The following is a 72,089-nucleotide window of genomic DNA, read 5'->3' as shown; positions in this document are numbered from 1 at the left end:
AGCAGACAATGTGTGCTTAGATTAAAGGAGACAGCTAAACAATGTCTCCTGGACAGATTAATGCTGCAACAAATGATATAAATTTAATTTATTGCATTTTTTAAATCTTTATAACAGGAAGAATAATAAGGGTGAAAAAATTAAATCATTGCATTTTACTAAGAACAAAGTATACTAAGATTAAGTAAAAGGTTTTTATTTTATATTTTGTTATAAACTATGACATAAAAACAAATTTACAATAAAAATAGCATTTTGGGGTTATTTTATCACATAGCTTAATAGCTGCAATGCTCTTTTGGGGTAAAAAAAATCTTACCTGAGATAAAATATCAGATCTGTTGTTATATGTTGTATCATAGCACAATATTTTAGAAATCTCACTTTCTATATAAGAACACTAAACAAAGGAAAGAAGTGCATAAACAATACAAACATTTTACAGTCTTCATGTGTTTTTGATTTAGATGCTCTAAAAATTCTTAATTATATCTTGTATGATAGCTCTCTGCTGATTTTTCTAGAATCTGATATGTACAATCATTCATTTTTATATTGATGTGTTCAACAATTTTCCTTTTTTAATTTGCACCAATCTTTTGAACTACAAGACTGTTTTTCATTTAAAACATTTTTCTTTCAGCCTTAGCTCCATGAGAAACAAGTTTGTATAAGTGTATCATAATGCCATAAATGTCAAATAATAACCTCAAAGGTATGTGGCAGTTATGAAATAAGACTCCTGGCACGGAGCAATCGTCATCCAGGAAAAGATGTGTAATAAGTCAGAGTTTGTGCTTCCCAGGCATACACTTAAGAGGTCTGACAACTAAGTTCAGAACTTGTTGCAACAGTGTTGCTAGCCTTTTCTGATATCAGAGGGATTATTCATTATGAACTTGTACCAACTGGATAAACAGTTAACCAAGTTTGCTATTTGAAAGTGCTGAAAAGGCTGCGTGAAAAAGTTAGATGAAAACGACCTGAATTTTTCACCAACAATTCATGGCTGTTGCATCACGACAATGCACCAGCTCACACGGCACTGTCTGTGAGGGAGTTTTTAGCCAGGAAACAACTGTATTGGAACACTCTCCCTACTCACCTGATCTGGCCCCCAATGACTTCTTTCTTTACCCAAAGATAAAGGAAATATTGAAAGGAAGACATTTTGATAACATTCAGGACATCAAGGGTAATACAATGACGGCTGTGATGGCCATTCCAGAAAAAGAGTTCCAAAATTGCTTTGAAGGGTGGACTAGGCGCTGGAGTCGGTGCATAGCTTCCCAAGGGGAGTACTTCGAAGGTGACTGTAGTGATATTCAGCAATGAGGTATGTAGCACTTTTTCTAGGAGGTGTTCGCAAACTTAATTGTCAGGCCTCGTACATAGATATTTTTCTCCTGCAATTTCCTAACATTCTGGGGTAGGAAGTAACCTTAGTATTTACTGAAACTTTATGGTTTAGGACACAATTGTTATATTTAGCAAGGAAATAAATAAATGCTGATAAGATGCTATAGATTTAACATTTGGGCTTATTTTTTTCTGATATAAAAATCAAACTCTTCGATCTGGATGATTCAGTCCAGGACTCAGGCCCAATGGAGGCTGATATTCCTTTACTGAGATGTCTGCTATTGATTTATTTTCTAGCTATTATTTCACTCAGCCCTTAGAAACACCCCGTGAAACAGTTGTTGTTGCCATTTTACAGATGAGGAAACTGAGGCCAGGAGTGGTAAAGTTACTTGTGCAGCGTCCTTAGAATTCAAATTTGAATTTGTTCAATGTCAAAGCTTGTGCTGTATCCACCATGGCAGGATTCTCTATGTTTCAGTCATTTATTCACCTTTAAAATTATGTTACATGTACCAATGCTTTATTTTCTGATTAAAGTATATTTTTAAATCCTCTCTCTCTCTCTCTCTCTCTCTCTCTCTCTCTCTCTGTGTGTGTGTCTCTCTCTCTCTCTTTGGTTGTTACATAAGCATATTGTAAAAAGAAATTTCAGTAGTGATTTTCAAATCAGGGAATGAAGACTCTACAAAGGGAACCTGGCAAGGATAGTTTTAAGGCAACTGATTTTCAGATCCTCAACTTCCATAACTTTCCTAACATAGGTCTGCCTGAGATAATGACCTTCCCTTCTCCCCTTGCCCATTCTGTTTTTATTGTGTGGCCCTTGCCCTGGGGGATAAAAATGTCTAGGGTCCAAACAAATGGACAATTAAAATATCAGCTTAGGTATTGACGAGTAACAAGTCATTTTGTAAAGTAGGAGTTTCTCAAGTTTTGATTTTGAAAAATTGAAAAAAAAATCTAGTTGAGTTTGCAAGCTTGTTGATCACTAAAAAGAATATCCGAGGAGAGATCACTATGTGAATCTGGGAATAGAACTCGAATGAATTCAAAGGTTGCTGTCGCTCTAATAAAACTCTCATTCCCATCTACTCATGTCAACAAAGTTTTTCAGAGCTGACCTCTATAAAAATGAAAACTAGAAATAGAATTGATGCTAAATCTGTCTTATTCAACCAGTCAGTAATATTCACCTGTGGATACACGAGTTAACTTAAAAACATTCATATTATTAAGACATGTGTTTCCAGTATAGCTTTTCTTTTCAAGTTTGAAATTTATTATGATTTTGAATATATTTAGTTTTTTTTATCAATTGTATACTGATATAATTATAAAGATATAATGATAACTAATTGAGAAAAAAATTTAACGCCTAGAACTTTATGGTCCTACCTAATAAAAATTATCTTAGTCTTTTCAGGCTGCTGTCACAGAACTATAACTTTAGACTAGATGGCTTACAAACAACAGAAATTTATTTCTCAGAGTTTGGAGGCTGGGAAGTCCAAAGCAAGTTGTTGGCAGATTCAGTGTCTGGGGAAAACTTAACTTCTTGGTTCATAGGTGCCCATCTTCTTGCTGTGTCCTTACATGGCTGGAAGGGGCAAAGGGATCTCTTTGTAGTCTCTTTTATAAGAACATTAATCACATTCACGAGGGCTATACTCTTATGACGCAATCAGTTCTCACCTCCTACTACCATGTTTCCCGAAAATAAGACCTGTCCAGATCATCAGCTCTAATGAGTCTTTTGGAGCAAAAATTAATATACAACCCGGTATTATATTATATTATACCTGGTAGTGTATTATATTATATTATATTATACCCGGTCTTATATTATATTAAAATAAGACCAGGTATGATATTAATTTTTGCTCCAAATGACGCATTAGATCTGATGGTCCAGCTAGGTCTTATTGTCGGGGAAACACGGTACCATCACATTGGAAGTTAGGATTTCAACCTATGAATTATAGGGGAACATACACATTCAGTGTAAAACAAAACAATGTATTTTGATTCTTACAAGCATATTTTTATTGCAGTAAGTAGAATAGGGTTAGCAAGACTTTCAGGCTTAAGGATATATTACACAGGTCAGGGTTTCTTAACCACAACCCATTATGGGGCAGTTAGTTCTCTGTTGTTGTTTGAGGAAATGCTTTCCTGCGCTGTTAAGGATAATTAGCACCATTCCTGGTCTCTACCAACTAGATGCCAGTAGCACCCTGCTGCCCCCCCCCCCCCGATCTGTCTAGATATTGCCATAAGTCCCTGATAGGGCAAAATCACCCAGTGTTCAGAACCACTGCATTAGGCTGTAATTTTGCGGGGGAAGTGAAATAGAAAATGGAAATTCCAGGAGTAAAGGAACCACATGCAATTGCTGCCTGTTAAAGAAGAGTTTGTTCATTTTTAGTTGGTAATGAGTATGTAATCACTACAGAATTTTAATTCTACTGTTCTACATCACCACATAATTGGAAAACCAGTTTTCCTTGCTGTTATCGGTTGAATTGTGTTTCGCAAAAAAGGTATATCATGTCCCAGAAAGATATAATGAAGTTTTAACCCCCATCACCCCAAAATAGGACATTATTTGGAAATAGGCTCATTATAGAGATAATCAAGTTAAAATGGGGTCATTAGGGTGGATCCTAATTCAGTCTGACTGGTGTTCATATAAAACAAGGAAATTTGGACACAGACACAGACACGCATAAAAGGGAAAAAATGTGAAGAGGGCCATATAAAGGCAGAGAACATTGTATGAATGTAGCCACAAAACAAGGAAAGTCAAGGATCGCTGGTCCCCACAGGAAGCTAAGAAGAGGCAAGGAACAATTCTACGTAGAGTTCTGGGGGAACATGGCTCTGCCAACACCTTGATTTTGGACTTCTAGCCTATAAACTGTAAGGCCATAAATTCCTGTTTTTTTAAGTCACCCAGTTTTTTGGTTTGTTTGTTTGTTTGTTTTGTTATGGCATCCCTCATAAACTAATATATGTGCCATAATAATAAAACCATTCAAACAAATACAATACAAATAAGACAATGCTCTAAATGAGTGCATGAATTGATAAACAAAATGTGGTATATATACACACAGTGGAATATTATTCAGCCATAAAAAAAGAAAATTCTGGTACATGCTACAACATGGATGAAACCTGAGGATATTATGTCGAGTGAAATAAGCCAGTCACAAAAAGACAAATACTGTATGATTCCACTTACATGAGGTACTTACAATACTCAAATTCATAGAGACAAAAAGTGGAAGGGTGGTTGCTGGGGGTTAGGGGGAAGTGAGAATGTGGAGTTGTTGTTTAATGGGTGTAGAGTTTTAGTATTTCAAGATGAAAAGAGTTCCGTGGATGGATGGTGGTGATGATAGCACAACAATGTGAATGTACTGAAATAAACTATACACTTAAAAATAGTTAACATGGTAAATTTTATGATGTGTATTTTATCACAATTAAAAAGAAAAAAGAGTAGCCAATGTTTTTTTATTTTCTTTTTTAAAAATATTTTTTATTAAAAATATAGCTAATGTACAATATTATATTAGTTGCAGGGGTACATGATAGTTATTTAACATTTATATACCTGACAAAGTGATCACCATGATAAGTCCAGCAACCATTTGACACTCTCAATATTATTGATTATATTCCCCATGTACATTACATGGGAATGTACATTCCATTCCCAGACTTGTTTGTTTTATATCACGAAATTTGGACCTCTTCCCATTTCCCCACCTTTTAAAATTTATCAATTACAGTTGACATTCAATATTATTTTATATTAATTTCTGGTGTACAGCATAGTGGTTAGACATTTATATAATTTAAGAAGTGATCCCCCTGACTAGTCTAGTACCCACTGTACACAGTTATTACCATATCATTGACTATATTCCCTATGCTTTACTTTATATCCCCATGACTATTTTGTAACTACAAATTTGTACTTTTTAATCCTTTTACCTTTTTTACCCTGCCCCCAAACCCCTATTACCTCAACAAATCTAGTACCCATTTGACACCATACATAATTATTACAATATTGACTATATTCCTTATGCTATACCCTACATCCCCATGACTACTTTGTAACAACCACTTTGTACTTCTTAATCCCTTCCCCTTCTTTCACCCACACCCCCAACCACCTTCCCATCTGGCAACCATCAAAATGTTTTCTGTGTGTATGAGTTTCTGTTTTATTTGTTAATTTTGTTATTTACATTCCACATATAAGTGAAATCACATTTCATCTGTCTTTGTCTGATATATTCCACTTAGCACAATACCGTCCAGGTCTATCCATGCCACCGCAGATGGCAAGAACCCGTTCCCATCCATGGCTGAGCAGTATTCCATTGTATACATGTACCACCTCTTCTTTATCCATTCTTTCATTGATGAACACCCAGGCTGCCTCCACATCTTGGCCATCGTAAACAATGCTGCAAAGAACATGTGGAAGCACACATCCCCTCAAAGTAGCATTTTGGATTTCTTTGGATAAATACCCTGAAGTGGGATTACTGGGTCCTTTATTGTCTATTCTTATAGCTTTTGTTTTAAAGTCTATTTTGACTGGCATAAGTATAGCTACCCCAGCATTTTTTTTCCACTTCCATTTTCATAAAAGAGTTTTTTCCATTCTTTTACTTTCTGTCTGTGCGTGTCTTTCAATCTGAAGGAAGTCTCTTGTAGGCAGCATGTGTAACGGTCCTGTTTTCTTATCCATTCAGCCCTCCTATGTCTTTGGATTGGAGCATTTAATCCCTTTACATTGAAAGTAAGTGTTAATAGATATGTAGCTATTGCCATTTTATTATTCACAATTTCATTTATTTATTTTTCATCTTAAAGTGTCCCTCTAACATTCCTTGTAATACTAGTTTCATGGTCATGAACTCCTTTAGCTTTTTTTTTTGTCTGGGAAGTTCTCTATCTGTCCTTCAATTTTAAATGATAGCCTTGCTGGGTAGAGTAGTCTTGGCTGTAAGTCGTCACTTTTCATCACGTTAAATATTTCGTGCCAATCCCTTCTGGCCTGCAAAGTTTCTGTTGGGAAATCAGTGGACAGTCTTATGGGAGCTCCCTTATAAGTTACTAGGTACCTTTCTGTTGCTGCTTTTAGGATTCTCTTTGTCTTTAACCTTTGCCATTTTAATTATAATGTGTCTCGGTGTGGGCCTCTTTGGGTTCATCCTGTTTGGGCTCCCTGGACTTGTATGTCTATTTCCTTCACCAGATTAGGAAAGTTTTCAGTCATTATTTCTTAAAATAGGTTCTCAATCTCTTGCTTTCTCTCTTCTCCTTCTGATACCTGTATTATGTGAATGTTCTAATGCTTGATGTTGTCCCACAGGTCTCTTAAACTGTTCTCATTTTTTAAAAATGCTTTTTTCTTTTTGCTGTTCTGATTGGGTATTTTCTGCTACCTTGTCTGCCAAATCTCTGATTAGATTCTCTGCATCATCTAATCTCCTGGTGATTCCTTCTAGTGCATTCTTCATTTCAGTTACTGTATTCTTCATTTCTGACTGGTTCTTTTTTATGGTCTCTATTTGTCCTTGTTTATACTTGCTATCTTTTTGTTGAAGTTCTCACTAAGTTTCTTGAGCATCCTATAATTATTATTTTGAACTCTCTCTGGTAGGTTGCTTGCCTCCATTTTGTTTAGTTCTTTTTATGAAATTTTCTCCTGTTATTTCATTTGGGATGCATTTCTTTGTGTCCTCACTTTGGCTGCTTCTCTGTGTTTGTTTCTATATATTGTGTAGATCTGCTATGTCTCCCAGTCTTGGCCTGGTGGCCTTATGTAGTAGGGGTCCTGCGGGGCCCAGTGGTATAGTCTCCCTGGTCCCCTGAGCTGGGTGCTCCAAGAGTGTCCCTGGTGTAGGTCCTGTGTGTCCTCCTGTTATAGTTGAGCCTTGATTACTATTGGCACATCAGTGGGTGGGATTGACCCTCAGGCTGACTGGCTGTGGGGTTTACCATGTCTACAGCTTATGGGCTGCTGTGCGGGAGGCTTACCTCACTGGTGGGATTCACCCTAGCACATTCTGGTGCCTATTGAGACCACCTTTGTGTGTGCCACTTGTGGGACTAATTGGGTGGTGCTTTGCTATGGTCTGAAGCCAACCTCTAAGTATGTTGGTTCTGAGGCCTCTTGGGAGGGGTTCTGGTGCAGGCCCTGTTCAGCCACTGACTGTGACTGGCTGAGGGCTACCTGGTAGGAGCTACAAAACAATCCATGATTGTTCACTGCCTATAATAAACCTGGAAGCACGTGAGAGAGGCCATGATGTGAACCAAAGATGGCTGCGACCAGTACCTGGCCTGGGGTAACTCTGCAAAACTCCAGGACACTTGGAGGCCTGCTGCCACCTGCTGGCTCCCTTAAGTTTCAGCCCCTGATAAAGCCTCGTGCGGTTATCAAGTTGGGTGAGGCGGGGTCTCAGGGAGTCACTAGGGTTAGAAGAGTTGTGATCACCAGGTTAATGTAGACTCTGGTTTGGTGCCAGTACTGAGCCTGGAGCGACTCAGCAAAAGTTTCAGAGCACACCGAGGCCCGTCACCACCTGCCTGGAGCCTGCCGGGCTCTGATAGTTTTCCAAGAAAGAGTGCAATTCTAGAGGGGCTGGCTACTTATGGAGCAAGTGCCTCCAGCGGTATGTGAGTTGGGTGGGGTGGGTTCCAGCTGATGCAGCAGGGCAGAGCTGTGGAGCTCACCAGACCAATCAGATTCAGATTTGGCCTGGGGGGGCGGGCTCAACACAGGAAAGATGGCACCCACCTACTGGCTGCATTGGAGGATGACTCCTCACCAGGAAAATGCCAGCTGTCCTCTAGTCCTCCCCCTGAGGCCCACACATCTCAGTCTGCCCTCCATATGCCTCCGAGGCACCCTGAGTCACTGGACTCTGCTGGAAGCCCAGGTGAGTGCTTTCGAGCGAATGAGTCTGTGTGCTGGCTATTTAAGAGGTCGTCTGGGTTTCTCGAAGCCTTCCATCCCTCCCAAATGATCGGAATCCTTACTGTTTTTCACAGCCAGATTTTGTGCTCTTCTTTCTGGCACCAGTATTCTGGGCTGGAGAGCCTGGTGTGGGGCTGGGGTCCTTCGCTCCTCTGGGAGGAACCTCGGTGGCTGAGGTATTCCTCCTACTTCTCAGTCACCACAGGGAGGGTTGGGGCTCATTCAGTGTCTCTGCCCTTCCTACTAGTCTCGATGTGGCTTCTTTAAATTTTTAGTTATAGGACTTCTGTTCAGCTAGACTTCAGATGGTTCTCCAGGTTGATTATTTTACAGTTTAGGTGTAATTTTAATGTGTTCACGGAAGGACAGAGGCACGGTGTTTATCTACTCCTCCATTTTGGAGCTCTCTCAAGAATAGCCAATGTTAAAGGCACAATAACACAAAATTGAGATGACCTAATGACGTATTTGGAGTTCATTGAAGTTTGAATAACATTTTATATGAGTTAATATTATTTTTTTACTGGATAAATGTCTACACAAGTCATCTCACAAAGTGGGGAACTCTACCCTATATCATGTAGTAAGTTCTAAAAAAATTTTCAGCTACACAGAGTCAGAGCCAGGGCTTGAACCTAAACCCTTTGACTCTTAGTATAGTACACTTTCCTTATAATACAAAAGAACTTTTATTTTGAAATAGTCACACATGGTACTTAGGTATTAGACCAGGAAACAGACTGTGAGCCCTCTGTTAGGCTGGTGATAGGCAGTGAAGCATTCTGAAGTGAAGAACGGGGAAAAAAGAAACTCGTGGAGTTTTGAGTTTCCAGGGGGAGGTCAGGGAGATTTGAAGCAAAAGTAAAGTGCCAAAAAGAGATGTAGTGACCAGAAAAACTAAATGCAGTCTCTATTGTATCATTACAGTGTCACTGAAGAGGAAAAGTAAAGTTATCCATACTTGAAAATTGCACAACATAGGCCTCTTGGAAAATGGAAGTTATTTGACAGTTGTCCATTTTATTCTGCTTTGTTTGATCATCCTGGGGGCCTTGCAACATGGGTAGTTATTCAGTGATGGCAGCAGACACATGCTTAGAGGCATTTAATCTGGAGTTAGAAGCAAGAAAGGTTGGGGATCGTTTTGCTAAGTGTGAATGGGAATAGTTTCCCCAACCAAATATTATTTGAAACACTATTTTTTAATGCTTGGATTAGAAAAGACATTTTAAATGTGGGTTTAAAATTAGTTTGGAAATTGTCTTTAAGTAGGGATTGTATATAATGTATTTGAAAACTGGGCCTGATTAAAAATGCATTAAGGAGTCAGATGCTGTGTGCTGCTGGTGTGACGCAGTATGAGGCACAGAGCACCACGTAGGAGCTTCTGGCCAATAATGTGGAACCTGAACCCAAGCAGGCCTTTAGCAGTCATTCCTATTTATAGGAAATGGGGGTAGGAGGAGAGAAGAAAAGGTTAAATGATAACATTTGAGCTGAGATTCACTTTAAAATACTTCAGCAAGGAGAAAGAAGTAAAAAAATGCGCATTCGTTTCCTGTAGGTGCCATAACAAATTACCGTAAACTTGATGGCTTAAAAGAACAGAAATTTATTCTCATTTAGTTTTGGGAGGCCAAAAGTCCCAAATTCAAGTGTTGGTAAAGCTGCAATCCCTCCACAAACTCTAGGGGAGAATTCATTCCTTGCCCCTTCCAGCTTCCAGTGACTCCGGGTGTTCTGTCGCTTGTGGCTGCATCACTTCTCTCTGCCTCCATTGTCATATTGCCTCCTCCTCTTCTCTGTCAAAACTCCCTCTGTCTCTTTCTTGTGTAAGGATATAGGTGATTGCATTTAAAGTCCACCTGGATAATTCAGGCTAAGTGCCTCCTTTCAATATCCTGAACTTAACTGTCACTCTTGTGTCATATATAAGGCAATATTTATCCCAGGTTCCCAGGGATTAGGATGTGGAGATATCTTTTGGGGTGGGTGGGCACCAGTCAGCCCACTGCATAATGAAAGACAAAATCTTGATAATTGATCAATTCAGTTAATTAATTTATTTTCCCAACTTTATTAAGGAATAATTGACAAATATAATTGTATGTATTTAAAGTGTAGAACATGATAACTTGCTATAACTGTACATTGTGGTATGATTACCAATGTCAAGATAATTAGCACAACCATCATCTCACATAGTTAACTCTGTGTGTGTGTGTGTGTGTGTGTGCGTGTGTGTCTTGAGAATGCTTAAGACTACTCTCAGCAATTTTTTAGTATACAATACTGTATTATTAACCATAGTGACCATGCTGTATATTACATTCTCAGAGCATATTCACCTTGATAATTGATAAATTTGGGTAATGGGCCTATACAGGTTTTAGCTTGGATAAATTTATAAATTTTCAAAATAAAAAAAAAGAATTGGATATCTCCCTCAGGCAATAATGGAGTAACTGAAACCAGATTTAACTTCTGCCAAAAAAAAGTAGAAAACTGGGCAAAATAGATGAAACGTGTTTCGAAACACTGGACAGAAGGCAATGCAGACCAGGGACAGAAGGAAAATACGAGATTATCCCAGGGTCACCCTCGCTTTCTGCATATAGGTAATTTCCAGACCATAGCACAGGGAAGAAAGGCTCCAATAGGGCAGAGAGAGCAGTGTCACTGAATTGAGAAGACTCAGATTGGAGTTTGAAAAAGCTGAGGCAATTGGAATCAGTGGTAGAGCACCATCACGGCGTTGAGCAAAATAAGCCAGACCTGAAAGATTAATTCTGTATGATTCCATTTATATGAAATTCAAGGAACGGGAAATCTAAAATGTCAAAAAGAAAAAGAAAAGAAAAGAAAAGAAAACCAGACGAAGGCAAGAAATGGGTGAGACTCAGTTACAAAGGGACAGGGGGGAACTTTTTGAACAAAGCTGTTCATCTTGGCTGGGTTGCTGTTGCATGACAGCGTACATTTGTCAAAAGTCGTCAAACTATTTTAAATGGTCCATTTTATCGTATAGATTATACCTCAGTAAAGTTGATTAAATGTATTAAAATAAGAAGTTACTTCAAATAATGTGTTTCTGCTTTGATTCATCTCCGGGGAGCACCTAGATTCTAGCCAGTTTTGCTTTTTTATTCACTGAGCTTTTTCCCTGGAGGCAGGTAGTTGTACAGCTGAATGGAATGGAAGGATACAAAGCGTTCAATGAAAACAATACGGCATTTGATATCTTATCATTAGACTAGCAATATAATTGGAGGATAAAGGGAGTCTGGGCTTTGGAACTAGGGAACTGAGTTTCTGTTCTTATTACTTATTTAAAAACTCTGGCTTTATCCTATGCGAGCCTTAGTTCCCTACTTTTTTTCTTTTTTTTTTTTTTTTTTTACAGTGAAATGACCTTACACCTATGGCTCACCATCCTCTTGCATTTTTAAAAAATTTTATTCATTTAAAGGAAATAAAGAGGTCCAAACCTTTATTATAAAAAAATATAAGTCATGGGGATATAATGTGTAGCCATCCTCTTGTATTATCCACATGATGTGAAGGCAAAGGATTCAAGAAATGTTGGCTGATGCTATTCTTATTCTGAAGAAATTCTCATCCATCTGGACAAAGACATATAGAGAAACAATTTTGGTTACAGGAAAAAATCGAGTGCCATCTAACTGTCCATCAGTAGGGGAACGCCATGCTATGGCTTATGATATGATACTATGCAACCATCTAAAGGAATGAAGATGATCTCTGTGCTGTTATGAAATTACAATTACTGCAGATTTATAGAAAGCAAGTTGAAGAAGAATACATTTGGTACAGCACCACTTCTGTTTGAAAAAAACCCCAACATGCATATGAGTATATGGGTGTGCATCTGAATTATACGCAGAGCAAACTCTGTCAGCAGAGAGGAACTCTGCAGAGTGGGGTTGCGGATGGAGCAGCTTTGCCTTTAAAAAAAAACAACACTTCTTTATTTGGAATTATTCAATGAGCATGTGCTACTTATTAAGAAAATACACATTTCTAACAAATAAGCAGTCAGCACCCCTCCCCTGCATTGAGGTTGCAGAAATCAGAGATGCCAGGAAGCTGATTGCAATCTGTTTGGTGTGCTGCTTATAAATGGAGACTTACTTTCCTTATTCCACAGAGGCCATCATACTCGTATATTGCTCTCGCTTTTGCCATCCCATACAGTTATCTTTTTGAATCACTGAGTTGCCTCGATGAACTCAAATAGATGAATCAATGATTAGAAATAACTTGTGTACAACTTCAATGTAATTTGTTCCAGAAGAGGAGTTATTTTTTTCCCGTTTTACCCATTTGAGTACCCTGTGGGGAAACAGGCTACGGCATCGTACAGCTTAGACTCTAGTGCTCCCACCACTAAAAGGCTGGGCCGGTTTCTAGCTCTCGGGAGTCTCTGAACCTATTCTTCTATCTGTCAAATGTGCAAAATACTTGCTTTCCCGAGACTTACTAGGGTACTTGTGAGTGTCTAATCAGACAAAGGGGAAACAGATTTTGGAGAAGGTGGTTTAACTTATTTAGGTCACCTGAACTATCATAGGTGCCTAAAACTCACCTAATCTTTCCCTAGAACTTTTGGTCAAAAAGTGATGAGGACAGAGAGCACAGCCTCAACTAGATGCCTAGAAAGAGGTAAAAAGGAAAGCAAGGGGAAGCACTCACTATGGGTCAGGTGCCAGGTAAGCAATGCACGTATTTTATCCTGTTTAATCCTCACAACAAAACTATGCTTTGGTTATCTCAGGCTGCATTTACAGATCAGAACACTCAAAAATAAAGAATATGTAACATAGATGTGAACATTATTCATCCATCCATCCATCTGTCCATTTAACAATAGAACTAGGTCCCGGGAATGCAACTGTGAATAAAAAAGTAGAAACCCCTGCTGTCACAGAGCTTACCTTCAGGGGCGACCTGGTTGGAAGTTTCCCAGCTATCCAAGGGCAGAGGGGCGGTTCTCATGCTGTGTTCTACCACACAGTTTCTGGCTCTAGCATTGGCACCCTCCCACTGCACCTTTCCTAGACTCTTACCTTCAAGTCCCACCTGTAGGTCCCAGGAACCTTGATGCCCTTTTCCCTCCTCCCCCTGAGGCTCCACACCCTGTGCCAACACTCATGAATATTCAGGAGTGAAAGCTTGTATTAACCAGTTTTTCTCCCAGGGTGATTATCTGAGCAAAGGAAACTTCCAGGAAGGCTGCATTTCTGGATGAGTCAGCTGTCATCACAGCCATTGCCTAATGCTGAACCGGGAGGGGGTTGGGAAGGCTAAGTCATTGAAAAGGGGAAGACTCACAGGTTTGGAACTCGAAGTTGCAAGGGACGGGCCGGGTTTCTGCAGCTGGCGCCGTCTTGTTCGTTCTCTGGAGAAAAGGACAGGGTTGCCTTCAAGAACCCCAACTTAAAATTGCTGGGAAAGGGGCTCCTTTTCAATCTTTCTCAAGGAGTGTTTAACAAAGACAGCCAAAGGGGCGGGGGAAGGGGAGGAAAAGGGAGAAGAAAGAGAACAGGGGCTGGAGAAAGGCAGATGTGAGCGCAGTGGCTACTGGCAGGACCACACAGATGGAGGTTCTTGTGCCAACCACTTGGGTTCTTAAGCTGATGTCCTCGCACTGAAACCTCTTGTGTCTGGGCCAAGACCATACGAATGATAAGGAAACCCGTCATCAAGGCGAACTTAACAAAGGCCGCAGACACCTGGGGCCCCGTGTCGCTGGTCTTGATTGCCTTGCTTAGAAGTAATGCTGCATAAGCTAAATTGTGGCCCATCCTATGCTGTGTATCTTAGGAGACTTCCTGGCTTCCTGTCAGCTTGGATGGAGAGTACCTCCAGTCTGCACGGGCAGAAACGAAGCACAGAAGTCCACTGCTCGTTTGAGCTGGCTCCTCAGGGAACCCTGACCTGCTTCTGTGACTGCTGATGCTGCTTCTGAGCTCACCCTCATTCCCTCAAGGTACTCTTGACTCACAAGTTACTCCCAGACTCAGCAGTAAACAGACACGTTTTCAGCTTGCCATTTCCTGTCATCAGCTTTTTGGGGGTTGTCATTTCCTGGCTTCTCCCCAATAACACCTGAAATGCAGCAGCCCAAATCAGCTCTCTTCTTCTCAGAATAAAGTATTAGAGTGTGTCTTCCTCAATTGCTCCTTAGTTATTTTTATTCCTTTCTAGGTACTCAACGCAGAAATAAACTTAGAAATAAAAGGGAAGAGTTAAGTCCCTGCCTTTCTTATAGGAGCTGTACCTCAAGGTAACTGAGCCGTTGATAAGGGCAAGTTTCTCTTTAGAGAAGTATTTCACTAATGACTGAGAAGGAATGACAGAATTAATAAGGCTAAGATGTCTGGGCAATGATTCTCAGTGCTGCCCAAAGCACAAAAGAGAGACAATCAGACATAATGTGATGGAAGTGTACACCACTACTTATGAGTTAATCTTGACAAAATTAAGAGACTTAAGAGGCATACTGCCCAATTGCCATGTGTGATCTTATTTTGATCTGAATTTAAAGAAATGCACTATAAAAAAATCTAAGACAAGCAGGGAAGTGAAAACATTGACTAGGTTTTTAATGATATTAAGGAATTAATGTTGAAGTGGGATAATGGGATTATAGTTATTTTCTTTTTAAAAAGAATCCTTGTCATATATATATATAGTGTACGGATGAAGTATTGTGGTTATCTTGAATTTCTTTCAAAGCAATCCAGAGGATAGTGGGGCAAATGGGTGTGAATGTAAACAATACAAGACTAGCCATGAGTAGGTAATTGTTTAAGCTGGGTGCTAGGTGCATAGGAGTTTATTAAAGTAAACACTTTTGTATATGATTGAAAATTTCCACAACAAAATGATGAATTGTAAGATAAACTACTGGAAGAATGAACATGAAAGGTATGACATCCCTACCATTAGAAGGGTAAAAAATGAATAAGGAAACAATGAATTGAATAAAAACCAGGAAAAGGGAAAAAAGGGAAAAATTAACCTAGAAAGCATTTTGAGGAGATAACACAAAATAAGATGGCAGAAATCCATCCAATTCTGCCAATAATGATAACAAATGGGAATGGATTAATCTATTGAAAGACCGGGTTACTATTTTCAGCTACATACATTGTTCTTTTTTGTGTTTTTTTTTTTTTTTTTTTTTTTTTACAAGAGAAACCCCTAAAAAATTGAAAAGGAGGAAAATGAAGAGATAGAAAATGATCTACTAAACAAACGATAAGCAGAAATTAGGTGAAACAGTTCAATAAGTTACGAACTGGAACATTTCGGACAGAATTAGCAACAATGTGATCATTGGTGACGACACGAAGAATAGTTTGGGGGCACAGTGGGAGCCCCAACAAGAATGCATGTGACCAGCAGTGAACGGAAGCAGAAGTGGAAAGGAAGAAGAGGTAGCAGGAAAAGCAAGTGGGGAGAACACATTCCCAGCAAGGGGAGGAGGGTTATTTATTTATCACTTATTTACTTATTGAGCCCGTACAAAGGGTCAGAGCTGATGCGATGAAGCTGGAGGAGAGGGCGAAGTGGAAGAAATGGGAGAGAGAAGGAAACCCATTCCCGGGAGGGGAGAAAGCTGAAAACGATGAGACCCAGAGCAGCAGAGGAGACATCAGCAGCAGACAAGAAGCAAACGCCTTCTATTTTATTTTATTTCTAATTTATTAATTTGTCATTACACAAACAATACATGAATGCGTCCTCAAAAACATCACACATTACAGTTAAAGCTAATGCACTCCACCAAACTACTGTTAACAGTTTGGTTTTATTCTTCCAGACCTTCTCTATACATTGTTATAATACACAAATAGGTACTTAAGAGTACACTGTACAGTATCCGTGTATGTGAATGCATGTGGCATGTGTTAGTATCGGTGGTGTCATACGTAGTACACGTATTGTCCTTCAATTTTCCCCCATACTTTAAAAAACTTAACACTGTATCCAGAGATATTTCCACGTTAGTACATGTAGGACTCTCCGTTTTCATTGATGCCCAGCATCATATAATGTATACCACGCTGTATTCTCTTGAGAGGCATTTTGTTTTTTCCAATTTTATACTATTACAAACAAAGGTGTAATCAACATCATTGTACAAACCACTTTGTGAACAAAATGTGTAACGTGGGTTTCATTAAAAATTGGAATTGTTGAGTCACAGGGCATGTGAATTTTAAATTTTAATGGATACCACTTAATTGCATGGCTGTGCCAATTTATACACTCCCCAGCAACATAGAATTCTTATTTTCCCACACCCTTGCCAGCTCTTGATTTATATGTATTTTAAATCTTTGCCAATTGGATCTGAAACAGTTTCTTGTGTTTCAATGTGCATTTCCCTTATTTCCCTTATTGGGCATCTCTTCATGACCTATTTGTAAAACTTTTTGTTTATGTGCATTTCCCAGGGAGATTTTGAAAAGGGCTCTGTGACCAAAAAGGATAAGACTTGCAGCTAGTCGAACTGGAATTAATTTTTGTGAATGAGAGATCTAAGTTTATTTTTTGCCCAAATGGTTATGTTGTTCCAGTACTATTTGTTGAATAAAAACCCATTCTTTCCCTACTGGTTGGAAATGTCATTTTAATCATTTAATCAATATATATTTGTGTTTGTTTCGGGTTCTCAGCTCTATCAGATTCATTTTTGGTATCAGGCACCTGAGTTATTCTTAACTTGATTCATTGAATGGCACATGGTTTTGTCAGCCAAGATAATATGTTGCTTATGAGACAACAGATGATACAATTCATAACACACAAATCCTATTCTAGTTTTTGATTTAAATCAGTTTCATTATCTACAAACTTGGAGTATTAAAAAAAGTGTAAACTTCTCTCTCAATTAGTTTCTCTTTTGTTTTAGGCTCAATGTAGAGATGGGAGGCTTTTCACCAGGTCCCCTCTTTCTAAAAGTATTATTTGATGCTGAAGCTTTTTGATGATTTATTTAAAGTTTTTCCTGGCAATGTCAAAGGGTTTCATGGGGCATGGCAACTTTACTGTTGATTTATACAAACCTTTCATTCAACAAACGATATGAGGTCCACAAACTATGACATATACTTTGAAGCAACAATATGGCACTTTAGTTTTTACTTTTATATTGGACTATGAGGTCCTGAAGTGCACAAATCTTGTCTTTCTGTCTCCAAACATCTAGTATACAATACAGCACCTGAATAGAAATAGAATTGCATTTCAACAGTGTTTCTATAAAATAAAAAATAAAACCCGAACTTCTCAAAAACAAAACCTTTACTTTAGGGGCTTTACAAAGTTACACGTATTTTTTTTTTAATGTCTATTTGCCACCTGATTAAAGTATATACTTTTTTTTTTTTAGTAGAAACACTAAAATTATACACTGAGATGATATTGTTTCATGCCCAAGGGTGGGGAAAATGTTCCCTTGCTGTACGTGGACTTCCTCGGGTATGTTGATAAGTGCATTGCTTGCCTGTGAAATAAATGATGGCAAGAATTGTGATCTGGAAAACATTTTAGGTTGCAGTGGGCAAGAATACTTTACAGTCGTTATAGAGAAATATCTCAGGCATGCAAAAGAACACAATGAAAAGATACACGTGGCTTTTTTATGGGAAAGTAGAAATGTGGCATTTGCCTTGTTTTAAAATTCAGTGATTTTTATGCATTAAGTTAGCACCGTTTCCTTCCCTCTTCCAAAGGGGTAACTTTGGCTTCTGTGGACAGTGTTTTAGTCCATGAACTTAGATGCTCTGTTTTATAGCTCAACCCATGACATCAGATCATGGTCAAGTGCCCCGAATTGCCTAATCTATCGGTTTCCCTGGTGAGGAGAAGGAAAAATAAAGCTAATTCACCATCTAAGCATGTTGAACAAATTCTGTGACCAAGTGGATAGACTGTGCCAGAGCAAAATACCAGCCTCTTACTTCACCATTACCAATCCTGAAAGGCTGTCTTACTTTATGAGAATTATGTTAAGAAAATAAGAATGTCTGTGACCTTTATCTTGCTTTATACAGTGCCTCACCATTTTTCATCTGTGAACACAGCATATTCTACCAATTGTAGCCCACTCAGGTTGTTCAATAGCACTGTACAGTAATCTCTCCACTGACAAAGGGAATATATGCAAAGAACAGCTCTTGCTATACCAGTTCTGTGACTTGGAAATGTATGAGACAGGGATGCTTCCAGAATGTCGAAAAGAAGAAAATACGGTGTAAATATATGTGACTAAATAATAAACTATTGCTAGAAACTAGAAACATGCATTACTAGGCTTGAAGCAGGAGGAGATGGGAGAGAAGGTCCAGTTTCACGTAGGCAGGGGACTTACAGGGAAGAAAGCAGCTTTCTGAACTGGATTATAGCAAAGAATGGAAGGTTGAAGCTTGGGCTGTGTCTGCATCGGAGCCAGAACCCATATTATCCTTTCTGGGGAGGAGGGGACAGCTAGCTTTGGACTCAGGCTTCCGGGCCACTCTAATCTTAGTCACCATAAAAAGACTAAATTTGGTTTACCTTTAGGGCTGAATTTACACAGAGGCATAAAGTGACAATCAAGTCACCTCTATCCCTCTCTCCTTTTGATACATTCTTGAAATTCCTTTAACAGGATTCAGACTTTCATTTCATAGAGATCTATGGCTGTTGGAAGGAAAAATCTGACTCAAACTTTCTAAGACTTGGGGCTCTCTGATCTTTCCTTGGAGCAAGAAAGAACAGGAACCTGATGCTGAGAATTGAATTTTCATTGCGGAGGGAAAAATGGTACAAAGACACAAGACAAACTTCATGAGCGTCACAAGATGACCTACGTAATTTTGCCTATTCATTCCTTTTCTGGCTTATTGTTGTCCATCCTAAATTATTTCTCAGCTTCCAGTTTCCGCCCCCAAGATACCTCCCATCTGCTGCTGGAACGATTTAAGTTTTCTCGAATGCAAATCTGATCACAATCCCACTGCTTAAAATCATTCAACAGATCATTCTTGCTTTCTGAACAGATGCCAAATTACTAAGGTGCGTGAGGCAGTCATGGCCTTCTGCCTCCGGTGAAACAATTCCGCGGCTATTCAAGGAACCTCATGTTCTCCTTGAAGCACTGTTTTCTCACTCTGGTGACCTTCAAGATGCCGGTGTCATCTCTTTGAGGAAGCCGTCCCTGACAAAGTTGTCCTTGAGTGTGTATGTCTTTATTATTGCATTGTACCTGCTGGTCTGTTGTATCCTCAATTAAACTGTGAATCTTAAATGAGGGCTGAGTTTTGTCCTTTTAGCAGGATTATTCAAGAGAATTGAGTTATGTAACAAAGTGCCTGCTACGGAACTATAAAGCTTCCATTTAGAACATATGTGACTTCATCTTAAAAATTTGTTGCCAGAAAATTAGCTGATATTTCTGGTTCTACAACGATGCATTTCTATGAACAGGTATTTTGGTTACTCTAATCTTAAGGACTGCCCGCCCCCTTAAAAGTCCAGGAGTGACTAGTTTGGAACTTGGAGAAATACCATAATCTGACCTGGGAAATTCTGTGTGATTATCCATCACTGGGGGCTTGATGGTTAACCATCCTTGTGTTAATACTTCTACTTGGCTCAGAACTTTGGAAACAGAACTGGAAATACCCAGCTGTGTGGACACACGAGTTAAACTAACTGCATACTTAATACCCAAGGTGTGCGTGTGTGTGCGCGTGAGTGTGTGTGCGTGTGTGTGTGGGGGGGTAAGCTGTAAAATCACATTGTAACTACTAAAATGAATTTCCTTTGAGGAAAGTTAGGTTTGTATTACAGACACATTGCCATATCAGAAACTCAAATTTCTACCTATTATTTTCTGGTTGTTTAAACGAAACAGAAAATTGATGTGGCACCTTGGTCTATGGTCATCGCACTGAGAAAATTACAGATGGCATTCCTGTAAGACTGTGCCCCCAAAATGGCATCTCAATAAATAGTCCAGTCAGGTGGAGGAGATCCTAAATCTGAGGTAAAACTGAGATTTACTTCATATCCTACGCAAATCAATTGGGGGAATACCTGATGTTGCCAAATACAGAGAAGTACAATAGCTTTCCCACCCTCCAGTGTGGCCCTGACTTTGCAGTGGGGGCTTCATGAGAGTAGGTCTGGATGTCAAGGCTTCCTTTCTGTTATTTTTGGGGGTGAATGTAGGGAGGAGGTTGGGCTCAAAGGGAAGGAAGGAGGAATAGGAGAGCAGCGGACAGGCACTATTATAATTTTACATTTTTTGAACATTGCATTATGAGTTGAGTATCTTCTCATGTCATTAAACTGAAAAGTTTATTAATATTTAAGGCTCTTGATACATATTGCCAAATTACTTTCTGTTAAGTACAGAGGAAAGCTTGCCTTTCTACATTAGGCCCTATTTATCGGTTGAACCTTTAAAAACTGCCATTTCTTTTCTGAACTATCCATGTTTTCTCTTTTCTATTGGTTTTTTTAAAATGTAAAAATAGGAGTAATTGCTTTTAATTACCATTTTAAACTAACATTAATCATTTCCTCTGTGACTCTCACTTTTATGTTTATAACATAAAAGTTTTCCTATCCCCAGAACCAAAATTTGTATTCTCACAAATTCCCACCTTTTCTAATACTAGTTTTTCTCTGCCTACATTAAATATCACACTGTTTTTGCACTTGAGGGGTACACCTGGTTAGCCTTTTGGTTATTCCAACATGGAAATTTCAATTTCTGTCATGTGTGGCAGCTCTACTTAAAATCTTACTCCACCCACATCTTTAGGGATGCTTCTTCAAGCCTACGTACTAAGTTCCTTTAGTTATTTCTAATGTTATCCATTAACATTAAAATTTTGTTTATATTGAACAATATATCCTGAAGGACAACTAGAATATAAGATATTTTGTAATCCCACGTATGCTCCAATTTTATGCATTTAGTTCGTGGCTCATCTGATTAAAATTTTATGTTAAATAGATAAAGAACATTTGTCCTCCTTTAATGGAGAGAGCTAACTACTGGTTCTCATTAACTCTTGATTAGCTAGCTGGCTATAGATACAGGCACCTTTCTGAATTCAAGTAAATGTTTTGGTAGACAAGGATTTCCTACTTAAATGTCATTGACATAATATGAATATCGAATACAAATATTGCTCACCATTCTTGCATTCTTTAAATTATTTTACTTTGAAAATTTAAGAACTATCATCAAGTCATTAATACCATAGGTTTTCAGTAAGGAATATTTTGAACTGTGAAAATACAAATCTAATCAAATTAAATTTTGAACACATGTAGAGCCAAATATTTCAACAAAACTGCAGTTTAATTTCAGAAAATGTGTTAAAATATATATTTATACATCAATTTCTGACATACACTTAATGTTAGTATACACAAAATGATGCTTTCTCTTGAAACTGTATTTATGAAATGTACATTTTAATTTAAATACTCAGTATACACTGCACTTAATCTGCATGTTGCATTTATTAAATACATTAAAATCTGCAATGTAACAAAACGTTTTCTGCATACGAAATTCAAAACACCATTTTAAATGAACAAAAGATGGCTCACTTCATTTTTTCTTGTATTTTACAACTAGTGTACAGTACACTAGCTCAGCTCCACATCCTACCTGTTCGTTCTTTTTTATGACATTGTTCACAGACTAGTACATATTACAATAAGAGTGCTGGATAAAAACATGAGGTACGAAAGTGGTTCAAAGAGTATAGATCATGCAGATCATGCTAGACAGCAAAGAAAATTGTGACCGAGAAAACACTAAATAAAAATACATAAAGAATGTGCATTATAAAAAAAAAAAAAAACTCCATTACACAGCTTTGCATCTTTGGTTACAAAGTAGGTTGAACAATTTCACAGCTTTTTATTCCCACCCGAAAAAAAAGTCATACGAAATGTCGAAAAGCAGAGGAATCGTGGCAATTTCTCTATTAGAAAGTAGAAACAAATGAACAAAGTTTTCTTCATCAAAATAGCCCAATTATTTATTATATCACAATAACTGGTGACTACCTGTACAGTTGCACTATGTTCTTCATACTTACACTATACAAAATTTACATTCAAGCTGGGTCTTTACTACTAAAAATAAATACCAAAGGTAAATTGCCATTAGTGTTAGAAATATGCCAGGATTCTTTTGTTCAATTATTGCCTAAACGTTTTAACTATTGAAAGCAATCCTGTTTTCAATTCCTTTACTGATACTTATAATTATTCAAAAAAATTAAAAAAGTTCTGTGACATTGTTCATGTACATTATGAAAATAGCAGCCCTGTAATAAATAAAACACAAATAAATGAAAACTTACATAGGCAAATGTTACTGATATTGAAAGAAAAGTGGCTCTTTAGATGAACTGTTATTTATAATGTGAGAGGAAGGCTCAGGGTAAATCCATGGGTACAGGAAATATGGGAGAGCCACCAAAGCTCTTAAAGACCCCACTCATGCGCACCAGGTAAAATGCAGACTTTGCTCGCCTTAATAAACCCCATCTATTATTCTCCTTGTGTTCTGATGACAAAACTGGACATCAACAGTGCCGCGTGACATCTGAGAGAGGAAAAGCTCTTGTAGAATGATTGTCTAATACTGAAAAGGCCAAACACACAACCGAAGCATGGCTACTTGCTTTCGTATAAAGTGGAAAGAACACCAGTGGCACACAAGGATAGATTGCTTTCAGTTTTTCTTAATGAGGCAAGAAAGCTTTATGCTGAGGAGACATTCGGCTGCTGTGGAGGTTGTGTTGGCTGCGGAGGCTGTGCTATCACTGCTTGCTGTTGAGAAGTGCTACCAGGATTGGCCTGTTGGGCTGGGAGTTGGGATAATTGATCATTGTTTGAAAGAGATTTTAACAGTGCATTTTCTCGTTCAAGTAAAGAGTTTCTTTCAACTAATTCTTTTATTTGTTCCTTTAGAACTTCCACTTCTTCTCTTACTGCATACATCAAATGGCTTTTCACCAGATCCTGTGAAAAACAAAATTAGGAATATCAAAAAGAGATAAAGGGGAAGGTGCTGCTATTTGGTTCTAGCCTACCTGCTGCCTTAAAAACATAAGGTGTTTTTCTATTAGTTTCCCTGCTCTGGCTTTTAATGCTTCTACTGTATCCACACTAAGGGGGGTGGGGTGGAAAAAAATCCAGTTCCCAATTAGGGCAGCAAGCCCAGGATTTTCTTTTCAAAGTTTGGAATGATTTCCAAAAATACTAGCTCCTTAAATTGTCAATTATAAGCTTGGAATTCAAGAAAGTTTAAAATCACAGGCTTAAATGTTGACTAAGAGAACAAAGGATATGAAACTGTCTGATATTAAATTAGTAACTGCTTTAATAGATAAGATGAGCTGCAATTTCCAACTTTAAAACCTTAGTGTGTTTTTCTTAATAGTTTGAGAATAATGGTCCTTATTTATAGCCTATCTACACTTTTAATAAACTTGAATCAAAATATTTTATATAACATGAATAGTATATTTTTAATGGAACAAAAAAACTGATAGTAATAGCAGAAATCAGAACCAGAATCAACAGAAAACAAGTCTATGTACTAAAGTTGAGTACAACAGTGTCTGTAAGTGACCAAAAGATGACAAAAATTTCTAGCTGAAGTTTTCATTTAATAGTCTTTTTGTCTCAACTATTTTTGATGCTGAAATATTTGGGGGACCATAATACATTGTATGCTTCTCAAAATGGCCCTTATCAATGGTAATGCCTGAAATGTGAGATGTTCAAATGTGGGCAATGTTTACTCCATTGGTATTTCTTGACTAAAATTTCTCAATGTTCTAACATCTTTAACTAAATCTCATTATCAAAAAATATACTTTAGACATCTTGGTTTAAAGAAATTAGGTGTTTGTTTTTTAGAATTGATAAAACCAAATGCTTCATAATAACCAACAACTTATGAAATGAGAGAACTATGAAGTTTTACTTACCATTGCTTGTTCTATTTTGTTGTCAATGGCTACACCACCTCCCCCAGATGCACTGGAAAAAATTAGAATATTTCATTAAATTATTCTAAAAAATGTAATCTCCTTTCCAACCCTTAAAATAATTATGAACATTTGTGTTTTACTTAAAATAAAAAATAGTAAGTTAAAATAGCGTATTAAGTATATTTTCACAATTTCAATACTCAGAGCTCTCATTGTGAAAATGAGGATCTCAGGAAATTAAGTGACTTCTAAAAATCCTTTGTAGTTCCAACTTTTCTAATTTGCCTATGACAAAATATGCTACTTTAATAGTAACTCCCAAGAATAGTCAGGAGTTCTCGATTCAGCAAACTTAGAAAGATAAATTCTGAATGAGCAGTACCCTCTGTACATCTCTCTTACTTCATTTACCAACTATACATCCTAATTGCTTTTCAGGTGGAAATTCCAGTAGTTACTTATTGCATTAAAATTTGGATGATGCCTTTTCTTCTATAGATTTTATATGCTACTATTTGGGTTTTAAATTCTAGAGCTGGATTCTAAAAATGATTCAGAGGGCTTTAGGGCAAGCCGTACCTGTGGGATTGGTTAACAAGGAACTCAACATTCTGGCAGACCTATATGCTTTGACTGTAGTTTACTAGCCGGCAAAAATCACCTACTAAGGTATGTGCTTTGGACCAGTCTTTCCTGGAAATAATTGAAAGTAGTCTAGCTGATAAGTACATCCTGAGTTCAAAAATCACCTTAGCATTTGTATGATAATGACACAGAAGATGAATAATTATATTCTTTGGCAGTTTATATTCTCCCACATATTAGCTTAAATATTAAGAGCAGCAAGGATCTTTTTCCTTTTCTTCGTGTTTTTGTAAATTTTGAAGAACAGTTATTAGGTTGTCTCATAAAGACCAATCTGATACTTTAATCCACTGTATCAATTAAAAAAGAAGTCTTTAAACAACTTTTATATTACTAAATACTCTTCATAAAGTATACCCCACCTAAGAAAATTTAGATGCTAATATATTTAAAGACTATTTTACTTTAGATGATGTGGCTCCTCAGTGTTATATCAAACTGAGGCTCAGAAATATCCTGTTTGATGTAGTGGTGCCTTTTATATTATAATCCAAGTAGATCTGGTTATAATCCTGGTTCTGCTACTCACTACCTATGTGACCATCAGCAAATCAACCATTTAACTTCCCTGGACCTCAGTTTCCTCATTTGTAAAATGAAGGGATTGGTGTCTCAATACCTCAATGGACTTTCTACTTCTAAGTCCTCAAAACTCTGAATCAATACATGAAAACCACTAAGCTGGTTTATCTGAACATTAAACACATTAATTACAGCATACTACTTCACTTCTTGCTGCTATTTCTAAGATGATAAGGGGTTTCTGTATACCTAAGTAACTGGAAAGGAATATATATGTATAGGTATATATACATATATGTATAGACACACACACACATATGTATCATTAAATACTTGTATGTTAGCTTTTAAATGCTTTGAGAGAGAGTTGTACGAAGTATGTCTATATGTAACTATAAACTCTACAACTATATAAACCATAATGCTTCACTGTAAAGTTCAGTCCAGACACCATGTGGATATATTCACCAAATAATGGCCACAATTTGGTAAAAAAGATAGTGATAAGAATTTAGAATTTGCTTCATAATCCTAGATTATACTTTCTACATTTTTTATTTCTATGTCAAGGAAAAACTGAATTAGTTTTAGTCATTTCATGCCTTAAATAAATTCTTTTCAACACGTTTTAAATAGAACACCTTGAATGCTAACTTTCATACCAGTTTTATATAAGCAACCAAAACAAACAAACAAAAAACCCACAAATAAACCCCAAACCCTTTAAAAAAGGGTTTATGGCTTCATTTTTTGATAATTAAAATAAAATCAGTAAGTTTCCAAACCATTCCCTTAGCAAAGAAACAATAATTAGCATGCTATTCTTTGCTGATCTAAAGAACTTAAGTCCCAACTCAGACCTCTTTTAACAGCAACAGAGGAAAGGGTTTGCAAAGTATGAATAGATCATGTTGAAGATGTGTTCCTTATATTTCAATTTTGTTAAGCATCGTACTTTAGCAGAATTAAATCAGTCATAAATTACTATCCCTACAGTGACTTTGGACTATTTTGAAGGGTGTTATTCAAGAATTCTATAACCTGCCGCAGTGGTTCTCACACTTCAGTATGTACCAGAGTCAGCTGGAGGTCTTGCTAAACACAGCCTGCTGGGTTCCACCTCAGTTTCTGATACAGTAGGTCTGGGGTGGGGCCCAGGAATCTTCATTGCTAACAAGTTTCCAGGTGATGCTGATTCTGCTGCCTGACAGAATGTAAGTTATTTTGAGAACCACTGGCTTATAGAGATGCAAGTTAGAGAAATAAGAAAAACCCAATTCTATTTTAAAAACTTCTTAGCCTGGTACACAAAACCCTTCATAACCTTGAACCCTGCCTTCCATAGTCGCCTTTCCTCTCATACTCCATCTGGCCTATTGTGTGGTGGCCTTACAAAACTATTTTCAGTCTGTGGGACATATGTTCTTCTCAGGTTTCCATGCCTTTGCAGAAACTGCTCCCTCATCTGGAAATGCTGACAGTTCAAATTCATCTGGTTATTTTTTACTTGTTCCTTAAGATGATCCAGTGCCATCATTTCTGTGATGCCTTCTGGTTTTCTAAGGTAGAATCAATCACTCCATCCCTCCTGTGGTCCACTAATCTTCATCAACTTTTTATAGTGCACAACCAGGAAAGCAAAATAGCAAATGTGAATTCTGGGAAATTATTTAACCTTTCTAGACCTTATTTTTTTCATCTCAAATAAAGATTATATGCCCCAATTCATAAACTCCTGTGAGGATTGAGTTTAAATAATACTATCACTGTTAACTCTGTGCTCCTTGAGGGAGATTCCTTATCTTCCTCACCTCTGTGAAAAAGTGAACACCTCTGTGAAGAAGTGCTTGGGACATAAGAGCTCAAATGAATGAAAGAGTCAATATGATAGTAACTGGATGTGAAACAATTTACTGGCTCATAGTAGGACGCCATTCAAAATGTCTGCGTTTGATTAAATCAGTAGTTCTCAGAGTGTGGTCCCCCGCCCAGCAGCATCGGCGATCACCCGGGAACCTGTCAGAAATGGAAACAATTGGGTCTACCCCCAAACCACTCAATTAATACTCGAGGTGGGACCCAGGAAGTCTATTTTAATAACTCCTTCAGGTGACTCTGATAGAAGCTAAAGTTTGAGAACCACTGCTTTAAATAACCTATTTACAATAAAGATACCAAGAGGGTAGTCTTAAACAAGCAGTTAAGAGGGTATTCTATTTCAAGATCCCAGAACATGGTTTAAGAATTTTGTTTCAATGAGGGTAACAGATTTTCTATTGTGTTCAAAGTCAACATAATGGTTTGGGCTCCATGTTTCTCTTTTAAAAAGAGAAAGATCAACTGAAGCAGAATGAATATTTTTCCTTCGTTTTCTTCCTTGACCCAGTGTTATGGTATTACACCTGTTTTCTTTTTTATTACTGCATTCACCACACTATAACTTGGTTAACCAGTTTCAGAAGCTAAGTTTCTTAAGAGAAGGCTTCCTGCTTAAGACTTTATAATTATTCTCATAAACTCTAAGTACTAGATAAAAGTGAAGCATAATTTTTAAAAAGAAACTTTGTTTACTGTGTGTCACTCTTTTAAAATAAAATCGTACCTTATTAGCATTTACTAGATGAATTAAAAATTATGGGTATGGGGAAAATGAACAGAAATACGGAACTGTGGGCAAAAAAGACAAGAATGATACATTTTTATTTACTTAAATAGTAGCTCCAAAGGAACCAAATAAGCTTGAATTTAGTGTTTTTAAAAAGTAAATTATGATCACATTCAAAGGAAAAGTAAAACTCACTTAAAATATCAATGCTACAGCAAGACAGCTTGGCTTTTCAGGCTGCAGTTCATCTTGAATTCATCCCAACCGGCTGCCACCAGCTTTTCTCCCCAGGCCGCCCTACTCTTCTCACAATGAGATCACCTGCAGCCTCGCTGAGACTACAAGAGGCCAGGTATGAACCTCTGGCTTTACAAGTTCCCTACATTTTTGTCCTTCTTCGTAGGCTAACTGCTTCATTCATACTCTCAGCTTAGCAATGTTGTACAAACCATCCCCAGTCTTTCCGTTCTAAAAATTAAAATCAAAGAGTAATGCTAACTTGATCTCTGATTTAAGAAAAAATTCTATGGGAAATCAACTTTTTCTGTATTAATGTGGACAGAGAGGTCATGACTACTTGTTTAAAAAAAAAATAGTGCAAGTTTCTTCTCTTACATTTTGACTACTTTGTCTTTTTTCTGTTCTCCCCTTGATACAAATGCTAGTTAACAAAGCAACAAGGGAGAAGAAAAGAACTCGAAGGACTGTCTACCTTACAGCAGGCACACATTACAAGCCTGAGCAACACTCTCATTTTACGGTTAAGTATTAGGTTGGTGCAAAAGTAATTGCGGTTTTTGCAATTATTTCTAACCTTTTAAACTGCAATTATTTTTGTGCCAACCTAATAACTCCAAGACTGCTAGGGACAGGATTCAAACCTAGACCCAGTTAATGTCAAAACACATGCTTTTTCTACCATAATAGTAAGACTGAAAGGAAAAAAGCAAGTATCTATAACGACCTAAAAGAAATAGAGCTGTGTATATTATGAAGAGTGCTTTGCCTAAGCACCACATGCTAACTGTGAAACCATAAGCATGGATCCAAAGATTAAAACTGTTCATAATATGCCATTTATCTTATCTAGCACATTCCTAGAAAAGGGTCAGCTCTGAGAACAAGGGAGGTAACTTCTGGAAAAGGCACTTGCTCAGTAATCTTTAAACAGCCAGCATAGTTTTTCTATTCACTAAGAACTAAAATGTTCTTTTGGTTTGTTAGAAAGCTGAAGATATCTTTAAAATATATGTATCAATATACATAATATTGTAAAAAAAAAGAAAGAAAAATATTACCCTGCTTCACCCAAGGACCCTTCTAACTTTCTGTGCTGAGTTGCAATCACAAAATCCACGATAGGAATTTCCTAAATTACAAAATCAAATCTTTTCTTATGAAGAACAAACATCTTTGATTGAGTTGGCAAATCTATCTGATACACTAATGTTCAAGCCCCTTACCCAAACCAGGTAAAAATGATTCTTTATAAACTCACAAGCAGAAGCTATAATCTTTCCTGGAGGCCAGTCCTCAAGAATCATGTACTACTGTTTCCAATATATCATCTACAATCTTCACCCCTTCAACCTCCAGTAAGCTCTATAAATATAATCATTACTAACTAAAATGCATTAATTTTAACCTGGGTAATATTTTGCCTCCTCCTTAAGAAACGCACGTTGTTTTTAGAAAGGAACCGTTAAGCTGATTGCAAAAAAATCTAATGAACCTAGCTCAGCAAACCTGTGAAGGTTAAATAGGGGGAAAAAAATCCAGCACTCTTCGGTGAGAGGAATCTAAAAAAATACTTACAGCTTGACACTTAATTTAAAAGCAAATAACAATTCTCCTTCCAAAAAGGAGTCTAAACAGATAAAATTCATGCAGACTTAATCTCTGGCCAAGCAAACCTGTGTGATTAAGAACAAAAAACATCAAAGGTAATAACAGTAAATAAAGCTAAGACCTTAAAACTTTATGTATTCTAATTATTGATCATAAATCCTACTAATGTAAAAATAAATAATCTGTTACATTTCATGATGTTAAAAAAACTCATTAAAATGCTCCATGAAGATTTTTATTATTAACACAAAATAAGTGATTTTTTTTGTGGATGATAAAAGCTAAGCAAAGCAGGTAAAATAGCTACTCACTAAATATTATTTTTTCAAGTAACCAGTCTTATAATGGTGTGAAAAAAGCTTTTACCAAGGACCTATTAAAAAAATCCAGCTAAATATTTACATAAAGATTGATATTTGGTTTTAGCATCTACAAAAACTTTGCTTACTACTGCCCTCAGCATATTTTACATTCATCTAATTAATTTTAGGTCAAAATCCTGGCCAGAAAAGAATACTTCAAAAGAGGAAAAAAGGATCCATACTGTGGATTGCACCAATGCCAACTTCCTGGTGTTGGATGCTACACTAGTCATGCAAGATATCAGCACTGGGGGCACTGGGTAAAGGGACACAGGACACCTCCCGGTCCTTTTTTTTTTTTTTTGCAATTTCTTATGAATCTATAATTTATAATTATTTCAAAAGTTAAAAAAGATACATACACATGGTGAAAAATTCAGAGTATACACAAAAAGGTATACAATCAATACAAAGTCCCTTTCCTATGTTACCTGTATAAAAGCCATTTTAGGAAGAATTTCTTTAATACTTTAGAGTGTGAGAGGCCTTTCTAATTATGTCTCAAAAATAGAGGAATATAGAAAACTAAATATAGAAAAACTTTGTTAATAATTTCCCTAAAATATAAAGTATTAAAAACAATAAAAAAATAAAGTACTTCTACAAATCTGTAAGACTAGAATCCCAATAGAAAAATCGGTAGAATTCACATGCACAGTTCACAAGAAATGACATGAAAAAACAGTCAACGTCTCATTCATAATACAAATACAGATTAACCCTATAATGTATCATTTCCCTAAACAGACTGGCAATCATATTAAAATTTAATACACTGTTAGTGAGGCTGTGGGAAATGGGCCTTGTCCTACAGTGCTGGTGCGAGTGCTGTAACGGCACACCCCTATAGAGACCAACTTGGTAATACCTAACAACTTCTCTGTCTCTGTCTCTGTCTCTCTGTCTCTCTGTCTCTCTGTCTCTCTCTCTCACACACACACACACACACACACACACACACACACACACACACTCTCTTATTTATTCACTCTTTGAGCCAGCAATCCTACACCTGGGAATTTATCCCAGATTTTTTACATACATAGGAAATAATGTATTAACAAGGCTACTTATCATAGGAAAACTGGTTAAATAAATCATGGTAGAGCTATCCTTCAATTGAATAGTACCCATCTATTAAAAAAACCATCACAAAGATGCCTTTCTGTGTACTGAGATGGAAACAATGCATCCTGGAGATCTTTAAAAGTAAAGGTACAGATGTGTGTATATTAGCATTAGTGTGAAGGGGGATAAAGAAACTGGAAGGATACACACATGCATACTAAGAAAGTGGTTATCTATTTGGGAAGGCACGCAGATGGGGACAGGGATAGAAGCAAGACTACTTTCAATGAGTTTTGGAGAATACTGAAAAACAATCCAAAATGAAAACGACTCATGAAGGAGTTATTACACTATACAGTGTGAACTCATGGAAGACAGGAAAGGGAGAAAGGAGGGACAAGGAGCCAACAATTCCACTTTCTTTAGGAACTATTTCATTTGGAAGGTAAGGTACTATGTTCAACATAAGAAACAACAATCATTGTTAAGTTATATTTCTGATTTGTAAAATTTATTTCCTTGGCTTAGAGGGAATTATAGTTCCCTACAAAATATATGGTGTAAAATAAATAATGTTCATAACTCCCAGTATAGTTATTTCTGTTCAAAATGATTCTGGTAAATAAAAAGTAAAAGTTTGGGATAAACATCTATGATACAATAGGCTACACAAAAATGTTAATTAAAAATGCATTCCAAAGAAGGTGTAGATAAGATTAATATTAACGTCACCTTTTTCCAGGTCTCTCTATATTTCCAAGTTATGATATTTTTGGGGCATTATTTTAGTATTTGGTAGTAATATTCTGATATAATTATAGTTTTTATTTGTAGAGCCACTCTAAGGAAACAATTCAAAAACTAGCTGAACTAAAATTGTATTAAAACACTCAAGATGGAAGATATAAAAATTTAGTCTGGAAAAACTAGAGACTGATACAAAAGTGAAATATGCGTAGCAATTTTACCATTACAACCCAGATATTCCAAATAAACTAAGAAAGTTTAATATTCTATTATTTCAAGTTAAATACTTAAATGTTATAAGAACATGAAATCATGTCTACTTAAAATACATGAGCTTATGGAATAGCTAGTTATTTCATATTATACTAACATTAGGCAAGGTTTGACAGGATGAAAAAGTTATTTCCTTCCTGAGTCACAGTGAAATAAGAAAGGGGTAGGAGCAGGAGGGTGGCATTTCTCCAATGTTGGAGTGCTTACATTTAGAGCAGCCTCTCTTGAAAGAGATTTCATTGTACTGTTTACACAGCAGCAATAGGTAATTTGATGACAGCACAATTCATGACTGGAGAATGAAGGACACACACTAAAGGGCTTAAGCCCAAATTAAAAATTTGACACTATAGTCCTGGCTACTTTAAATTAATTCCTAGGGACTGGAAAACAGTATATGACTGTCAATTATTTAGATTGATATATACACTGGTACTTAAGAGTAAAAAAGGGAGAGGGATTTAGAAAGGATTTCAAATTTTGCCAATTGACATCTAGCTCCAAATACCTCACAAAAAATCTAAACAATATAGTTATACTGAAAAGGAATAAAATGGATGCAGTTCCATATATTCATTCTAGATATTCTAAAACCATTCCTTTAGAATTTTGGGATAGAAGCTGATGGCAACCAACTTCTAAAAACATCAGAATTTTAGTGATTAAAATATACCTTAATCTAGTAAAAGATCTCTGTTTTTCAATACTGATTTTAAGGACTATCTTTTCTAGGAAGTACAAAATTTTAATAGGAAAGGAGAGAAAATTTCAATAAAAATTCTTAAATATAAATGAAGATAATAAAAAATTAGGAGTTCAAATTACTTCAGCTGTGTTAGGAAAACAATACAGATTTAGGAAAAACCTGCCAGGGGAAGGACTATGTTTAACAGTCATTTTGTAGTAAAGATCAATTCTCCTTCAAAAGGTTGAAAATAGCATTCCTTCCCTTGACTATGAGGAAACAGCACTTTCACCACCTAAGGAAATTTTCATGGTGTAAATGTATGAAAATGAACAAAATTGGAGAAAGAACATGATAGAAAAGAATGTCAAAGGAAATAAAAACAAAAACTCTTAAGATTTGTATTTCATTTCAGAGACCAACAAGCATTGAATAAATTTTCACCCAGCAGTGGGCCTATTATAAAAACAACCCTTTTATATAGCTAAATCCTTCTAACATTTCTAAAGTGATTCAGAATTCAATAATGACATAAAAATGGGCCAAAAGGAAAAAAAATAAGAAATGAGTTTACTAATTGATTTCCAATGCTAACCATTACAATTCTCCCCCATTCTCAATGCCAGCTGAAAATTAAAACTGGATATCTGAAACTCCTGAGACCCACCATGTCTCACTCGCACTCTTTGCTCACAGTTTCTTACTCTCTGGGTACTTCTGTGGAAATTCTACCATTGTTTTTATAGCTTTCAGCTAAAATATTTTCTATAAAGGCTTTTCTAACCCTTTCAGAAGTACTACTACTCTTACTGCACTAACCACATAGACTGTTTTAACAGCTGTGTATCTCTCTTACTAGACAGAGGTATACGTGCTATACAAAATCGACCACAAGGCTGGCAGCCATCTACGAAAGAATTCACATGTTGTAGAAGCCTGGACTCATAGACTGTATACTTGGAATTTGAGTTCTGAATATATCACTTGCACTTTCTCTAGCGATGACACGAGGGAGCTGTACTGGATCATCCCCAAAGCCTCTTCCTGCACGAACAGCAACAGTTTTTCTAAGCAGTCCTAGGACATGGGTAATGCTATCATTTTAACTAAACTCAAAACCAATAACTGAGGAAATACTCTTTAATCTCACTCCTCAGTCTGGAACTAAACTTGCTGTGTGTCCCTGCTGCCTAATATCTAATTCAGACATCTAGTAATCCAAATTCCTTTGGAAGCAATGAGTCCTAAATCCTGAACTAACTTTGTCTCATTTCCTATATAGCTGAGTCTCAGTAACCTGTTTCTAGAGGACACTTTTATAAAAAATGATGAATCCCAATCTGTCTCCTCTGCACAAAGCCCAGAACTCAATGCGCTCTGGATGGAAGAATACGAAGGCGGACAATGTCCACCACCAGGAAGATCACTAGGTGTGGCCTTAGCAAATACATGGAACAGCGTGGCCTCACCTCAAATCTGCTGTGTCCCGAGGCAGGTTAATCTCACTGGGCTTTTTTCCTTCATCACTAGTTTCAAAGACTTTTATGGAACTTAGTGTAACCACTTGAATGTGGTTTTTGGTCTGTGGAGGTGGTGGTGGTGGTGGTGGGTGGTGAGAAGGAAAAATAGACATTCAAGAGATCTTGAAAAGATGTTACCTAAGTAAGCAAGAGAGGAGGGCTAGCAGGCCACTGCAAAATGTTTGCTCACTGGCATTAAGGAAGGTAAAAGGATAGTTTTTGTCATTGAAGCATAGAGAATCTGTGAGAGATCAGAGGGATGATAAAGGAAAGGGGCTCACCCATAATGAAAACAAGGCCAGGATGACTAGGTTTTTAGCCTAGAGCAAGAAGGAGTTAAGAAGACAGTTAATGGGTCACAGGAAGAAAGCTGTATTTTGTCGGGAGTGGGGGCTGGGCGGTATGAAGACTGAGTGACAAGGAATTTGGGAATAAAGATGATAAAATTAAAACTTCAAGTTTCACTTGAGACTGCTGAATTCTGGGACATCTGGAATGTAGATCCTGGAAATACAGAAAGAAGGTTGATGGAAACTGGTATCTGGAACTCAAGAGTAATCTCTGGCCTAGAAGTCCAGGTTTGCGAGTTGTCAGAATGTGGTAGGTAGCTCAAACTGTGAAAAATGAGCTTGCTTATATAGTGAAAAGACAAATGGGGCCAAAATATTGGAGAACACCAACATGTGAAGAGTTATGGGAAGAAATTGCCATTCTTGGGAAACCTAATTATTTATTTCACTGACTGGCTTCAAAAATGTCTCTTCTTTCTCAAACATTCTATTTTTTTTTTCCCCCCAACAAAACAGCTATTGTTGAACAAATCCTCTCAATCCCATTTCCACAATGAGGCTTAACCAAATGAGTGAAAATGAAACTATCCCCTTGAATACCAAATGCCAAATACCAGTGAAGAGCACATAGGTAAATTTTGCTCATGTCATAACTAATCTTTTCATTTATGCCCATTTCTTGAAGGTACAGAGACATTACTTAAAATAGCTTTATATAAAAAAAGCGTAATTCTATAAACAACGTATTTGCTTGCTACCTTGTAGCTCTTCCTAATTTGTCCCCAAAGTCCAGGGATAGTAATAAATAAAAATGGAGGCTACCAAGGAACCGTTTTAAAATAGGGATAAACCCCGAAGAATACAAGAGTGCCATGAGGTTTTTAAAGAGAGAGTTGCCTCACTGTGATTTAGACCAAAGGGGACAGCACCAGTCATGGTCATTACGCCTTAATAAAACAAAGATAATATTGTATCAGGAAAGAAAAAAGTCTGGTCTATTTAACTTTTACTAAATCAATGAATGTTTTGCATTTGCCATATTTTAAAAATTTGGATTGGCTTGGGTCTGAGCAAAGAATTAGAATGCTCACCGTCAATAAATATAAAGTAAGTACTGGGAATACATGCTCTGAAGAGTCCAAGTTTTCTAAGTTATCAGTTTACTACCACTTGGCTTACTCTCTTTCGCTCTCTACTTCATTCTGGGGGCAGACATTCTGGGGTAAGAGAGCTAATCCCTTAGCAGCTGCCTACGCTAATGGCTGAATTCTCAAGAAATAATAAAGTGGTTTAAAAGCACAGGCTTTAGCATTCTACAATCCGGTTTTATATCCCAACTCCACTACTTAATGGCGGGGTGATTTGAGCATGTTAAGATATAAAAACCAATTTCCTCATCTGTCTATGAGGTCATGGTTATCTACCTTAAAGGGTTGTTGTAAGTATTATATGAGACTTTTTACAATAGTAAACACTTAAAAAAATTAGTTCCTTCTATTGTTTGAATCAAGTTGGACTTCAACACTGCATAAGGTCTACTACCCCAATGTATCTTAAATTACAAAGTCATGAGGTACAAATAAAAATCAATTATGATTAGCATTAAGAAATAGCCTTCGTATTTATGTCTCAGCCAAAGAATGAAATAATCCTAGTTATGCCTTAAATTTTACTTCATTTCTTTGTAATTAGTCACACGTTAAAAGATTTAATGCAGCCACAAAATATATGCTAATAAAAACTGTTTGACTTGAGATTTAAACTTACATCAATAGTTCTCAGCACAGAGTTCCTGTGGATTGAACATTAACAAAGTTCTTACTGATGCTCTTTAGGATCTCAATGCTTCACTGTGTAGGATAAAAATCATCTTAACTTACTGTGAGAAATTTTTCCAAAGGTCACTGAGATATAACCAAATTAATTTAATTAAAAATAAAAATTTCCAAAACAGTGTTTAACTAAAAACATCCTATGCCTTCCTTTATATGAAATTTCAACAATAAACATTACTAAAAACAAATCATAAGAACGGGATAAAGTGTATCTTTGCTTCTAAACTACATATTACTTTAGTTGAGAATCACTGCTTTAGAATTACCTAACTCCAAAAGGGATTCTGGTACAGGACAATAAACAAAAATATAAAGTAACACTATTATAAAATCTAAAGGGTTTTAAGGGTTTTTCACTCAAGCAAAACTGTACTCAAATAGGTACATTTTCTATGACAAGAAGTTTTTAATAGCCAACAACTTTTCTCATTTCAGTCTAGGTCCATGTCCTTGAATTATAGGCAATAACAATTCTATAATATAGATATGTAAGTGACAGAATTTTACAATAGTTTGTACACATCAATTTGTGTAAAATCGATAATGAGTTCTAGACTTACATCATAACCTAAAATCTGTTAATTCAATTTAGATTCTAGAGTTGAGACTGTCATCTGAAATGGGATGCTTCACCTCCATCCTCTTTGCTCTCTTCCTTTTTTGCCAATAGGCCCCACCCCTCTGATTCTTCCAGAGATAATTTTGTTTTGATTGCCTTTATTGAATGTTCTTCTCCTTGAATTAATCCTTAAAGGCAGGAACTGCATCCATCTCAAGGGTCTATGAATTAGAACACTGCATATAATTGATACGTATTAAACATTTAACTGAAAAAAAGGATGGAATCAAATGTATAGTATTTAATATATTATCTAATTATAATTTGTAAGTTCAGTATGAACTTATCTTATGTTGGGCTCGTCATGCCAGTAAGCAGAAGAAATTAATCAGCTATTTAAATGATTAGAAACTAATCAGAAGGGTGTCACTGGCACATGGTAAAAATGTGCAGACCTCCTGAGAAGTTGTTTCTCCCTGACAAAGACAGCTTACGTACAAAGCCAATAAAGCTTTTTGAGATGTTCCTTGAGTCTGGTTGATACTAACTGAGGAGGAAAAGTCAGCCGTTTCTATATAATATAGGTAACTGAAATAAGGAGAAAAACTGTTTAGGTTTGAGGAACAGAAAAGCTAAAGCTAGGGATTTTCAGGTTACTTTTGACAAAATTACACCATAGATAAAGTCATAGAAGACTTCATGGAAAACAAAGTGGACTTTAAAACTTCTTAATGTTCTTTTAGATAAAAATCTTGACAAAGATCTTTTTATATTAGAATCATGGATTTGTGGAGAAATCATTTTCTAAACCCAGTGAAAGGCTTAATTGTATAATCATGCCTCATAAATATCCATCTGTGGGTTTTCTCAATTGACCAATATCAGTCTACAGATGACCAGAACTGAATCTAAAGGGAAGAAGTGAAAAACTCAAAACTACCCCTGAAGGTGGGAAGTGGGGGGCCAAAGCCTTACTCGTTTGGTCTGGGAGGATACATAGGACAGTTCAATTGTCATGCATTTAAGCCTCCCGGACAAGTAGAAGTGCTAAGTAAACCAGGTCCAGGAGTCTGAAGAAATTCAGATGCAATTCACTCTTTTTACACTGGTGGGTCAAAGCACATATGAAGGAGTTGTGTGAAATTCTTGCATCATAACCAGAATCAATCACCAGGTGGGAAAACACCCTTGTGATCTCTAATATGTTAAACAACGTCTCCTCAGTCATTTCTGAAAAAGAATTTTAAAACTACATTTGTACTAACACCAATGACCTATGGCCAAGAATAGGAACCTGTATTTTTTACTATGGCAGCTATGAAAACACAGGAAAAACTAGAGAATGTTCTCAGTTCAATGTTTCCACAGAATTGTAGTGCAGCTTATATTTTTACATGAACCTAATCTCTTTACTAAATGCTTTAAGTGATGTCAATCATCTGATTTTTCTGCTTCACATTTTAGTTTTTGTTGTACAGAAAGGGTTTACAAAAGGTCTGAACATGAAATGGAAAAGGAAAGACCAGGATGCCAAGATAATAAACATCACTGGAGGCGTTCAAAGGTTAGATGACAACTTAGTGTATCGTAGCCACGATTCAAGTATGAGAAAAGTGGTCGGAATAAATGACCACTAAATTCCTTTCCAAGTCAGATTCAGAATTCTAGACTCAGAAGAGAAACTCAGAGGTGGTACTGAATAATAGGCTTGGGGCTCTGGAGTCATATCCAGGTTTGAATCCCAACTCGATCGCTTTTATGATATAACTTCACCAAGTCATTTAAGCCTTTCCAAAGGATAATAATAGGACCAGATACTAGGGTTCAGTAAGATAATGCGTTAGGGTCTGGCATATGGTAAACACTTAATATGTTAACTCTATAATTTGTATTAGTAAGGTATAGTGACAAAAATCTAAGTATCATGAAATACACAAGGCACACTGACTTAGGAGTTAGGGGATCTGGTTTCTACATTTGACTCTTGCCTCTAACTATACGTGATTAACTTCTGACATTCTTTCCAGATACCAAATTTTGTGATGCCACATTGCAGAGGGATTTTAATGTACTTAAATATTTAGCAAATGCTGTTTATAGGGTTACAAAACAAATAAATATAATCCCAGAGTTGATAATTTAGTGCAAGACCGGCAATTTAGAGGTGTGATAAATGCTAAGACAGGACAAGATTTCAGAGGGTATTTTAGGGTCAGGAAAAAATGTTAGTAGAGGAAGTGCCACAGTTGGGTAGAGAAGAAAAGGAAAAAAAAACAAACAAACCCAAAATCATGTTAGAAAACTCAAATAATGAAGACCAGTTAGAAGGTTGTTACATTTCCATATAAGAAAGGATTGAGTCCTGAATGGGGATGAGAGATGTAAAGGCTGAAGAAATACTCAGGAGGCAAACACTGATTCACTGACTAGGAGAGATCAGGGGAGTTTCAATGTAAGGAGAGATGCCTCGGTAACAAATTTGCGCACCTAGAGCATATATAGATGGCTTCCTACAGCATTAGGTGACACTCAACGCCATCTATATGCTCTAAGCATGATGAAAAATATGAAAAGAGGGTCCTGACAGCACTTAAAAGGACAAAGAGAAAGGAAAAGCCTGCCAAGGGTACTGAGAATAAACAACCAGAGAAATAGAAAGAAAAGCTAGAAGGGATGCTACTTTCATAGATGTTAAAATATCAGTCCAAAATTCAAAATCTATGACCTATCAGTATTAGCTTTGTACAAACAGACGAATGTTTGGAACACTAAAAACTAAAAGCTACTTAAACATGATCGCAACTATCAATATCCATGCATACATGTATGTATCTCAAAGTCAGGAAGGGAATATACAAACACTGACACTGATTGTGTTAAAAACATGGAGTAGGCTTGATTTTCTTATTTTCCAAACTTTCCATAGTTTTAATTTTGAAAAGGCAAATACATTACTACAAAAGAAGCTGAATACAAATTATCCAAAAGAAGACTCAAAGAAGATAGCATTCTCAAATTCTGATGACCTATCAAGCTGTAAGTTTTTAACCGTGACCCTGAAAAAATTAAGTTTATACTTGATCTGCAGACTATTTCAATTTAACTGAAGAGTAAACAAATTCTTATGATTTCACTTGTTTTTTTTTTTTTAAGCAGTACTATTATTGTGGATTTAACTTAAGCCATATTTAGACAAAGGAACTTTATTATAAACACTCAAAAATAGAGAATCAGTTATAAGGTTTGGATCTCATTTGAGAATAAAATTAAACCAACCAAAGCAATCTGCACAAAGTTGGTGCTGGATTAAAAAATTCCATGTATCCAAAAATAAATTTTGTCCCATAAATATTTTAAAAGTAGACATAAAAGAGGTTTCTTAATAGAATTATTCACAATTAAGAACAAATGGGAAACAGATGTAGCACTTAGTAGGGGGTTTTACATGTGACCCCCCCAATCCAAGAAACATTTGCAGCTCAAAGTAGTTTTTTAAACTGCTTCCCAGTATTTGCTATCTATAAATCCTAAATATTAAAGGGTGAGTTCCTTAATGGTTATACTTAGTACAATACTATTCTAAGTAAATACCAAAACTTTTATAATACATACATAATAAATTTGCTTATAATCATAAGCATTAAATTTGAAAAGAGGTTATTTTTTAATGCAGTGAATACTTAGACAGTAAGCAACTGTCTTACCAAATTTATTTTTTGGCAAGTGCTTTAAAAGATGGTTTTACAATAGAGAACGACCCATTACTACTTAAGTCCAAAGGAAATCAAATTTATCCACATCTTCATTCAATATAAATTCTCTCTTATCCTTTGCGTTTTCCAGGGTTACTCTGCGTACCTGCATACCAGTTGAGAGCCCAAGTTCCAGTGAGAAAGCTAGATTTGAATCATAGCTAACAGCTCTGTAGTCTGAGCAAATTACTTACTCTCTATAAAACTTTCAATTTCCTTCTCTGTAAACTGAGGATATTGAACAGTATCTATGTAATATGGCTGTTGTGGATATTAAATGAGATAACATGCCAAAAATACTTAGCACAGTATCTGACGCATAGTAACCACTCAATAGGAAGAACAAAACTATTCTGTGGAGAAATCCAATCAACACTGAGCATACAGATTGACAGTATGAAATTCCTCCATTGAAAGTGGCTAGGCTCTGATTTGTTCCATTAGTCTAATGATCACTTATAAGAAACTAGACTTGGATAAATAGCAGTAAAAGTTACAGAATCAGTGTATTCATTAAAAATTTCTTTCATGAGTTACACACTTAGGTGTCTAACAAGGCTTGTCCCTTAGACACAGTCACTAGCAATGTTACTCAACTGTCTTTGAAAAGCTGACAAATGCTCTGAACCTTTCACTGAAAAGTGAACATACATAAATTTCAATCCAATATTCCATAGGGTTCACAACCCCTTGACTACTAAATATGGATATCCTACACTAAAGAAATTATAAATTATTTTCCTAATTACCAGAATTATACGATTTATTGTAGAAAATGAAAAAAAAAGTATATAGAATAAGGGACAACTGTTGTTAGTTTGTTGTATCTCCTTCCAGACTACCACTGATTGCAATTACTGGTTTAAGAAATCTAAGTTTATAGAATACGATCAATACATAGTCATGGACTACCATCTCAGAAACAATTTAGAATATTATTCAAAAGATAGAATGGGTATGAGTATGTGTAAGGGAGAAAATAACATATCTTTGGTTTAGAATAAAATCAGAGATATGGTACCCTGTTTAGATGATAATTTCAAATAACCTTTGATAGACTTCCAGGATCTGTGTACCATACTTTAACAAAAATATTAATTCTACAACTCTATGACCCTGGACATATATCACTTAACCCACGTTCTTTTTCTTCACCTGCAAAATGTGATCTTCAGATTGCAGATTAAGATCTTATTCTAATCTAAACTGTATTATTTCAAAAGCCCCACTACAAAATATAGCTGTGTTAAAAACAAAGCAAAATAAGGTACACAAAACAGGTTAAAAAATTTTTTTCTAAGAAGAATATAATTCTGAAAGGAAATGTTTTGATTTTCAGGGGATACAAAAAATGTATACTAACTTCTAACATATAATTTTCATTTGATATTGACATCTTAAGTGTTCTCAATGTAAGAACTGAGAAAATTTTCTTGTCTTTACTTTTAGAGACATCTAGAAGAAAAAAGCCTTTTATGAAGAGAAATAAAACCCCAAAGGCAATAAAATTAATTTAAACTCTATTTTCTGAAGAAAATGATTTTTTTTTAAAAATAAAAGACTAATATATTATTTCTCAAGTATCTCCTGGGTTAAAAACTAGAAAGTATTTGGGGCTCTTACCTATATTGTAAGCATCTACAGCAGATGCAATAGCAATATTTAAATAATTTTACTATAATACAGGATGTCACTTTATTTTTTAAACTGATTATTAAACACCGCTGCAAAGATATGGCCTTTAGCCTCATGAAACTTTGATAAAAATTACATACTTCAAGTATTATATTTAAAATTCCAAGTTTTAACTTATACTTAATACTATACTCTTACTTATACAATGTGTTCATTTTCATAAATATTCATCTCAATACAACAACATCAGGTATAATACATAAAATCTAATCCATTAAGTCTTACCAATTTATGACCTGATGAGACACTCTTGTGGACAACATTCAGTCCTTAGAAGCTAGAATAACCCTCCAACCATGTGAGGGCATCACAACTTTTAAACTTTCGGCTTTCGATCATTATTATGTCACATTCCTCCTCCGATGCTGAATTCTAAAAAAAATTCTAGCAAAGAGTTTAAGTAAATAAGTGTTTTAATCAAATAGCCTTTAAAAATTTTTTATAGCAAAGTTTTATGTTTTACCATGATTACACAACTGATATTTTGTACTTAAGTATTTTTTTTGATGTAAAATAATTTCATATTTAATCTGGATACTTCAAACTTTAAATTTCAACATGGACTTTCAGGCCATTGGAATACTTGTTAGTAAAGAGTCAAGTAGAAATGGAATCAATTATAAGTTTAAGATCATGATCTAGAAATTATGATTTAACACCATAACTTGCTATAGATAGCTTGGTAGTCCTGTAGAATGGCACTGGAATTCTACTGTTTGGTCCACATCCACATATAAGTTTCTAGACTTACAGCACAGGTGGCTGTATTAGTAGTCACCTATACCAATCATTTAAATGCTCAAGACAGCAATTTTTATATCTAAATCTCAGTCTGTTTCTGCCACTCCAATTTTAAAATTAGACGTGACGGAAAGAATAAAATGTTATTATGTATTTTATATAATAGCCATAACAACGTGTCCTGTTCATCTGTGTCTGGGCACATAAGAAAATTGGGTGTAAGAAGATTTAATAATGATAAAAATTACTTCATTAAGAATATAATCTTAAGTTTATTAAATTTTTACAAAAAACCTTTCAATTGGGCATCTATTTTAATCACTGAAGGGTAATATTAATAAAATTTTGTCTGATAAGGCTCATTTATATTTTCAGTTGCCAGTCATCCACAGAAAAGGCAACCCACATATTTATGGGCATTTTTTTCCCTCCCTAAATTAACCTCCTAATAACATAATGAGGCAAAGGGAAAGAGGGAAGAAGGGAGCCATTATTGAGGAAGATCAATATGTGCAAAGCTATAGAAAACTCAAAGACAGCATTGTAAAGGAAACTGCAGCCATCTCCAGATATTCGACCCAAAGATAGGGGTCAGACTTAATGCTGTTACAGATTTTAACTTTTAATGGAACTTTTCTATTACACATCGTCATTTAAAAATCTCCCATAGAATCTGAAGAACTATTAGGATTTTTCCAATTTACAAATATAGTCTTTCCAAATGTAATCTCACAACACATTTGACTTCAATAAAATCATACTTTACTGTCATTTGTCAAAGCACAGCCTTACAATGTAATCACCTGGTGAAGGCAAAAATCCGTATTTATGAGGATAAATAAGAGTTTAAAGTTGTAGTCATTTTATCAACATATTACCAAAATGTTTTTAGAAAGTTTTAATTCAACTCGTCTCCTATTAACCAAAGTACTACCTTAATATTTTTTTTAATGTTGTTTTGATGATTTTTATACCAAGCCATGTTAAACAAAGTATATGCTTCCTGAAATATATGTATCTATAATGCTGGTAATTTGCTTGCCTGTAAGGCTTTGATGAACTGGTCATTTAAAGGGTAGACTACCTGACTCTTTGGGCCTGCCAACAACAAGCATTGTTATGATAAACGCCTGGAAAGCCTTTGGAAGATAGAATTTGTACCAGCCATACAAAACAAAAACAGTTATTTCACTATGAAGCTTGTAGAAAAAAACTTTAAAGTGTGGTAAAATTTGTATGGTAAAATTTGGACTTAAGAGCTACATACATTTAAAAAAATATGCAACTTCTATATAAAAATTTTTCTGAGCATGCATTTTCAAAATTGCTACCAAGTACAGGGGTCACACTTGAAGAGTTTCAATCACTAAATTCCACCATGTAAGAAATTCTTATTAAAAAATCTGAAATGAAATTAGGTAACTGAAAGATGGTGGATGAATAGAGGTAAGATTAATTAGATATCCTTTAAATTTAATTTAAAATTAGAACTGCCCTAAAAATGAATATTTACTTAGAAAGCTGTTCTAATATAGCAATCATAATGTTTAATCTCTGGCAAAATTGCTATCAAAAACAAGTCCTGAATGTTTCCTATAGTTATCATTTCATTCTTTTCCAATTTGTTATGAGGAAAAATCCCATTTAACTGAGAATATCCTATTAAAAGTTCTTATAGTACAGTCCAGCAAGAACTAGGCTTAAGTTTACCATTATTTGGCTAATTTTAATGGCAATATTAGATTAACAGAACAAAATAGAGAGCAGAGGGGCAAAAAGGTAGATGATTTGTAATTTCCAAGTCATTATTTGAAAATTGGTATGTGAAATCAAACAAACCTACAAGAGCTCCTAAAGGAACTTGCTATTTGAATGAATGTGCTTAGCTTCACTAGATACAAAATTTCACTTTCAAGTGTAAACTACATTCTTTAAAAAGTTCACTACACTGTTTTGAGAAATCCTAAGCATGCTAAACCAAGGCTTGCTTCTCTAAGGTCAGCAATGCTTATTTTTGAACGGAGAATGGCGAAATGGAGCAACCCTTGTATGCCCCCAATAAATTACATACAGTCTTTCCATAGATAATGTATTGAGGAAATGATGCTAGAAATATCAAAGATAAACTTACAGAAAAAAATTAGTCCAAATGTACATGACAGAATGAGAATACTAGAAAGATGGTGTGCTCCAAGAAATTCACATATAAAAAGACACAATTGTAGGAAACCTCATATATCTGTCATTGAGCCAAGATACTAAATATTTTTTTAAAAAGGTGTTTAGTATGTTATGCATTGTATCAAATGCACCTACCTATTTGGTGGAAGATATGCAAAATGTATAGCTTAAAGAATTTCATTAATACAGCTTTAAAAAACAGCTATAACAAGATAGGTTATTGATATTTTTAATTTCTACTCCTCATTCTTTCAAAAGGAGCAGAGAGAGATTAGAGAGATACAAAAAAAGAAATTGAAACTGGGGGTGGAGGAAGGTAAAAATGGAAAAAGAAAGTTAAGTGGAAGCCAGTTATATATTACTAAAATATATGCAATAAGGACCTGCAGGCTGTTAACACAAAGCTCCGTATCTGACTGAGCTTTTGTTAGTGACAGTTAGCAAAAAGGAAATACACTGCTATTAAAATTTAAGATGCTATCATATTATGCTTTTAAGAACCGATATCTCATTTCTTGAAACAAAGTATGTTATGATCATCCCAGACATAATTAGTCACATTTTTCTGGAGAGATTAGCAATATCTAAAACAAACAACTGCTGCAAATAAGCACAGAAATTTTCTGAAGATCAATGGTTAACAGTCACTGTGAACAGAAGAATGGGATTAGTCAGACACTACAATTCTTTTCCCTTCTTTTTCCTCTTCTAATAGTGTGTAGGTCTAGGAAGAGACTGCCTTATTTATCTTGATATTACCAAGCATATATGTAGATAGCTTTGTTTTTGGATTCCAGGATACAGTTTATGTACACCACTATTTCTGGGCCAAATAGCTCGATTAAAAACAACCAATCAAACAATGAGCACCTTCTGAATCTTTTAGTATTTACAATGACGGATCTTCAAACTTTGAAAACAATCAGGAAACAAAATGGCATAAAAATACTATTTCTTAAAGATATTTATCAGGGATACACATTCAAAATTATCAGCACCTGTTTAAATTTATTTCTGTCAAATATGAAAACTATTTTAGAATTAGTCAACTGAAACCTCAACCCAGAAGCTAATTTTTGGTAAGCTAGTACATTTAAATACTCTATATCGCACAAAATCTATTGCCTGATTTGAGTGATTTAGCATACTAATACGTATGTATGCACATACAAAAATAAGAGTGTCAGTTATTCAGTCATCGCTCTCAACTAACTACCTACCAACTCAAATCTTAATAAAAACAAAAAATTAAAATAAGCCTACCTTTCTTTTCCTTCTCAAAAGGCTGCCAAACTACATACAGGTTTAAATACATTGAAGAAGTGTGAATTAAAAAATTTAAATTATTGAGGACTAGAAAACAAATGTTATATATTTGTCTGGTTTAACAATTCCAGACTGTATTTAAATTTCCTTCTCATCTGAAGAAGTTTGGTAAGAGTTTTTTCTTAAAAAGTTATGCTACAAAGTTCTAGATTCTATAGAAAAGAATAAATTGGGTTTAGTAGATTATTTTATGCACTTATAAACACACAAGTTTCCCTTCTACTCAAAAATTTGGTCTACTTAAAACACATTTGGTGAAAAGTAAAAATAAAATAAACTCCCAACAACAAAAATAATGTTACCAACTATTTCTACCCTTTTCAACCGTTTCTTGATTTCACCCTGAAAATAATTACCATGACTTGTCAAAGCAGGCTGTGGTGATTTATGTTGAGAAAATTTACTAACTAAAGAGGAAGATGGTAAACACATGAGCAGAAGCATATAATGGATAAGCAGTTAGTAATTCCTCATCACCAATTTTGAAGTCCAGTCATGTGCTGAAAATAATGCCTACATATTAGGTATCCCATTTCAGCTTGCCACAGAAAAGCTAAGAAAGGAGAAGAAATACTATATATAAATATATATATAAATCAGTCAGTTAGTCCATCAATCAATCTTCAGTCTCTTCTCACCTTAACTTCTCTGTCAAGCTTCAGGTCTGCAGCTCCAGCTGTACCCTGAGTATTTCCACCTTAACTTTTCATCAGCTCCTCACCTCTTCCAAAGGTAGTTAACAACAGAATCTCATCACTATTTTCTCCTTCCCAAACCAATTCTTTCACTAAAACTTTCAATGGTACCTCCACTCCCTCAGTTAGGTTTGACACTTTGGAGTCAAATTTAACAGCCTCCCTATCGTGTCCAATCAGTTGCAAAATTGTATAATTACTACCTTCTGATACCCATTCTTTCCTCCTGTCCATTGCCTAATTAAGGCCTTTATTACCTCTCTAGTATCTTTGTTTTCTACCCAATCCAAGATTTCTTCTCTGTTGTCTCCAAATGCTTCATGCACCAATCAAATTTAACCATCTTTATAAGTCCTGTACTTTCACAATGGTTCCCAGTATTTTCTCTAACTGGAATGCTCTTTTTCCCTCAGTTCTTTAACTCTTCACGACCAAATTCTACCATCTTTCAGGTTCCAACTCAAAAAGCCACCTGGAATGAAGCTTAACCAATCCTGCCAGCTTTACCTGAGAGGCATAAAATGCTTAAATTTTAAATGATAGTTATCATTGTCAATCATGTGATGACGTTCTTACCTATCTTTTGTGGCAGGCCTTTCCCTTGCTAACCAATACTACACAATGCAGTCAACTAACACATCTAGGTATTTTTTACTCTATTCAACCTCAATTTCAACTTTTCTGAATTTACAATTTCTGTATATATGTTTCAGATTAAATTTATAAATGCTGTCATCTAATAATAGCTGTAACTTCCTGCTTTAACATCATCTGAACATCTTTTTATTTTTATTTATGTTTTATTAGTTTCAGGAGTACAAGGCAACGTAAATCCCTCATAAAGTGATAACCCACCCCAAGCTATTACCCCTCTGACATCTTATATTGCTGTCTTCCCTATGTTATACCCCACATCTCGTGACTATATACACCTATATATTTAGTTATAGTTGACATTCAGTATTATTCTACTTCAGCTTCAGGGGTACAACGCATTGGCCAGGCATCTATACAGTCTATGACGTGATCCCCCTTATAAGTCCCGTGTCCATCTGGCACCTTACATGATCTTTACAACATTGTTGATTATATTCCCTGTATTAACTATCAATATTTATTTCTTAATGCCTTCTCCTTTGTCACTCTGCCCTCAACCCCATTCCCATCTATCACCTGATAGATCTAGCACCTATCTGACACCATACCTAATTATTACAATATTGTTCACTATATTCCTTATGCTATAACCTACATCCCCATGACTACTGTGTAACAACCAATTTGTACTTCTTAATCCCTTCCCCTTTCACCCATCCTTAACCCCCCTCCCATCTTAAAGAAGTCCCTCTAAGAGTCCTTGTAATACTGGTTTGGTGGTGATGAACTCCTTCAGCTTTTTCTTGTCTGGGAAGCTCCTTATCTGTCCTTCAATTCTAAATGACAGCTTTGCTGGGTAATCTTGGTTGTACGTTGTTGCTTTTCATCACTTGGAATATTTCCTGCCACTCCCTTCTGGCTTGCAAAGTCTCCGTTGAGAAATCAGCTGATAGTCTTATGGGAGCTCTCCTGTAGGTAACTAACTGCTATTCTCTTGCTGCTTTTATAATAAGATTCTCTCTTTGTCTTTAACCTTTGGCATTTTAATTATGATGTGTCTTGCTGTGGGCCTTTTTGGGTTAATCTTGTTTGGGACTCTCTGTGCTTCCTGGGCTTGTATGTCCATTTCCTTCACCAGGTTAGAGAAGTATTCTGTCATTATTTGTTCAAATAGGTTTTCAATTCCTTGTTCTCTCTCTTCTCCTTTTGGTACTGCATAATGCAAATGGTGGTACGCTTGATATTGTCCCAGAGGCCCCTTAAACTCAATTTTTTGGATTCTTTTTTTTTTTTGCTGTGCTGGTTGGGTGTCTTCTGCTACCTTATCTTCTACATTGCTGGTTACCGCCTCTGCTTTATCTAATCTACTGTTGATTCCCTGTAATATATTCTGTGTGTCCATTATTGTATCCTTTATTTCTGACTGGTTCTTTTTCACGGTTTCCATCTCCATTTTCATGCTTCCTATCTCTCTGTTGAAGTTCTTCCTGAGATCATTTAGCATTCTTATAACCAGTGTTTGGAACTCTGAGTTTGACAGATTGCTTATTTCTGTTTTGTGTATTAGTTCTTTTTCTGGAACTTTGTTCTGTTCTTTTATTTGGGACATGTTTCTTTGTCTCCCCATTTTGGCTGCCTCCCTGTGTTTGTTTCTATGTATTAGGTAGGGCTGCTATGTCTTCCGGTCTTAGCAGAATGGCCTTATGTGGTAGGTGTGCTGTGGGATTCAGTGACACAGTCTTTCTGGTCACTTGAGCCACGTGCTTCAGGTGTGTCCCTTGTGTGGGTTGTGTGTGCCCTCCTCTTGTAGTTGAGCCTTGGTTGATGTTTGCACATTAGTGTGAGGGACTGACCCTTGGGCTCACTGGTTGTGAGGACTGGCCTTGACTACAATGGAAGAGTTGTTGTTCAGGGGCTGACCTACAGAGCAGGATCTGCCTCAGCAGGACTCTGGTGCCTGCTCAATCTGCCCCTTGAGTGTGTCATGCTTGAAGCTGGCTAGGTAATGCTCCAGCTCATTTTGAAGCTGCCCTCTGGGGGCACCAGCTCCAGGACCACCTTGGAGGGGATCTGCTGTAGGTCCACTTCAGTCACAGCCCGTGCCCCACCCAGGGCCACCCAGCGGGAGCCAGAAAGTAATCCAGATGGTTGCCGCCTGTGTTGTACTTGCAAATGCCTTGAGGCCAAGCCATGCACCAAGGCTGGATGCCACTAGTGCCGACTTAGGCCTGTTCAGCCAGAGGTACAGGATATGCTCAAGCCATCATCTGAACGTTTTATAAACATGTTCTTAGGTTTTCATCTAAATCTGAGACCCAGAACTAAAAGGTGAGAGGTCATTAAAACCTTGTCCTCTAATTTTCAGCGTCTTTGATTATGCCGTACTAGATATCCTTAACTGGAATAGGTCAAAATGTAATCAGGTAACAAATTATGTAAGTACTAGAGACAAATTATTCGGAAATATATTTGGGGTGGTTACAAAACAGTGCAGGTTCCTATCCTCAAGGTACTTAATATAATTATTAGGAGAGGACATTAAACCAGTGACCATCTCCAATAAGTAATCCACTATGGTGATTCTTTTAAATTAATTAGGTAGTTCAGATCTACAATTATGCTGAATCATATGGATGAATCTCAAACATAATATTGGCTCAAAGAGAGCAGATACAAAATACATAGTGTATGATCCCACTTATTGGAAGTTAGGATAGGGGAGGGGAAGTGAGAGGAAGGGGGCATGAAGAGCTTACAATTTTCTTTATCTTGATCTTGGTGTTAGTTACAAAGGTACGTTCAGTTTGAGCTGTACATTTATGAATGGTGTACTTTTCTGATACAAATAAAATGATTTTTTAAAAGTCACACCACTGAGCATTCAAAAATTAGATTAGTCAAGTTCTGAAACCTGAGTTTTACGATTTGGGTTAACAAGTAGTGTTAGTGATGCATCCAGCTTCTTGGAGGATAAGTAAAACAAAAACTGTCTCATACAAGCAGCTTAGTTCTGATATACTCCTAATTTCAAATATAAAACCTCATAGGGAACGATGATAGAAAATACTGGAAGCCTTTTCTAACACAAAATACTTTAGGTTATTTAAACAAGATTTTTTTTAATCCAATAATTGTAAAATGATGTAAATAATTGTTTTAAAAAAATGTTAACTAAAACCATTAAGTATCTAGTAAAAGACATACCATAAACGTATGTACGCATTAATTTTAAGTTAATAACCCATGTATACTTCTTTCCATATTTATTTCTCTTTAAATATTCGTGTTATCATAAGAACAAGCTGACCCAAGGGGATGGTGCACCTAACAAATGTTACTCTCCTTACAAGCTACCTGATTTCTTCGTTTAGTCTACCTGAGCTAAAGTTTCTTTCATCTAGTACTCCTTTACCTTACTGACCTGGTATTTACAAGAGGGTAAAATTGTTTGCTATAAATTCTCACTGTCAGCTTTTGCAGACAAAGGACTCGTCACAATGAGCACCTGCTCCCCAGTGATCAAGTTTGTAAAATAACTGTCTAACAAAGCAATGCCAATACGTACGTTTGGAAAGCTGTTCTTTAAAGTAGAAAAGTAGGCAGTCAAACTTTAAAGTTACTATAATGAAATGCCAATAGGCAATGATATCACTAAAAATGAACTTCTTCATAGTAAGATAATCCCCAGAAAGCAAACTATACAAAAGCTGCATTACTCATTTTAATAATCGGCGCAAACATTTGGGCTTCCCTAGAAAAGTATTATTTTTGAGCTATCAGTATCTATTAACCTTATATTTGGTGATGTGAAAAAAGTTTCAGCTGATTGATTCCCTGAGGTCTCTGCAAATGACAAATGGGGCAGCTAGAACAATGATGGCACTTTAGCAAAAGGGAAAGGAAAGCTTTATAGTAGCTTCAACTTTTGTACCAAAACTGAATACGCGTAACACTTTAAATATCCATGGAAACAATAAATATAGGTAGAGGCACACTGTTTGATGAAAAACTCCTCCATTTGCTAATTCTAATTGAAACAGGGAAGGAAACAAAGGGGCTGGGCTCTGAGAGAAGAATAAGTCAATGTGAGAAAGATTTATTAGTTACTTATATTTTGATTAAAAGATACTCTGGGTAAGGAATCCTGGAAAAAAGATTCCAGTCTTTCAAATAAGACAAATCCAGGGATCTTCAGATTTCTAGGGCAGGTTTAATGAAAACTGGCACAGAGCTTATAAGCTGTCCCTACTGAAAATGATTTCCAAGATTTCATAAATAGGAGCCTGAAATATGGTATCTATCAACACTGATAGGCAAATTTATACCTTAAAGCAAGGAGATAATAAAGGATTTATAGTCCTTTAAACTCCGAATGGTACTATTTAATAGAATCATCACTGCAAAATACTTATTTGTCAAATTAGTAGTAAAATTTTAAAAAATTCTAAACTTGTAACAGTCAAAAATGAACAAGGCATTTTGGTGAGGTCTAACACAAACAAGGTCAGGAGAAGTTATGATATGTTTTAAAGCCTAAAACACACAAATCTTCAACTCCTGTTTGCAGCGAAAAAGAGTATCCCACGATAGTTTATTAGCTAATACACCTATTAAAAAGTCTGTATATTATTTGCTAACTGAAGTTGCAAATAGTTGGAACTAATAAAGCTAGCTACCACTGCTCTTCTCAATTGAAAATTTAATAAGCTAGTTAAAAAGTTAAAAGGAAGCCACTAGTCAGTTTCTACTGGGTGAGGCTTGGCACCCTGGTACCAACAGGCCAACTTACAATGAAGAATGGGTGATCTAGAATATAAATTCTGGTTATATTTTGGCTTTAACGTACTATAAACAAGTATCCATTAACTTCTTTGGCTCTGGACAACAGGCTCCAAGGAGAAGAGAAAATATTTTCAACCCATGAAAAACTATAGATACAGCAACTTGCCTCATTTCTGATACCTTAAATGTTTCTGGTATCTAAAAAAGAAAACAGATAAGGAGTATTTAGCTGTAACAACAAACGAGGAGCAGGCAATTTCTATGGTTGTTTTATAATGAAACAAAAGAAACCTTTTAGTATTAAATGTAAATTACAAAAAATAAAGCTACATTAATTTGATGAAAACAGGTATTACTCATATTAATGCCATGGTAGCTCAAGAAAGTTAGCTATTTGAAATAAATTACCACACCTCTGAAAACTATCCTATTACATTTCTAAACAGAGTGCTATGTTTCCTTTTTCTGAGGGAAAAGTATAAAGTACACCCCAAAGTACTCACCCTGGCTACATCTGGTAAGCCATTTGAATGTTTAAACCTTTATGCTTGATTCATGCCACAATTTACATTTATGCCTCAATTTATATTGCTATAGCTACAATTTAAAAATTGAATCTATAAGCATGGTATTATAAATTTTAAAACTTCTTGTTCTACAAGTAACTATTTAAATACATTTTTAGTAAGGAACACATCATCAAAAAGATAAGTTTGTTAGAAAATTTCTTTAGAGTGACACACACAGCAAATCAAGCCAAAGGATTAAAAGACTGTTACCATTTCTAGGCAACGTAGACCACGTCTTAACACGACATGTACATGCACTTAGCAATACTCTTTCCTAATGGAAGACATGGAGTTGAGTCCATGAGTGTTATCCAAACAATGCCAGAGGACACAAATGCGTTGCCAGGCAGAGTTAAAAAGAGTTTTACAAAGCTTTGTGAATTTTAAAAACATCATTTGAGCTCAACTTCTACTAATTAGACACAGAATGATGGTGTGCTAATAAATATTCAGCAAAATAACTGAACAGAGCAAATACTACTTAAAATGTGTATTAAGCAGAAAGATAAACCAAAGTATCTTTTGCCATAAATGAACTCCAAGACTTCATTCAATATTTTAAAAACTTAAAAATAAAATTTATACATTATTTCTGTGCGAAAACAAACCATTTTAGGGCTTTACAAAACAGTAATGCATATCTAGTGAATTCCAGCAAACAAGCTTGATGTTGCAGTTTCTCGCCAAGAGTTAGCGAATGACCACTACACATTGTTTCCTTGGTCTTATCTCCCGTCTGATTTCTTAAAATAACGTTTTGCTTTGAGTTACTAAGGCTCTTACAGAGAAATCATATCAGATAGCACAAATTAAAATAACTGTAGGTAGTTTATTTTATAGAATATATTTTTACATTAAAATGAATGTGGGTTAAGTAAATATTTCATATGATAAAACACAATAGAATATGTAAATCCTTCCAAAAAGTAAATATAATTAGAAGTTCGGTAAGAAGAAATGTTTAAATTCTATTTAAAATATAGACTGTCCTTTTGGTTTATTTTGCTGCTTTGTCTCATGCTAGATACGTGATTCCCCCCTAAAATAACAAAGATCAGTTTTAGTGATGAGAAACTAGTACAGCGCAAAGCGATTCATGCATACACTTTTGCATGTATGCATTCCATATGTGAGTATTCATACCTATCCCCGAGGTTCTTTGATTCCTGAAACGTGTTCAAATGGAACGCTTGGTAGAAAGCAGTTGAAGGATTCCTGTGAGATCCAAGAATCAAATGGAAATGAGGTTGAGAAAGTACAGTAAAATCACTGTTCAAAAAAGATGGAAGATTTTAGATTTAATACAGCGTAACTGCTTCAATACAAAGAGAAAAAGCGACATAAGCTTGTTAAACGCATTCTGAAAGAAATAATTGGACAAAATTTAGCCCCTGACAGTAATTCAGGGTCGCAGTGCTAAAAGAAAGGGATAATAGAGATAAAATTAAATACTAATTAGCATTCAGGTAGGGGTGTGTGTGTGTATGTGTGTGTGTGTGTACACAATTATATACATAAGAATATGACCAGTTCGAGGCCTAATCAACACTACTCTGTACCAAATACCTTTATAAATGCCTGTAAGTTTAGTAGTTTAACAAAGCTGTTCTGAGGTACATGCAAAATAAACTAAGCTATACCTTTATAATATAAAAATTCTTCATAGGATCTATTTGACAGGGTTTGATGATGGACAATAAATCCTTTTCTGGGTTAGACTTGACACAATTTCCACCTTCAGAATCTATTTATTTATTTAGATGTAGTTTCTCTGGGTTAGGGCAAAAAAATGGTGCTGCAATTGTATGGCAGCTTTTGAACTTCTTGTATTAGTACAGTGTCCTTTTAAGAGGTAAGAGCTTAGGCACCTTAATCACCATCCACTTCTGTAAGTCCCTGGGGACACCTTCCCTAGGGCTATAACCACAGAATCTTACCTGACTCGGGCTCATCTGGGCAAGCTTCCAGCCTGCATGATTCACCTCACATCTCAGTTGTTTAGTCTCCTGGGACTAAACCTTTGACAAACCTGCTCTCTAACAGTTCCCATTCCACCTCAGTGTATTTTCAAAGTCTCTCCTACCCCCAACCTGTATGTTAGGGAGCTAACAAAAACTTGAAACATCACTTCTAAAATTCTTGACCTTTTCCTGTAGCAGAATAACAGCAGCAAGCGTATTATATACCAGACGCAATTCTAAGTATTTTACATTAACTCAAGTCTACAATAGCCCTAAGAGGTTGGTGCTATTATTATTCCCATCTCACAGTAAAGGAAACTGGGTCAGAGAGAAGTAACTTGCCTTATGTCACAGAGTCAGTAGGTGGCAATCTGGCCCCAGAGTTCATGCTCTTCAACAACTATGCTAAACATACAGCAGAGTTAAAATTTAACCTCTTTAGGTCTGTCTCTTTATCAGTTAAGTGATATTACTATCCAGACTTGCAGGGTGGTTCAAGAACTGAGACTATAGGTAAAGCTCCTGGTGCATAGGAGGACACTCAATAAACGACAGCTATTGTTTTACCATCAAAATGAGGTTCAGATACAACACAGCAATTATGAGACCTTAGCAAGAACCTTAAGAGAGTCTCTGCAGTATTATTAGTACAAGAAAGTCATTTCCAAGTTTAGTGGAACAGCAAGCATCAATGATCATCAAACAAAACAAATACTCAATAGAATTCCATGACTCAGATTAAGACTCACTGTGTTATCTACTGAATTTCTTAAAAACATTGTTAAAAGGCATTTTTAATTTTAACCAGTAGGGTACCTCTTAGATGATCCAAAACTAGGAAAGGCAGACAGCCACTAGATGCCAGAGTGTCATCAAAGCAACTGTCTGATTAATTACTAGTCTTCAGTATGTATACTTCTCTTTGCTAAGCCTACTTCAACTCCTTTCTATTCTTTTAACCCTTTCTCTACTTTTTTCTTGACTAGGTCTAAGGCAATCAAAGGCACTGATTAGACCTACTAATATCAAGTAAGGATTAAGAGGCTGCTAACTACTGTTTATTTAACAGCTTGTATCCTCTCAAGATATATTTGTCAGGCCGCTTTTCTCACTTAGAAATCAGTCTGCCAAATTAAATGAAAGCTAACTGAACCAACTGAAAACCCAATTTAGCTTTTTTACAAGGCTTACCCAGGACTATATGGGAACAAGTATGCTATTCACAAAGGTCTGTTTGGAGACCTCAGGTTTAAAATAAACAGTGATTCAAACAGGAAAGTAGTAAATACAAGAGAATAACAGAGTAAACTTGGAAGTTATTCTGTAAGTCTGAAATTTAAAATTCATTAAAGAGTATTTACAAAATATTATAAGGATGACATTCTTTAAAAGAATTTCAGATCCCCTGATTTTGGAAAAACATATACATATACATTTAATTTGAATCAAATTCATATGCTAAATAAATTGGTTTTAAATGAAGTAATGTGATTTAAGTTATGAAATTCCAGCATTTTTGCAGCATAGACTAATAATGAAATGTTCCTCATAAGTTAAATGTAGACGTGAAAACAGAACTTAACTGCAGTTAGTTATGTATTTGGGGGTGAGAAAAGAACCTGTGAAATAAAATACTGTAAATGGACCTAAAGTCCTTAGAACATGTCAGAACACATACATTTAGGATGCAAAAGTTTGTAGTTAACAGTCACTTTCTACATATATTCAAAATGAAGAAGCCATATGGAGTTACACAATCTATGAAAAATTTAAGTAGTCTATATTCCCAAGATAAAGACAGTCTTATATGAAATTTTTGGTTTCTGGAATACTTCAGCAGGCATGTTATCCATAACTGAGGGATTTTTAGCAAATAGCAACAATAAAAAAATTAATCTCAAAACAGTGATTCGTAACAGGCATAGATTAAAGGAGACAAGCCTGTGAAACCTAGCTGATTAAGAACTGCAAAACACCCATTTATAAATACTGAAGTGTTCGATCATCAGAGACTTGTTTTGGAATGACATAAAATTGAAGAAATTAAGAGCCCAAGGAAAACGCTGTTAATGGAACATCATTTCACGGTTACAGTCTCTGAAATCTGAAAGGACCAAGAGGCAACTGACATTAAAAATTTATTAGAAAGGAATACTGAATTTTATGCAACACTGGTGAGAATTCTCTTCTGCCCAAGAAATAAAATTTGAAACCAGTTTTCTAACAACATATTTCATGTCAATGTAAACTACTAAATACAGAGTCTCAACGAAACACTTTTTAGGAAGACTGAGGTGTGGTTATTCTGAATTTATTTCAGCCACCTAAATGAAAATGACATTTTCCTATTTGGAGACATTTTTCAAAACCAATGAATAAAATGTATTCTTTTCTCCCTGTCTTTATATAATAGTCTATCATGTTAATTTCCAAGTACATGAAAGTAGTACATCAGAAAGTGACTCAAATGTGAATATGTCTACCTGCCTTACTAAGGTACTATCTTTTTAGGTTAACTACAAAAAAGAAAAAAACAAACATATACATATACTATATCTCAAAACTAAGCTACAAAAATCCCTAAAGCTTCAAAGATGAGGTACATAAGCCCTGCAGTCAGAGAATTATCTTTTTCTCCTATGTCAAAACTCAACTTCAGAGTTCTCTAAACAGAAACCAGGGATAAGCAGACGGGATAACCATACAATAAGCAGAGGAACAAGGGCCATCTCTAACATTATTATACAGGAATTTTAAATGATTAAAAATATCTTTTAGGTAAAGGATAACAATACAACAGATCAGTGGCTACAGTAGGTTTTGCTTCCTCCTATCGTATAGTCAGCAAAATAATAAAACAAAGCTAACTGGGAATAACCAAGAGCACTGCCTTTGAGGTCAGAAGGCCTAAATATGAATCTATGCTTTGTCACTTAATAGCTATGTGACTCAAATCCTCAAAGCCTGTTTCCTTAATCCACAAAAAGGGGAGGAAAATACTTCCTTAGAGTTGCTTAGAAGACCAAATCAGATTGCGTATACGTAGGGTCTAACACAATTAAGCTTGGCTTGTGTTTAATATAGGGTTACAGTTTCCAAATTATGCTACATAGAAATCAATTTTTGGTGAAGTATCTTAACATATACCAAAATATTTCATCATTATTAAGGTAATACTGAGGGAAACAAACTACTTAAGACAAACAGAATACTTAATACTTAAAACAGAATACTTAAACTAAGCTATTTAATATACTCCATTGGATGAGAATCCTGACTTCTGGGACTCAAAACTCCCCCAGGATTTCCTCACACACAACTTTTATCACAAGATTTTAATTAAAAACACAATAATCATTGAAAAGGGTACTGAAATGATTCCAAGACATATATTACTTCTATAATAAAAGCTTCAAGAAACACCTTTAACAGCAACCATACACTTATGATAAAAATCTCAACTTCTTACCATGACATTTAAGCCCTTCTACGCCTGGTTCCTGTCAAATTAATCACATCATTTTCCAAATCTGACATATTCCTACTCTTCTATTTTGTTATACAAACTGCCTTCTTCCTCCACTTAGAAAATCATCCCCTTCTTTTATCAGTGACCTAATGAGAATGACCCTTTTGAGATTCAGTTCAAGAATTAGCTTCAGAAGAATGCACAAGTAATGCTTCCGAGGACAGAAACTGGGTGGCTGAAGAGGAGGTGTCAGGGAGACTTTCAATTTATATTCTTGCATATTTTGAACTGTAAAATGTTATTGCCTATGTAGAGAATAAAGTAATTTTAAGTGTAAGTCAGTTGAAATACTTCCTCTCCATACCAGTCTGACATGATATCCTAAATTGCTCCCATTAGCACCTTATATTTATTATTTTCATATATGGTCTACCTAGCCTTTGAAAACAAAACAAAAACAAAAGAGGAGAGGGAAGCTTTGTTCAAATAAAATCAACGGTGTGTTCAGTTCTATATTAGCATGTTATATGAGTGACCATTACAGACTACTCAGAGAGCACACAGAAAGTTGAATGATTGACTTATTGTTGCTTTAAATGTTTTCTTGAGCATTCACCCTACTTAAGGAGTATTTGTAAACTTCACGCTTTTTTTTTTAATCACCATAGTCTGGTGGAAGGAAAGGGTTTGACAAGGTAAATGCTTAAGATGGCAGCTCTTCAATGAAACATGTCTAAATGGATGAATCTTAACACACAGGGAACCATAAAATTTGACCAAGCCTCAAATTCTAATTTTACCAGTGAGGACAACCGAGAGAAGTTAAATGACTCGACTGAAGAAACCAGCTAAGTGGTAGAAGAATTAGAACACAATTTGCTGTACTTCTTACTACATCAAGACCTTTGTGGCCTAAAACAATGTCTCCTTTTCTGAGTACATTCATACCAAGCAATTACACTTTCAGATCAAAACTGCAGTATGATTTGTAGCATGTCAATGGGGTGATCTGGGAAAGCATTTTGGACACTGAAATATTGACGCTTCTGTGATGTATGCTTGCCATGTTATGTACATATTGTTCATAACTTACTTGCATAACTCATTTAATCCTGATAGACTCTCAAAGGCAGGTATTATCCCCATTTTATCATATGGGGAAACAAGAGGCTTAGATGGCTAAATAAACAGCTCAAGGTCAAATGCCTCAAGTATGCAGCACAGCTGGATTTCAGTCCAGGTATTTCGGACTCCATTGTCGGTAATGGTCACTCATATAACATGCTAATTCATAACTGAACACACCATTGATTTTATTTGAACAAAGCTTCCCTCTCCTCTTTTGTTTTTGTTTTGTTTTCAAAGGCTAGGTAGACCATATATACGAAGGATTTGTTTTGGTTTAACTTATAAAACCATTTAGAAAAACTGAATTCTAATTCTACTTTAGAAACAAGTTGGCTTTAAATTTTGCTTTGTGTATCCTTCACTCACAAATTAAACAATTTACTTGAGTAATAACGAAGAGGGACACCCTATAACATTAAAAATAACATTTAAAATACACTGGCAGCATTTACAATAATTGACACAATTAATCAGTTTCTCTTCAACACATCAACATTGTTTAGTCAAATTTCAGTGACAGATTATGGGAAAGAAGGCTTTATGCAATTTAATATTCAGACTTCGCTTATGTGTCTTGCCTACTCTGATATGTGTGTATATTAGCAAGATATTTACTCATAGTCTGTGTCCTGGGTGATTACTATTAAAATTAACTCAATGATCTGCTGAATTTTCAAATAACCACCAATGTAAATGTACAACTTAAAGCCTGAGAGTTCATCCTTTTAAGCAAATGTTAGCTTTGGTTCAAAGAAATAAAACTACAAACTTACATCTGATTTGGGGCTTTAAAGTTGAGAGGTAAGCAATCCACAGTGGCATAGATGACATTTAACTCACCTGATTTAAAAGTAGAAATTATGTACTTACTTTTTAGAGGTAAAGCAGATAATCAACCTTTAATATTATCAGTCAAATTTGAACTGTATAAATTAAAATATATTATGAAAGTCAGGTAATTATACTAATTGGTTATTGTTCTTAAATCTTTATGGAGGAGTCCCAATTTTTGTCCTATGCAACGCCAGATTAAGAATATAACATTGAGTAATTTGGTATGTTCAAGAATTGCTGTGGAAAGATCTAAATTATACCGTACCAATAATTCAGGTATGTCTAGTCTTTGTGACTACAGTAAATCTAAAAGACCAGCCTCAAATTATAAGTCCACTGGCTTCGTATTAGAAAAAAAACTTAAAGGGTCCTATCCAAGAATTTTGCTAAACATACCCCTTTAATACTTTCAATTATGAAGACTTATTAAAAATCTGCTCTTCCCATTAATAAGAAATTACTTAGAGAATATCATGATTCAGGCTACATTTAACCAGACAGATCTGTTTTTGTAAAGCCTCTCTTCCTCATACTCGAGTATTTAGAGTAATGCAATAGAGAAATAAACAGTAGCCGTTCAGAAAAAGAATACATACTGGTTTAAACAATTATTAAAAGAAGGAATTAGACCACTGTTCCCCAACAACAGTAACAAATGTTCCTATTCCTTCTGAGACCACATTTCATGTCATTTCACTATATTTTCTCTGTCTTGGTTATCTGCAATCACTCTCTAGCCCCACATCCCCCCAAATCCTGCCATTTTAGGAAAGAAAAGTCAAAATCCTTTTATACTCCCCTATCAACCATTCCTCAGGAAAGAGATCCTTTCTGGTTTCTTTACCATCTGATTGGAGGGGCTGCTCTTTGTTACTGGAGGACACTAGAGAGCATGACTGCTTCCCATCTCTTGGTGCAGAGAAACACAGAAACCCTAAACTCCATTCCAAATTAGCAAGTACCAGATCCATAAATCCAGTATCATGTTTTACTATTTCCAAATTAGTGCTGTCGAATAGATTGGTATTACATTTATTCTCATGAATTAGAAAACATACCAGTACTATAAAAAATGACTTCTCATAAAGGCGGTTTAGTTCAAGATACCTTCCTTCCTTCAAGATATAAGGAAAAAACCAGGGTAACTAAGTTACTTGGACTGTCTTATCCTCACACATACAAGCCCATATGCTTTCTAAAAAGTTAACTAATGTTTCAGCCTATATAAGTTAGTTCACACAAAATTTAAACAATGTGTGTCACTGTGAATAATGAAGGCCATACTCCTACTCATACAACATGGTTTTGGGAATTGCAGGTACTTTTGGATCATCAGGCTTTCTGGAAATCTATAATTTCCTTTACTGAGAGCCATGCTGATGGCTACAGTCATCAACTTTATACTTTAGTCATCATCATGGCTCTCTGATGAATGCATCAACATCACTTTTTATAGTAAATAATAATGTTACTCATACCCAGGATTTTACACTTTGATTACAAAATCCTCAGTAAAAGTATTTAGATACTTAAATAGGCGTAAGATGGTATCTAGTGTGTGATTTAAACATCAACTGTAAAGCTGGAAGGGCAAAATTACCTCTACAATTCAATATAAAAAAACATATGCTCCCAACAAATACAGGTTTAAGTAAGGGGCTTTCATTTTTAAAGACTAAATGCAGTAAGACTTTCAGAACTCTAAGAAGTATCTATAAATTTTACAACAAAGAGTGACAATTCTGCCTGCTGATATACATTTACATAATCCTCTCCTGACTTAACCATCAAGTAAAAAAAAAAACCTCCATTAAAAAATATAGAGATGGTATGTGTATATACTCGTATATGAGACATATATCTCACATATAATCATACAAACAAAATTTGTATTTATAGCACATATCAGAACATACCACTAGCCATTCACAATTATAATACTTTATCAGTAGTCATTAGCAAACTACACAAATAAAACCATTAACAAGATATAGAGATATTTGTACTAAGGGATCCTTACAATCAGGTTTTCAACAGTCTTTTGGTTGCAGTTGACAGTTCACAATTGCAGCCATTCATTAGAGTTCCTGGAATGTGGCCTACAGAGTTCACACTGGTCATCTATCTATGGAAAAACGATCTGGACTACGCATTCACTTTCAAAAAGGGCCAATAATATTTCGCACCGCCCCCATTTACCAAAAAGGAATTTAAGTGTGTAGGTAGTTTAAACGATTTTTGTTCACCGTAAAAGTGACTACAGATTTTTCTATGAACTATATTTTCAACCATTATTTTAATCTCCAATTTATACAAAATCAATTTGATGAAACTCAACAACTGACTGTCTTTCTAAAGAGAAAAGCTCAAATGATATATTAACTTGATGGTAATTAATAATATATGGTCTCTGGGCAATGGTAACTAGGAACTTTAAGACTTTCCTTACTTTGTATATACAACCATCAGTTCTTTTAAAGGTATGATAATATTAAGCTGTATTAATGTAAGGTCTTTTCTGATTCTTTAAAATAAATGGTCTCAAAATGAGCCAATATACAGCCTCGTATTAGGTAATGAAACCAAAATCACAAGATAGAGTTTTCAATATATCTACCAAAATCATCTCAATGATTCTGTGTTAATTGTCCATTTTCCTTCCTTTTCTCAATGATTTTTAAAAAAGCAAACATCCTTTTAACAAATATTTTCTTAGGACCTGACATTCGTCAACTTATTCAAAGTTTAAGTCATAATTACTCAAGACCTCTTACTCCAACGTTATATTTTACATTTTAATGACTGCAAGTAAAACTGTATACAGATTTTAATTTAATAAGGCAACCCCAAATCACCATGTTAAAATTACGATTTTGTTATTACTATCTCCTCAAAAGTACTCAATTCAGTAATTTAAACATTAGCCTGGAAAAATTGTTATTTAATTTCAAGCATACAACTTTAAAATGCCCTTTTACAAAGAAAAGAAAAAAAAAAGAAAAAAAAGAAAATCTATTTCTACTTAATGGATTTATTCCTTCACCAGGTGTGTTGGTCCAGTGACAAAATAGTCAAACGTGTAAGATTACATCTTGGAAACTAGCATGTTAAGTTAAAAACCAATGAAAGACTAACAAAAATTAGAAATGCACATTTGATAAGCAATGTAGATTTTAAAAGACTGGGTGGGAAGGGAAGTGCCATATTTAAAATAGGACTGCACACACATCAAAATCCCTGCACTGGATTAAATGCTGCAACTGATAAGCACACTGATAGAGTAAGATCTGTAGTTCAAGTATTCACATGTTTAGAAACCAGATTCTTGAGATTATCAACTCTTTTAATAAAGAGAGGAGAAATACATGGATCTTTGAGGTCATGCCCTAAAGAATACATCCCAGAATTTCCATTTGTCAACAGATCTCTGCTTCCTGCCAAATCAACATATTAAAGTCATGGGGAATGTAATTACATATGCTGTAAACTGAAAGAGGTGTGAAGAGGAGAGAAAATACATTTTCATTCATAGGTGTGCATGTGTTTTGGGAGGGGGTTGGGTTGGAAAACCAGTCATTTCTTGAAGGAAAAGAGAGGTAAGCAAATAGTTATTTACCAACCCATCAGAAAAAAAAGGCTTCTGGTAGCTAGAAAAGGGAAGATTGCCTGTTGACTATTACTAAAGGGAACAATTAAACTCAATCTGCATTTCAGGTGTGCCCCTATGTATGGAAAGTACAATATGGGAGCAAATGTAAAGAGAGATTTTTCTGAGTGGCTTGTGAAATCAGTTTCTTTACTTGGTAGTACAATTTCCCAATGACTAGCTAGCTGAGCTCACTTATGGACACGTGGTATGCTCTAAGAGTTCTCAAATGGAAGAAAGACTCCCCATAAGTAAGTCACCTACAAAAAAAGATGAACTTTGAATTACAAAAAGCAGAGAAGATGAATTGCAGTGAGCATTTTTCAAATCAACAGAAGTATATGACAAAAATACAAGGATAATTAGAAATGAAAAGTTAAGAATGGGAAGGAACCCAGAAGAAACATAGGAAGAAAAAGCTTTAACAGATCTCATTGTATTCTACATAACAATTATTCTAGAAATCCATAAGAACAGTTTTGATCTTTTAACACACCTAAAATTAACCTCTCTCTAAACAAAAACCCCAGCAAATAAATGTCTACCTGTAAAGTACCTGAAACTTTCTCTGTAATTTTAAAATATAAATTTAAAGCTTGTAACAAGTCAGTTTTTAAAAATTTACATTGTATGTCAAATTTTCATGTGACATTTCATGTGACAAAACCATTTAAAATCCTCATAAACCATAACCAAACATCAACTGTTGTATTATTAATAGGGCATTACACCAACTTTCACTTAAACCAATAAAAAAGCATCCCTTAAATGGAGGGAGCCAATTGTTGACATTTACCCTTTTACTATAAAATCACTCTAATTTCAAGAACTACAGTTTTTACTACTGTCAAAGAGTCTATCTCGTACCTCCCTTTTCTACAGTAAAAGACTGATAGAAGCAGTGTGAGCATCTTCAAATGCACTTTTGCTTTAAAAAAAAAATATTTTAAAGAAGACACTGGTTAAGCCTTTCTATCCTCTTTCTTTAATTAAAGGCTGAATGAAGATATGATCTTCAAAGCCGGATTTGACATTTCACCATTATCTCTCCAGCCTTTCCAGATACACTGGGGTAGATAGATACCCTACTCGGATCTTTTTCTACTAGAGGGCGTTCTGGTTTTCCAGAATGAGAAACTTCTCATTTTATGTCTCAGTCTCAAAACTCACACTGACAAAAGTCTCTGCTGTAAGTGTTCAAGGGTGACTGACATCTAAGAAGGGGACAATCCTACGGGGCATAACCTACTGGCTAGCTACCACCTCTAAATTGAGGATTAAGTGAAAATCCACCTTTTTGAATGAACAATTTTGTGTCCTTATCCACTTCAGTATTTTTAAGCAATTGTGACAAGACTAATTCTCTCACACACCTTTGTATCAGCAACCTAAAGCTCATGTCTTTTCAATCAACTTTATTAAACACAAACTAATTTTTATATTTAGAAATGCTAAGGGCCTCAAATTGACCAAAAAAAGAAAAAAAAAAAAACCACCAAAAAAACTCTCCCAAAGCTGCATCCTAAACTACATTTGGCCAAGCATTCCTATAAAATATTTTAAATAAGATTTCCATACCTGTCTTCATCACCATCAACAGGAATAGCTATGCTGAACACAGAGGTGGCCAGACTGTTCATAGGTGTTAACTGAAGGGGGTTTGCCAGGGCATCTGCAACAGGAGGCTTCACAACAGGCTTATTTTCAGCAATGAGAGAAAGTGGTGGTTGAGGTAGGGGTTCTGATTTTCTTCTAGTATCGTCAACTTGCCCGACTAAAGGCTGGGTCTGAGTCTGAAACTGGCTTAGGTCAGACTGTGGTAGACTTGGTGCACTGGGTGTGCCTTGCGCTACAGGCAGCCCAACATGCTGGATTATGCTGCCGCTCCTGCTGACTGGCGTATGGCTGCTCAGCTGCTGCGACTGGACCAGAGGCGCGGGGACATTTGGCATAGTAACAGAAGTGGTAGACACACTAGGCACGCTTGGAGCGGGCACAGCGGCAGGCACGTTTGGAACTCCGGGCACCACGGCGTGAGGGCCAGTAGGCCCGGCTGACGGCACACCGCTGCCACCCAACTGCGGCGGAGGGGCAGACTGGGGCTTCCCGGCCCCGGCAGGAACCAGGCCCGGCTGCCCCGCGCCTCCCATAGCAGCAGGGGGGACTCCCGCCGGTTGAAAAGGCGCGGCCTGTCCGCCTGGCGAGGGTCCCGGCCCCGGGGCCACGGTTTCACTGGGCAGAGAAGAGGCGCCCATGATTTGCGTGCCCCCCGAGGAGGTATTATGGCCGGTGCCCACCGGAAGGCTGGCCGCCGCGGCGGGGCTCGCTCCGGCGCCGGTGGCGGAAGGCTGCGCGGGGCTTGGCGTCTGTAGGCCGGCCACGTGCTGCTGCTGCAGGTACTCAGTCGGGCCAGAGGGCTGGACCGGCATCAAATGCCCCGGCGGAATCGGAGGCTGGGGATACGCGAACTGCTGAGGCTGCTGCGCTGCAGAAGCGCCGGCGGCTGGGCCCGGCTGCGGAGGCAGGGACACGCCGGGCTGCGCTAGGGTTACATTCGGCGGCGGCAGACCCTGTGCACTGGGCCCCGGGGGGACAACGCCGGGGCCGGTTCCCTGGGGCTGGGGTGGCGGCGGGGCTGCCATCATTTGCTGCGGCCCGGCCGCAGCTCCCGGGAACGATGGCATCGGCGCGGAGCTTGGAGCCACAGCCCCACCTACGGGCGGCGGCGGCTGAGGCTGCCCAACGCCAAAACTCTGTGGCGGGGCCGAAGCCGGCAGGTTCATTTTCTCCGACGGGGGCAGCTGTGACACAGCAGTCAAGGAACTGTCAGTTCCCGAGTCGGGCCCATGCGCCCCCGGCATGGAGGCCACCACCACCACCACCGACCCTCCGGTGGCGCCCAGGCCGCTGTCCCGTTCCGCTGTCTGGTCAAAAGTACTGCTGTGCCTGATGCAATCCCCGGATCTGGTCAAGACGCTGCTGTCGGAATCTCGCTCATAGTATTCCATACACGTCCATCGGCCGCGTCTATAGGGCTCCCCGCTTCCGTGGTCCAGCTTTATCACGCGGAAACGGGAACTACAAGTGGTGGGGGGCTGCGGTGGAGCTGCAGTCCCTGGCGCGGCAGACGAGCCCGCGGCGGGCTGGGCGGCGGGTGCCCCTGAGGAGGGGGTCGAGGTGGCGGCCGCCGACAGAGTACTGGCCAGCGCCCCTGCCACGCTCCGGGCCGACACGGCTCCTCCTCCGTTGGCTGGAGCAGCCGCCGCGGCCGCCAGCTGCCCGTCCAGGGGGAGGTTTGGGGAGACCGTCCCGGGAGTCTCCGCATCCCCAACATTGTTGAGCGTCTCTTCAGAGGAGCTGCGCTCGCAGACCTCCTCGGGGCCATAATCCGTGGCCCGAGAAACGTCGAATATCTCAGAGGAGACGTCCTCTGTGCGGGACTCATCCGGGTCGTCCAGGCTCTCGGTGTCCTCGGTGATGCTAGTGGCCACCTGGGCCGTGGTGACACTGGTGATCTGGAAACAGCTCTTCTTTTTGGCCGGCATCTTGGACATGGTGAAGAAGGCTGGAGAGCAGAGAGGCACGTCGGCTCCTCTGCGGGCTTGCCGGAAACCAGGAAGGACAGAGCACGGGCCCCCAAAGACAAAGTCCGAGTCCGCGCTGGGGTCTGAGGCCCGCCGCTGCGAGAGTCACGGGCAGATCCGGGCGCCCGCCGTTCTGCGAGACATCCTCCTCCCCGTTTCCTTCTCTGTGTCGGTCTCTCCGGCTCTGCCCCCGTCTCACTCGCGCGGCGGCTCCTCCTCCTTTTTCGCCTCCGCCAGCCGCGGCGCCTCAATTCAATCCCCTCAGTGGCGGTGAAAGCGCGATCCCAGGGGCGGGCCGGCTGCTGCTTCCTCCTGTCTCCGGGCCACCGTGGTCAGTCCAGCTCGGCGCTCCGCGCGGTCAGCAGGCCTTGGCGGGGGGGTGGCAGTGGGAGGGCGAAGGGGAGGAGGCGGCGGCGGCGTGAGGGGCGGTGCTGTCCCACTCCGGCTCCTGAGGCCGGTGCCGGCGTCAGCTCCAGGCTCGCGGACGCCGAGGAGAGAAGGGGAAGGAGCGGCGGGTCCGGAGCCGGGGATTTCTGATTCAGCCGGGAGTCGCGGGCTGGCGCCGGAGCTTCGGTGCGGGCGGGCGGCCCTCCCTCCCCGGCTCTAGCCGGAGCTCAGCCCCAGACCATGTCGACGGTCTCTGGCGGAAACCCACTCCGGGAAAGGGAGGGGAAAACCGACTCGGTCCTCCCCTCACAGGGGGAGCCACCCCCACGGGCGGCGGCGGCGGCGGCAGTCCCGGCCTCCCCTCACGGCTCTTGAGAGAGTGAGGGGCGGCGGCCGGCTGACGGGCGAGCGGAGGCGCTCTGGCTGGGTGAGGTAGCGGCGGTAACTTCTTCGGCTCCTCTCGGTGCGCCCGGTTCGCAGACCCTGTAGAAACTGAAATTCAAACTGCTGAAGCGGCGGCTGCAGCTCCCTCCCCTCCGCCAAGATGGGGCTGAAATGGCCGCGCCAGGGATGCTGGGAGGAGCAGCAGCCCCGCTGCCGCCGCCGCTGTCGACTAAAATGCCGCCGCTGCCGCAGCCACCGCCAGCGCCGCAGCCGCCGCCGTTCCGTGACGCACCGGCGTCGTGACGTCACCACCCCGCCCCCTCCGGTTTCCTGCAGTTTCGCGTGGAGGCTGGAGGGTAGCGGCAGTGGGCGTGGCTAAAGGTTAAAAAAAAGGGAGCGGTTTTTTATTTAAAATTTTTTAAATTTAAATTTTACGTTGTCGGTCTTTAAGAGTTGAAGAACTAAGAACTCTTAAATTCCAAACCTAGAGAAGCTTACAACCGCACCAATCGAATGTTTTTATATCTGTTTCGAGACACTGGAAGACTGGAGGTCATGTGCTATGTCTAATGTTTAGCAAAATCTTAGTGTAACAAGGGCGATAGGAATGGGGGTTGGGGGATTTAGCTAGAATAAAAAGGGATACAGCTGGAGTAACCGACTCACTTAAAAAGTCTTTCCTGAAAATAAATGTTGACCACTACAGTCAGAGGAGTGAAATGTTGAGAGAAATGGGGATGATTAACCAAGAATAGCAAGCCAGATTGAGTCAGAAAAATGATCTTCCAGCCAGAAATTGTCTCCAACAATGGCATCAGGAGATGGTTACTTGCCCAGGGTGAGGTCAGTTTAAAAAAAGATTAGAGGTTACCAACATATTCCTAATTTTCCTGAATTTGCTGTGATTCCAGGATCCAAGAGTTCATTTAAAGTCTTGAGACTGTTTTTACTTTCCCCAGGAAATCAGCTTATGGGCTCCATAAATGTAGAACCTACTGCGTTGAATAGTTACAGTTCTTTCTTTTGTTTATTCTAAAACTCTTAGTTGGAGCCAGAGTGTTCTATGGTTTGGATTGGGCCATGAAAACCAGAACAATTCAGAAAGCACCCTTTCCTGTCCCAGGACAGATAGCAGCTATGAAAGTACTGGCAAATTTATTATCTTTTACCTACTTTCTGGCCAAAGAAAATGGTTAAGGCCATTATTTTAAACCATGGAAAAAAAAATGAGGAAGGAGGCTCTTGAACTTTGACATTCTAATACGTTATTTAGGTAAAGTTTAAGAAGTCTTGCTGGGAATCAAAATGTCATATCTATTACAGCTTTAGCCGTCATATCGTGATCACTTACGTAAATCAGTCATTATACTCAGTTCTCTAATATTTGAAAAGTAGAAATACTTTTTTTCCCAACGGATGTTTTGATAATTAAAATTTACCAAGAAATTTTTAGGTTCTTAGTTGTAAATAATATACAGAGATACGTCTTTTAAACTTGGTAGAAACCATGTCTTCCAAACCCAAGTGACTGAGGTCAGGATGTGAAATAAGACCACATAATAACATCCCTGTTTCTTAAGGGGGTGGGAGAGAGTGAAGGAACAAAGTGTGGCATTATGCTGCTATTGTGGCAGAGATAGCTAATGGAATGTTTCATTTCTAAATCTGTAATTTCAGTAATTGTTAGAGACAGTTTTCCATCAATAAGTTAGATCAACTGGTTAAATCCAATATGAACGTTTAAAAGCTTAATTTAATTTTGGATTGATTTACCAGTTTGTTAAAAGTGGTGATCAATGGATGATGTTGAGCATGTGGCTATTGGAAAAATAGTTTCGTATGCCTGCTTGTCCCATTACATTATCTTATTAGATAAACTTCTTGATTACTTGTTATGGTACTCTTAAATCACACAGTTTAAGGAAAAATCTTAATCTGTAAGACCGTTTCTCCTTAATGAACATGTAGAGGATTTATTATGAAAGTGATGATAAAGATAATTTAGGAGAGATCAGTAAGTGGGCTATATTTCTGGTAAGGATGGGAGTAAAGATGTCTAAAGACATCTTAGCAAAAAAAATAAGATTTATAAAGTTAAAAGTTTTATTTATATGTTTAAGGATTTGTGTGTGTTTAAACTAATAAAATAATTCTCTTAAAAGTAAGCTTTCCAAAAGTTCTAAAGGCCCTAGCTTTTTTTTTTTTTTTAATACATTTGTTCTTTAAAAATGTGGAGAATTTATTACATAAAACTCCCATGAAGAAATGATAAGAATTCTGGTTGTTGCAAACAGGTTTGTAATCATTTTACAAAGGACAAAAAAATCATGTAAGTATCATCAAACTACAAAAGCTATGTAATTCATGGTTGGTCCATCAAGGGTAAAAAGCCTTTACATAACTAATTAAAATAATTGAAAGCAGGATATTTGTGCAGGTATGCATGCTCTGTGTGCGGAGAGTTGATAGTAAGTAAACTATGGTAGCCTAACTCACTGGCACTGGGGAGAACTCAGTGGAACTGGGGAGATCCCTGCAGTCCCAGACTTCAAGAGCAGGGGTCTTACTGCAGCTATCCTGGCTCCAGGCCTGCACCCAGAAACCATACGTGGAAACTGTGGGAATCTTTAATTACTGTTCCAGAGTCCCCAGCTTGACAGTCTTTATACTCATATCTGATAATTTCCTCAAAGACTTAATTTGAAGCAATGTATGGGAAGTACTCTTAGAAAGAACAACATGTGTGGGTGGGTGGGGGGAACGACTTAGAAACTAAAAACTGTTTCCGCTGATGAAAAAACAACAAAACTGCAGCAAGATATTTTCATCATACCCCCAAATTTTACTTGGTTATTATCTAACCATATCAGTACCAGATGGTAAATTGTTTCACAGTCACAAGACCCTGGAATGTGAACTGCAGATATTCAAGAAAAATTAGCTATTTTTGAATGAATGCATATTATATTTTAA

The 72,089-nt window shown here is 37.0% G+C and overlaps 1 protein-coding gene across 3 annotated transcripts; it reads right to left on the bottom strand.

Annotated features, from left to right (window-relative positions):
• Positions 1-21,748: 21,748 nt before the first annotated feature.
• TSC22D2 (TSC22 domain family member 2) lies at positions 21,749-69,372 on the bottom strand. 3 transcript variants are annotated; one of them, XM_033129105.1, is made up of 4 exons: positions 66,340-69,370; positions 54,867-54,938; positions 24,424-24,475; positions 21,749-23,449 (listed from the first exon to the last, which is right to left on the bottom strand). In XM_033129105.1, exons 1-4 carry the CDS (start codon positions 68,313-68,315, stop codon positions 23,189-23,191), a joined length of 2,361 nt encoding a protein of 786 aa, XP_032984996.1. In that variant the 5' UTR covers positions 68,316-69,370; the 3' UTR covers positions 21,749-23,188. The 3 variants fall into 3 exon arrangements, 2 of the variants coding, with proteins under 2 accessions (XP_032984996.1, XP_032985004.1); XR_004425190.1 differs by lacking the exon at positions 54,867-54,938 and adding an exon at positions 43,058-43,216 and having other exon boundaries at positions 23,365-23,449; positions 66,340-69,372; XM_033129113.1 differs by lacking the exon at positions 54,867-54,938 and having other exon boundaries at positions 66,340-69,369.
• Between the last annotated feature and the right edge of the window lie 2,717 nt (positions 69,373-72,089).

Source organism: Rhinolophus ferrumequinum, chromosome 2 (genome assembly GCF_004115265.2).
Source record: "Rhinolophus ferrumequinum isolate MPI-CBG mRhiFer1 chromosome 2, mRhiFer1_v1.p, whole genome shotgun sequence".
In the NCBI taxonomy this organism is placed as follows: Eukaryota; Metazoa; Chordata; class Mammalia; order Chiroptera; family Rhinolophidae; genus Rhinolophus; species Rhinolophus ferrumequinum.
This window is presented reverse-complemented; position numbering and strand designations above follow the sequence as displayed.

Bases quoted from the DNA above. Each gene is read 5' to 3' on its own strand.
- TSC22D2 (XM_033129105.1), bottom strand. From the start codon at position 68,315: ATGTCCAAGATGCCGGCCAAAAAGAAGAGCTGTTTCCAGATCACCAGT. The intron at 24,476-54,866 runs GTATGAATACTC...AATTTTTTCCAG, and splicing joins TCAAAGAACCTCGGGGATAG to TGCATCTGGGGGAGGTGGTG. The intron at 23,450-24,423 runs GTAAGTAAAACT...TGTTTTTCACAG, and splicing joins ACAAAATAGAACAAGCAATG to GATCTGGTGAAAAGCCATTT.